At 40.4% G+C, this 57,262-nt stretch overlaps 1 protein-coding gene across 5 annotated transcripts; it reads left to right on the forward strand.

The window, feature by feature from the left end:
• Positions 1–13,488: 13,488 nt before the first annotated feature.
• On the forward strand, positions 13,489–42,533 carry sptssb (serine palmitoyltransferase, small subunit B). 5 transcript variants are annotated; one of them, XM_020510177.2, is made up of 2 exons: positions 13,489–13,636; positions 40,970–42,533. In XM_020510177.2, exon 2 carries the CDS (start codon positions 41,002–41,004, stop codon positions 41,242–41,244), a length of 243 nt encoding a protein of 80 aa, XP_020365766.1. In that variant the 5' UTR covers positions 13,489–13,636; positions 40,970–41,001; the 3' UTR covers positions 41,245–42,533. The 5 variants fall into 5 exon arrangements, with proteins under 5 accessions (XP_020365766.1, XP_020365765.1, XP_048460391.1 ...); XM_020510176.2 differs by lacking the exon at positions 13,489–13,636 and adding an exon at positions 35,888–36,016; XM_048604434.1 differs by lacking the exon at positions 13,489–13,636 and adding an exon at positions 36,101–36,164.
• Positions 42,534–57,262: the final 14,729 nt, after the last annotated feature.

The raw sequence follows: 57,262 nt of genomic DNA on the forward strand, positions 1-57,262 counted from the left end.
GGGTGATGTCATTGTAGCACTGGAGGAGGCCCAGTATGGACATATCACCCAGAGAGTGGGAGGGGGAGTTAAAATGGTTGGGGACTAGAAGTCGTTGTCATTTGTTACGAACAGAGCGTAGGTGCTCTACAAAACGGTCTCGGAGCCTACGCTTGGTTTCACCAATATAGAGCATGCCACATGTGAAGTATTGTTTTGCTACTTCATTCATGCACACACAAGTGTTCAATTAGAAAGAAAGAGAAAGGAAGGATGGAGGTTACAATACATGAATTTCTTAAAAATAAAAGAAAAATGTTGTTATTAGTTTAAGTGACGTAGTCCAGTGAGTCAATGTTCAATTGGGAGGCCATCAATTGAATGATCTTGCAGCAACTATTTTTTTCCTGGAAGCTGGATGGCATTCAAAAGTGCAGAAATATTTCCTGTCCTTCAAGAACTAGAACCCTTTGGCAGACAAGGTCCAAATTTCTTTCCAGAGATTAGGCTTTTAAGGGAGATGGTGTGCAGCTGTGGAGCAGTCCTTTGGATGATATTAAAGCAGCAACTGACGTCAGAAGTCAAAACTGTACCCTTAAACAAATTCAACAAGCATGGGCTCCAGTCATGCGAAAGAATGGTTTCTACTAAACCATTCAGAGAAGTTAAGTACTTTGTCTGTCCTCACAAAACTATTGTTAGATGAAGCAGTACTGAGGGCCAATGTCAGTGACTAGTTGGAAATCCATTACCATTTTGGCATCAGGTCGTAGTAATTTACAATTCTTTAGTGTCCTGGTCTTTATGGAAGTCAGGGCATATCTAAGCAGTGTTTGGTGATAATAGGTAGCAAGCAATTCTCCACAGGCTGTTAATGCATCAAATGGCTTTTACTTGCAGAGGGTTCCAGCTAATTCCAGTTATGCAACTATAGCAGCCATCTCAAGAGACCGACAGTGTCAACCTTTATTTTAAATTAAACAGGAGAATCATGAAGAAAATACAGCTTTACTCAAAAAAAAAATTTTGCTTTGTGTGCTGTGATCATTACACTGTCCTATGCTAGCTATCAAGTTTATTGTTAATGTATGCTATTTAAGTAGAAATTCATTTTGAGGTGCTATTGCTATGATACTGCGACTTATGGACGATGAATGAAAATTGGTTGAAATGCAACCAGAATATTAAGAGAATACTGAACAGGGAGATGCTGAGACAAATGACAGGAACTAAAATATTTTTTAAATTATTACACAGAATAAAGCAGAAGATATTTAAATGGCAGCGGAATAGAGTCAACGGGAAAGAAGTACTATTTCTGAAAATAAGAGGGTCATGAAACAATCTGGACCAAATATAAAGAAAAAAATGAACATTTTGTCAAGCATTTTGTCAAATCAGTTTTATTTTTCCTTTCTGGGATATGCGCTGTCAATCCTTATGATAAATAGGTTAATAAACTCTGTAGAAGTTAAAGAACAGACAGTTAATGCTGCCTAAGCATCACAACAAGTCAAAAATCTTTTTGTTTTGAATTAATGTTGAATGATAAAAGAGATAAGTAATGAAAATAAGTAGGGAGGCCTTGTAGCACAGTGTGTAGTGTCCCTGTCTCCAAGCCAGAAGTTTAACTTGCACTTCAGGACTTAAAGGCTAAGGAAGGCTCATTTATATCACAGATCAACAAGTTCAGAATCAACTTGTAAATCTTTCCAACATATACCAATGGCAGGCACTCAGAGCACAAGAGATTCCTAATCAGCCATACGATGAGTAGAAAATGGATCCTTTACTTCAATATTCATAACATCAGATACAACATGCAGCACAATATGCACGTTGCCAAAGCAACTCAGACTCTTTGTGGGGATGGTTGGGTCTTCTGGCTGGACAGTTGGTGTGAATTAGAGTGATGTTCTGAGCATGGGGATCAATCCTCATTCCAGCTGAAGTTGGATTCAGAACCTGTCTCCCTACCCTATCCATGGTGGAGGTCATGATGCTGTGGCTTGGACATGCTTTTGCGCAAAGAACTGAAGAAGAATCTTTAAAGATCTCTCTTTAAATAACCTCACTAACATGTGTCAATAATGCTAATCGTTGCATGTGCAGTGCAATGTATAGGCAAGCTTTCCACATTCATCTATTTGGGATTAGCCTGTATGGTTATCTGAAGTCAAATGCAAATAATTCCTAGTCTCAGTAACAGCTCATAATTTCCAGGTTTAAATAATGAGCCAGGTTAATTAGCTACACAGTACAGAAAGAGAAAGCCACAAACCAGTTGAGAGAGAGTTGTCCTTTATCCAGAAAATCATACAGAATCAAAACAGGCCAGCAATATAGCAATAATCTATAGAACCACCAGAGGAAAATTTATTAACAGATAACTTTTGTTGGGATTGTAACCCTTGCTTTGAAGAATCCCGCAACACTTGCTGATGTTCTGGGTCTGTTGAAGTTCTGTGCAAGTGTAAGGCGCCAGAGAGTCTCCCTCAGGCATGCAGTGATTTCAGTCTTATTTAATATAGTCTTGGCTTTTATCTTCAGAATTCAGAGTCCCCTTATTCTCGCTTTGATGTATCACAGTGATTGGAACCAGGTGGATCCATTGACTACACGAGCCTTGATTGTTCAATTGAATGGTCACATGAAATATCATCAGTTGATTCAATTTCAAGTCAATTCTTCCTCAAATACCACAATCTACTACAATGTCTGAGTAGTCAGTGCGAGTGAGAACGCTCTCTGCCAGTAAGTTTTATTTAAGGCAAAATTGCATTATTATTTAAGTGAGTTATGCTATAAATAAAATACAACAGAGATGTGTATATCCTCTGCATTATGTTTCTATTACTTAGTGTGTGTTTTTACATTGATTATGTAGACCTCTTGATTGTCCAGAATGGCTGATCGATTGCCACACTCCATGTCCATAGGTGCCAGATAATAAAATGTTTACTTTATTAGAAAAAGCAAACCAACACCTTCAGTCCTTACCATAAATTTCCTGTCCTTTCTACAGATGGTATTCCCTGGCACCATCTTATGCTGAGTCAGGCTTTTCACAATGCTTGTGCCCTACCTGACAAAGCTAAGATTCTAAACCTACATTGTCCACATCACAAAGATTGGCTCCTTTTACCAATGCAACATCACCTGCCTTAAGTCATGGAATAGTCTATCAATTCCAAAAACATTCATTTGTTTGTATATTATCTCAGGACTTGACAATTTCAATGCTGTCTTGGTCTCTCAACCTTTTCTTAAGATCATGTGGAGTTTTGGGAGTCATATCCTCCATCACACCATCCAACTGTCATAACAGTTCATATTATGGCAATCTTACAAATCAATTTAATCAATGCAGGAGTGAATGTACACACCAGGAATTAAGATTTATTGGTATAACAGAGATTAGAAGAGATGGGATCAGGTCATAAATAGATGTTCTTCTGCCTTACTCCTGATGCCTTGTATTGGACGGATGAAAACTGTTCCATCTGGAAAGATGGTACTTTAATGTTGCAATAAACATTACCACCTTTCGTTTAAAGAAAAATGAAGTGATTGTTGTCCTGATAGTACTCAGAGGCTTTGAAGGAGGATTTCCTCTCTGTTCATTCTATTGGACAAAAAGCCATAATCAGAGTATCTGCCAATTCATTAAACTGTCAGTTTAATAGGGAAATATTTTATTTGTGTGGACTTCAACATTTGTTAGCTGCTGCTAATGATGTTAGTTTGTGTGGGAGCCGAGTGCCATTTTTGGGAGATTTTCCTGAGGAATAGTAATGGTAGTATTTGGCATTTAATCATTTGACATGTAGTGGCTTCACAGTTTTGGGCACTTAAAACTTTTTCTTTTAGCACATCAAACACCACCTATACGTGAGCTCACAGTTGTCAAAACTGCAGAGGTATATTCACTGTGGTTACAGCATGAAACCTTAGCTAAAGCAAGTTACAACATTTTATTCACTGTGTAATATATAATTCATATTGTCTTTAATTTGATTAGTAAGTTAAAATACAATAAGGTGAAATCTTGTTTAGTAATGTGCCATTCTGGTCGTTTGGTGACCATGGTTTTGTTTATTGAACACAACATGGATCATAATGTCACTCTTTGTTGCTGATGTGCTTGCTGACTTAAACAGACTCCCAATCTCAATGATACAAACTTAGAATTTTCACGCTTGTGTTTAAATTTCTCCCCATTCCCTAACTCCATAACCCTTGACAGCTGTTTCAACTACCTAAAAACTCCCTATTCATTCAAGTTTGGCTTTTTTTTTTAACATTCCAAAATCAACTTAACCATAAGACCATTATCTAAAAGAACAGAATTAGGCCATTTGGGCCATCAAGTCTGCTCCATCATTCATATTTGGTTGATACATTTCTCAACCCCATTCTCACACATTCTCCCCATAACGCTTGATCCCCTGATTAATCAAGAACCTGTCTTAAATACGCTCACTGACTTGGTCTCCACAGCCTTCTGCAACAATGACTTCCACAGATTCACCACCTTCTGCCTGAAGAAATTCCTTCGCATCTCAGTTCTAAAGGGTCATCCCATCACCACTGGCAGCTATGGCTTCAACAATCTAGGCCACAAACTTTATAATTTCTTCCTTGAACCTCTTTACCTTTCAGCCTCCTTTCTCCTTCAAATAAACTTTTTTGACTAAGATGTGAATAACCACCCCTAATATCTGCTGTGTTAGGCAAGTGCTTATTTTTGTCTTATTACTTTTATGAAGTTCCTTGGGGGATCTCTGTCTAAGGTGTTTACAATTCTAAATTCAAGCTAGTGATATAAATGTTTATGGTATCATAGTGCCAAATCAAACAGCTTGGTTTAGTTCTCAGATACCTGCATTCTGTAGAGGGGTAACTGATTCTAAACTTATATCATTAGGTGCATCGTCCTAATTATCACTTTGTTTCCAGGCTAATGCAACACCCCTAGATGGGAATCTATGCCAAGAGTCTCCAGCCAGAAAACTCCCTTGTTGCTGGATTCCCAATGGACAATGGCATATTTGCACAGTCTGTAGTTGGACAAACAATATCAGGGTTTTTTTTTGAAGGCGGCATGCTTAGCAACATAAATGGCCATCATAAGCATTCTTCTGACCACAGGGACACACTACCCAGCAATAGCGGATTCTCTCTCTTCAACATAACTATGGACTACCCATTTGTTGACCAATTTTGCTATCCTGTTTTTGCATCGATGCCCTGACATCATGATGTCATGTTCATATGCAATCATAAACCTATAGAAACACTGTGATTATTCACTGGTAAGTAACTCCCCTTTCAATTCCTCAAAACCTTACCAATATCTATAAGGCACAACTCAGGAATGTGAGGGAATACTGTTCACATGCCAGGATGAGCTCCAACAACATCCGATACATCATCCAGTACAAAGCATCCAATTTGACTGATTCTCCATCTATCACCTTCAACATATGTGCGCTCCACCTCCAGCAAATAATGGCAGCAGTGTACACTATCTACAAATCTTGTCCAGCAGCCCTTACCAAACAGGCAGGCTGTACCACCAAGGAAAACATGCAAGTTCTCCTCCAAGTCACGCATCATCCTGAATTAGAACAATATTTTCATTTTTTTCATGACTGCTGGGTCAAAACTCTAAAACTTTGTAACTAACAAAACAATGGGTGCAGATACACCACAGAGTCTGCAATGGTTCAAGAAGGTGGCTCCTAGCATATTCTCAAAGGCAATCTGGATGGAGCATAAGAGCTGGCTTTGTGAAATCCACACTCCATGTACAAATAAAAACAAGCTCAAGGTGTGAAAAAATAATAAAATCATTTAGAATAACATTACCAGCTAACCACATGCATTTAATGACTAACATTGGTCAGCACTACTGTAGGATCAAACAGGTCTCTACATAGACTGAGCAAGTGTCCCATAAGAAGATAATGACAGTAATTAACATGATTGATGGTGATATCTCTCAGGTAAACATCACATGCCACCATCCCAGCCATCCCATTCAAATGACTGTAGTAGAATTGTTGATTTTGCAGGCGGCACCTAGAATCATCATGGAATTCTTACATTAAACGGCAGCATATGACTGGAAGAAAACTGGACTACCTCTATACCTAAAGGCAAATACGGACCCAGCAGCCATCAGCTCCCTTCCTTCCACACTGGGGAAAACTATGAAAAACTGTAATGTTAGCAGTTCAAAGACATACAAGATATATATTGAGTAAAGGGAAATGCTAGTCAAAACATTCTAAATAAAAACCAAAAGAACTGCGGATGCTGAAAATCAGAAATAAAAATAGAAATTGCTGGAAAAGCTCAGCAGGTCTGACAGCATCTGTGGAGAGAAGTCAGAGTTAATGTTTCGGGTCAAGTGACCCTCCCTCAGAACTCCTGAGAAAGGATCACTTGACCTGAAACGTTAACTCTGATTTCTCTCCACAGATGCTGCCAGGCCTGCTGAGCTTTTCCAGCAATTTCTATTTTTGTCTCAAAACATTCTAAACGTGGCTACATCAGGCACTGTAAGGGTTGAGACTGCACACAGAAGAAATTAAATTTTATTCATGAATGCTAACGTACAACTGGGTCCAGTGGAAGGAAAACTTTATTTGAGAGGTCGGTCATAGATGAGGAGGAACATTTTCACATGTTGATGGGGGAAAGCTATTAATGAAAGATTTGGCATTTAGCTCCAGCCTGATGACTGTATCTGAGTATTTTGTTTGCATTCATCAGCTCCTTGATGCCTTCATTCCCTGGCTACTCCATCATGGAGCCCCTTTAAGCCAGGTATGTTAACAAAACACAAAGCAGGAAACAATAATACTGCCATTTTGTATCTGCTATGCTGTAGAATGTCCTCAGTTATTTGAAACAACAGAATGACTTTTTCAGAGTGTCAAAGAAATTTTCCTCATGAGCTTGGTGGATGGGAAGCCTGCAGCAAACTACTTATCAATTCTTGTCCTTGAGTAGTTTTCTGTGTCATGAGCTCATGTTGACAGCATAGTATTGGTTCCCCAAAAGGTTTTCCTGATCTTTCAAATAAAACTGTAATCATGACAATCACACAAGAATACAGGGTATATTAGAACATAGAACATAGAACAGTACAGCACAGGTCAGGCCCTTCGGCCCACCATGTTGTGCCGAACTTTTACCCTAATCCTAAGGTCTATCTAACCTCCACCCCTACCTTGTACTATCATCCATATGCCTATCTAATAGCTGCTTAAATGCCCCTAATGAGGCCGACTCCACTACCCTCTCTGGCAATGCATTTCATGCCCCTACCACTCTCTGAGTAAAGAACCTACCTCTGATGTCTCCCCTGTATCTACCTCCACTCACATTAAAATTATGCCCCCTCGTAATAGCTACCTCCACCCGAGGAAAAAGTCTCTGGTTGTCTGCTCTATATATAACTCTGATCATTTTGTACATCTCTATCAAGTCGCCTCTCTTCCTTCGTCGTTCTAAAGAGAAAAGCCCTAGCTCTCTCAACCTTTCCTTGTAAGACCTTCCCTCCACCCCAGGAAACATCCTGGTAAATCTCCTCTGCACCTTTTCCAACGCCTCCACATCTTTCCTGTAATGAGGCGACCAGAACTGGACACAATACTCCAGATGTGGCCGAACCAGGCTTTTGTATAGCTGGAGCATAACTTCACGGCTCTTGAACTCAATCCCTCTATTAATGAAAGCTAACACACCATATGCCTTCTTAACAACTCCATCCACCTGGGTGGCAGCTTTCAGGGAACTGTGGACATGAACCCCAAGATCCCTCTGCTCCTCCACACTGCAAGAATCTTTTTGTTAACCCTGTATTCTGCTTTCAAGTTTGTCCTTCCAAAATGAATCACCTCACACTTTTCAAGGTTAAACTCCTTCTGCCACTTCTCAGCCCAGCTCTGCATCCTATCAATGTCCCTTTGTAACCTAGAACAGCCCTCCTCACTGTCCACAACGCGACCCACTTTCATATCTTCCGCGAACTTGCTAATCCACCCTTCCACTCCTTCATCCAAATCATTTACAAAAATCACAAATAGAAGAGGACCCAGGACAGGTCCTTGTGGTATACCACTCGTAACTGAGCACCATGTTGAATATTTTCTGTCCACTACCACCCTTTGTCTTCTTAGGTTCAGCCAATTCTGAATCCAATCTGCCACATTTCCCCCTATCCCATGCCTCCTAACCTCCTGCATGAGCCTACCATGGGGAACCTTATCAAACGCCTTACTTAAATCCATGTATACCACATCCGCTGCTCTACCTTCATCCATGTGTTTGGTCACCTCTTCAAAGAATTCAATAAGGTTTGTGAGGCATGATCTATCCCTCACAAATCCATGCTGACTATCACGAATCAAACTGTGCCTTTCCAAGTGATCATAAAGCCTATCTCTCAGAGCTCTTTCCAATAATTTGCCCACCACTGACGTAAGACTAACTGGCCTGTAATTTCTGGGGTTATCCTTATTCCCTTTTTTGAACAAGGGAATGATGTTTGCCTCTCTCCAATCTTCCGGCACTATACCCGTGGACAGTGAGGACGAAAAGATCATCGCCAAAGGCCCTGCCATCTCTACCCTCTCTTCCCATAGAATCCCTGGATAAATCCCATCAGGCCCGGGGGACTTATCTATCTTCAACTTCCTCAAAATTCCTAGCACATCTTCCTTACTAACACTGACCTCCTCTAGCCTACCAGCCTGTTTCACACTGTCCTCCTATACAACTAGGTCCCTCTCAGTTGTGAATACCGAAGAAAAGTATTCATTAAGGACCTCTCCTATCTCTTTAGGCTCCGTGCACAAATTCCCTTTACAATCCTTGATCGGCCCTACCCTTTCACTGGTCATTCTCTTATTCCTCACGTACGTGTAAAAAGCCTTGGAGTTTTCCTTGATGCTATCTGCCAAGGTTTTCTCATGCCCCCTTATAGCTCTCCTAAGCCCTTTCTTCAGTTCCTTCCTGGATAACTCGTATCCCTCTAGAGCTTTTTCCGTTCCTTGTTTCCTAAACCTTACATAAGCATCCTTCTTCCTCTTAACCAGTCGTTCAACCTCTCTCGAGAACCAAGGCTCCCTCACTCGACCGCATCTTCCCTGCCTGCTAGGGACAAACATATTGAGCACACGCAGTATGCATTCCTTAAACAATCTCCATATTTCAATAGTGCTCTTCCCTGACAGCATCTGTTCCTAATTTATGTTACTGAGCTCTTGCCTAACAGAATTGTAATTACCCTTCCCCCAATTATAAACCTTACCCTGCTGTATGTACCTATCCTTTTCCATGACTATTGTAAAAGTAACAGAGTTATGATCGCTACCACCAAAATGCTCTCCTACCAACAAGTCTAACACTTGGCCCGGTTCATTGCCAAGCACCAAATCCAAAGTGGCCTTGCCTCGTGTTGGTCTATCTACATACTGTGTCAGGAATCCTTCCTGAACGCACTGGACAAAATCCGCTCCATCTAAACTATTACAACTAAAATGTTTCCAATCAATATTTGGAAAGTTGAAGTCACCCATGACTACAACCCTGTGACTTCTACACCTTTCCAGTATCTGCCTCCCAATCCGCTCCTCTACTTCTCTGCAACTATTCGTGGGTATGTAAAAAAAACCCCAACAAAGTGACTGCTCCTTTCTTGTTCTGGACCTCAACCCAAACTGACTCTGTAGACATATCATTCTCGAACTGCCTTTCAGTAGCTGCTATACTAGCCCTGACTAGCAATGCCACTCCCCCGCCTCTTTTTCCACTCTCCCTATTTCTTTTAAAGCATCTAAATCCTGGAACTTCCAACAACATTATTCTGCTAGGTGGAAATATACCACATAGAAAAGTTGCCACAGTCCCAGAGGGCCGTAGGTCTGCTCTCTCACTAGATGCAGACAAATAATGGTGAGTTTAATCTGCTTGGTCGAGGAACTGAACCCATGTTGTTGTCTTCGCTCTACATTGCAAAGCATCCACCAGCCAACTGAGCTAACCGATCCTCAAGTACACTGCAAGAACAAATGCAATTGATGTTCAGGTGATTACATGTGCTAATGGGTACAAAGAAAATGGCCTCCATTGCCAAGATGAAGACACCAATTTTGTAACTGGCCTCAAAGTCCAGATGTTTTCTTACAACCAGAAAATTATGAACTATTACTGTGAATAAAAGCTTCAACAATCTGTTAAAATGTTCATGTAAAATTAATGGTGCTGAGCAAAACTTCTAAAAACATGACTGACATTTGACCAAATGTGTGAACACAGCAAAATCTATCTGATAGTTACAAATTCCTGATATACTTTGCCTGCTGTGTAAGAACGGAATGAAGAAACATGAGGTTCTATTCTCCACTGTTGTCAATCACATTGGCTTAGTGCCAGTAAGTAATAAACCTAGGACCAGAAAAGCACTGTTTTCATATGGAAAATGTGCAAAGTAGACGTTAGCATTTTTTGCTGTTTGCAAGTTTGTAAATTTCTTTATTTTAGAAGATAGGATGCCAAAATAATGTGTTAACACCTCACCTACACCCACATTTGAATGTTGTCAAAAGTGGATCATGGCCTGCCTTTTTCCCTTGAGGCAGGCTGCAAATCAGTATTGCGCCAACTCCTCACTGGAATGATTTCAGCATGCAGCACAGCATGGCATACGCTGCTGGTTGATTGGCTGTATTCAGATCATTGGGCTGAGCAGTGTACAAGGCCAAACAAGCTAGTGGAGCACCAGGATAGAGCACTAGGATTGTGTTGTTCGAGGAGTAAAGGATCACTGTCATTAAACTTCATGATGTAGAGTTCAACATGAACAAAGAATTCACTAGACACAGGAAGAGAAAAATGTCAGAGCTGAAGCTCACAACTACTGTCCCAGAGGGAAAAAAAAAGTTAGAAAGAACCCAATAGGATTTGAAAATGAACACTATGGTTATATTTGTGCTCTATGTTTAAGTAGACAAGATGAGTCACACTGGTATGTGTCATCCATTAGTTTTGCTTGTTTTTCCATCAAGGGTAGTTGAGAGGTGATATAGAAGAAGGTATATAATCTGTGAAGATCTGCTAAAGTATGTGAACAATATTTACAATGATTTTTGTATTGCCTTGTGTAAGTAGACAGTGATCAGATTCAGCCATTGATTTCTAACTTAGCATTGTCAGAATGAGAATACTTCACAACAGTTTATCCATTCAACTCTCTCATATGGTTGTTTTGCTACCCCTGCTGCTCCCGACTCCGTGGCTGCTGAGTTATTAACACTGCAGATACTGAGGGCTGGATTTAAAATCAGAATAAGTGGACCCCATGTCCCTAAGAAGGTTCAAACTACTGCAGGGACTGAAATCCCCCTGAGATGTGTTTCTGTAAAAAAAAGGCAAAAGTTATAAGGTTCTTAAGAGGCTTGACAGGGTAAGGAAAGGATGTTTCCCCTCATTGGAGAATCTAGGCCCAGAAAACATAGTCTCAGAATTAAGGGGCAAATTTTTAAAACTGAGATGAGGAAGAATTTCTGCTCTCAAAAGGTTGAGAGTCCTTGGAACTCCTTGCCACAGACAGCAGTGAAGGCAGACTCCCTGCATATATTTAAAGCTGATAGATTCTGGATCAGTCAAAGAATTAAGGGTTACAGGGAAAACACAGGAAAGTGGGTGTGAGGAATGTTGGATCAGCCATAATCCTATTAAATGGCACAGCTGGCTGGAGGAGCCAAACAAACAATCCATTTGTTATGGTCTTATTAAGTTTCTTCACTCCCAACAATATCTGTAACAGCAGTTTAAATAATGTGAAACAACAAAGAAATTGCTGGTGAAACTCAGCAGGTCTGGCAGCATCTGTGGGGAGAAAGCAGAGTTAATTTTATGAATCCAGTGACACTTCATCAGAACCCAGCTCTGAAATCTGGTCCAACAGAGGATCAGGGAGTCAGGTGTCGGTTCTGGGTAGGGGTTCGGACCTGGTGGCAGGGAGGGGGCAATCAATTGAGGGGAGAGTCAGATCAGGTCAGATCTAGCAGGGCTGAGTGAGAGATTTGGTCCAGGGTGGTTGGCAAGGTCCAGTGGTGTGGGGCCCAAGGTGGAGGTGGGGTGCGGTAATGTTTGAGGTCAAGTTGGATTGAGTCTGGTGGATGGGAAGGAAGGATACCAGGTCAGGGACTGGATGTTGTAAGTCTCTGGGGGAGGTGTAGTTGCAGGTTGTATGAGGTAACTAGGAGATATGCTTCGAGTGTTTACTCAAAACTAGATTATATATTTAATAATCTACCTTTTCCTATATACTTAATTTCATCAGACCCTTCTGAAGTCTCCAATTTAAATCAAGAGTTTATGAGGTTTGCATGCATATGGGGAATTGCCCTATGAAAAACTCAATTTCCTGGGCAATTCCCATTGATGCTGGAATAACAACTGTGTAGCCGTTGGAAAATCTGAGGCAATGGGAGAAGGCAGGAAGATTTGGGATCCTGACTCATGCCTGTTTACTTGCTTTTTTCTCATGCCACCTAACACCTTTCTTCCCCATAGACCAAACCCACAAGTAACATCCGAAGAAAACTTCCCCCTACATTTTTACTTGTGGAGTAAAATATTTTGAATAACTTACCAGTTAAGGGAATGAAAGTCAAAATAAATGTCTCATTCAGAATATAATCAGATGTCACAATAGAAAAAAATCTAAAGACCGGAGGGATAAGCTACAATAAACCAAATTAACTTTTCTCAATACCCAACTTTACTGACCTCCATCAGCCTACCAAGATATTTTCTAAGAGGCCACAGATATGAAATTTATTATTAACCACAAGAACATAAACCTATAGCTTCTCCAAGAACTAAGATATCGGAGGGAAATTTCAGTACCACCTTGTTTTATAAATGACTCAGCGTGATACACCAAAACAGGTATAAACTGGCATAAGCAAATTAATTCTATCAATCTCATTCACGTTACAACCAAATTCCACTCCTGGTTTGCACGTTATGCATTTAGTATTCATAATTATTTTTCCTAAATATTACTGTAGATGTACACAACAAACAAATGCACCCTGCATCTGTAAAATGAACACTGCCTTTTTAGACATTTTTCAATCTCTGCTTGACTGTAATGTTGCATTATTGGACAGAGCTCTGGGCTGCATTTTAGTGGATGCATTGCATGTATGTGTATCAATAGCATGTATCAATCTGAGATTGCGACTATTGTGGAAAACTGAATATAGGTGGAGTTATCATAATTATTCAGCCACCTTGCTATCACACGCACTCGTGACCATATTAATGCCTGCCATAACATATAATCTTGATTTGTTAGAAACCTGTTCAATACAATCATTGAGAAATAGGGAGGCGCCTGCTTCTCCAAGGAGACTCGCCTGTTTCTGTATTACAGCTTATCAGTAACTCGCGTTTTATTTGTCAATCATCTCAAATGCTCACAGTAGTAAATGGGGGCAGGTGTGTCAAATTTAACTGCTGAGTACTTGTAGGATCTGTTTCACTTCAGATGAACTAACTTCAGACACTTGTGACTCTTCCCCTACAGAAGCGGCAACAGTTTTATTAAATACCCTATATTTTTTGAAAGGTGAGATTTTCTTCTTGTTTCTTTAATTCTGGACGGAAAGCTAAATAAAACTAGGTTGGAGGTTAATGCAAGATCTAGTACAAATATGTGGCAGGACCTGTCTTTCTCGTTTTCTGTACAGAATCTGGTTTGAAGTTCCTGTTCCTTTAACAAAAACCTACTGTGTGTGTTTCAGGTTAACTTTTTTTTTAGTCACTATTCTGATTTTCTGCAACCCAAATCAAACATACAAACACTAATCCTGATATTATAGTTTCAATCTGTCTGAATGCTGACTAGCAAACTGGAGTGGTACAATTAGTGTTATGAAAACAATTGTTTACATCATTATGCAAGTAGTGATTTGTTTAGGTCATGGCACATCATAGCTGTAAAAATCAAATTTATTTTTGAAACTACAGATAGAGTGAAATGTAAGTCAAAGGCAACAAAGCATAATGAAATACACTAAGGGAGGGGAATGGGTCAATCTTGACGGAAAAGGGAGGTCAGTGACCTAGAAAAGCAAAAGGAAAAGCATACAATGTGGTGAAGATTAGTTGGAAGTCAGAAGACTGGAGAGTGTTTTTTTTTAAAAAAGGCAGGGGATAACTAAAAAAGCAATAAAGGGAGAGTAGATGAAATATTAATGCAAGTTACCTAGTAATAGAAAAGATGGCAAGAAGTTTTTTTAATTGTATAAAAGGTAAGATAGAGATAAGAGTGGACACTGGACCACTGGAAAATGAGGATGGAAAAGTAGTAATGGGAAACAAAGAAATGGTGGCAAAAGTGAGTATGTATTTTGCATCAGTTTTCACAGTAGAAGACACCAGTAACACACCAGAACTTCAAGAGAGTCAGAGCAGAGGTGACTGTAGTGGTCATCAATAAAGAGAAGGTGCTGGGGAAGTTGTAAGATCTAAAGGTGGATAAATGACCTAGACTAGATGGACCAACACCAGAGTTCTGAAGGAGATAGCTGTGGAGATTGTAGAGGCATTGGTGGTGATCTTTTAAGGAATTACTGGAGTTACAGGGGGTCCCAAAGGACTGCAAAATGGTAAATGTAACATTCCTGTTCAAGAAGGGAGGGAGGCAAAAGACAGGAAACTATAGGCCAGTTAGCCTGACCTCTGGTAACAATTTAGAGTCCATTATTAAGGATGAGATTACTTGGTGAAATAGGGCTGAGTCAGACATCTTCCTTAAGGGGAGGTCATGCTTGACAAATATTTTGAATTCTTTGAGGAGATAATGAGCAAGTTAGACAAAGGAGAGCCAGTGGATGTGATCTATTTGGATTTCCAAAATACCTTTGACAAGGTGCCAAACAGGAGGCTGTTAAATAAGGCAAGTTTGTGGTGTTAGGGGCAAGGTACTGGTATGGATAGAGGATTGGTTGACTGGCAAGCAGACAGTAAGGAGGTCATTTTCAGGATGGCAGCCAGTGACTAGTGGAGTTTTGCATGGATCAGTTTTGAGACGACAATTATTCACATTTTATATTAATAATCAGGATGAAGGAGCTGGGGGTATTGTTGCTAAATTTGGAGATAACACAAAGATATGTGGGGGGGGGTCAGGTAGGAATGGGGAAGTGTGGAGGCTGCAGAAGGTCTTGGATAGGCTAGGAGAGTGGGCAACCAAGTGGCAGATGGAATGCAAATGTGGAAAAGTATGAGGTTATGCACTTGGTAGAAAATAGTCGATGCATCTATTCTTTCTAAATGAGGAAGAGGTTCAAAAATCTAAAGCATGACAGGACTTGGAAGTCCTAGTTCAAGATGGTCTTAAGAGTAAAATGTGGGTTCAGCTGGCAGTTAGGAAGTCAATTGCAATGTTCGCATTTACTTCGAGGCCTAGAATACAAGAGCAGAGATATGCAGCTTCAGCAGTACAGAGCTCTAGTTAGACCACATTTGGAATATAGGACGGGACCACAGGAGGCCTACAAGAATGATCCAGGGGATGAAGGGTTTCTCCTATGAGGAGTGATTGAGCGTCTAAGCATTGGAGTTTAGAAGGATGATGGTGAAACCTGATTGAAACTTTCAGAATACTGAAAGGCCTGGATAGAATGATATAGAGAAGATGGCTCCAGTAGCAGGAGAGACTAGGATCCGAAGGCACAGCCTCAGAGTGAAGGGATAACCCCTTGGAACTGAGATGAGGAGGAATTTCTTCAGACAGAGGGTGTGAAGTCATTGCCACAGAAGCCTATGGAGGCCAAGTCATTGAATGTATTTAAGACAGGTTCTTAATTAATAAGAGGATCAAGGGATACATGGAATGGGGTCGAGAAACATATCAGCCATGATTTGAATGGCAGCGCAGACTCGCAGGAGCAGAATTAGGCTATTTGATCCAATCTCTTACTCTCTAAGTGCTTGAAGACTGTCTGTCTGAAATTGCAACAGTCCCTGAAAGAAGGTCGAAGATGAAATGATCATGATTGGCTTTGTTTAGAAATTGATTGAGGATTTATTTGGATATAATCATTTTAAAAAGCATGCTGTTTATGCTTTAAGTACTCCCAGTGGAAAATGTAAATTACATTTTTTTTAAAAAAACAGGAATAATGCATACTCCAAAGTGTAACAAGTTGCACAGAAACCAAACATTGACACACAAACTAATAATGCATCTGTAGATACAGTCCTTTCATGTTAATCAGCCAGTTGGTTGACTTAGAAGAAAAGGTTTGATAATCTATTTGGACAAGTGACATATAATGGTTCAAGCCATTTGAGAGCTAAAATTCTGGTTTACTAACTAAGCCTTGCATTTGCTGGCAACCTTTGTTACAGCAAAACAGCAAGTTTTCAGTAGGGGAGGGCAACTACCAACCACGCACAGACTCCCAAGTGATGCAATATATTTCTGAAAGAGTCAGTTCTGTCTCAATTGTTGACTGCAAAATGGGAATGTGTTTCACCATCTTAATCGCAAGTCTTGAACCTTTGAAAAACAAAGTCGTAGAGGTATACAGCACGGAAACGGTCTCTTTGGTCCAACTCACCCATGGTTTCCTAAATTGAACTAGTCCCATTTACCTGCATTTGACCCATATCCCTCTAAAAATTTCTTATTCGTGTATCTGTCCAAATGCGTTTTAAATGTTGTTGTAATTGTACCTACTAGAATAATATGCATAAGAAAAATAACATCTTTGCAAGAGAGCTTTGATCAGGAACTCATTTGCCTCATTTCCGATCATCTGCAAATATGGTACAGTATTCCCCAGTGTGAACATACTAATATCAACAACTACTTGCACTCATGCCACGTGCCTTTAGCATAATGAAGCGTCCTAAGGTGTTTCACAGGAGCATTATCAAACAAAATTTGACACCAAGCCACATAAAGATGTATTAAGTCAACATAATTAAAATTGCATTCAAAGAGGTGAATTTTAAAGGGTATCTTAAAGTAGGAGAGAGGGGATTAGTTTAGGGAGGCAATTCTAGAAATTAAGACCAAGGCAGCTGAAACCATGAACGTCAATGGTTGAACAGCGAAAATTTGGAATGAGTAAGAATAGCAGGAATTGTTGAATTTGAATAGGAATTAAATGATCAATATACTTTTTTTTGTATTCATTTAATTCCTATTCCAATTCAATTCCATCAGTTTATTTTAATTATCTAATCTACATAGCAGTACAGAAATGAAAAGTTACAAGAGAACAGATATTCCAATTATGGCCTGAAACACAAGGTGGTGATAAGCTGACTTCTTGAACCACTGCAGTCCCATGTGCTGTAGTTACCCCCTGAGTGTGGTTCAGAAGAGAATTCAAAGATTTCAATCCAGTGATAGTGACGAAATAGCAATATAATTTCAAAACAGGATGATTGAGTTAAAGGGGTTTTTCAGGTAGTTGTGTTCCCAAGTACATGCTGCTCTTGTTCTTCTAGTAGTAGAAGTTGCGGGTTTTGATTGTGCTCTTTAGCCAGAGCCTTACTGAGTTGCAACAAGTTACTTTGGTCTATCTTTTCTTCCACGTACACTCGTTTGCATGAAATTTGAAATCTGTGATTGAGATTACCATCACATGTTGAGTATGTGTAATTTTGCCATGAGGGATCTGTGCACTAATCATGCCACATTAATATAGTGGAGCAATTCCATTTGTATTGTTGGCATATGTTTTCTATCACCATAGAGTGTAAAAACACACCATCCTAAAACATATTTTAAAATAAGTACATACATCTGGATTTGATAAATATTATGAAATGAAGAAACATCTTGGGGGACACTTACCAGTAAAACTTGGTAGGGAAAATAATCTTATATTGCTGTTTGGTATAACCCTGTGAATTCATGCCCTGTCAATGAGGTCGCCATTATAAATGCCTTATGGGAATTAGATTTTGTGTCCACAATATTTTAATTCTGAGGAAAAGGATTAAAATGCCAGTGGAAAGCACAACAGGTAAATTAGTTGATGAACCTTGGAGAAGCCTGCTAATGAGTTAGAAGCATTCTAATAGGTAAACAAAAAAGATCTTGACACTTTCAAATATTAGTAGGTACTGTCAGATAATGTAGATGTGGTTTTTAATCCAATTATTGATCATAGAGCTCTCTGCTGAGAAGGGTCAGTTGACCATTACTACATTATGCTTGTGTTGAGGTCTCCAGGATCCACAGTATTTTCCTGTTATGTTCTAATGATGTTGCATTTCTTACTCATTATTTGAAGTATTACCAGCATGTTATTTTTAAACCAATCACACTTCTGCATATTTTAGAGTCAAATAATACATGTATACAAGAAAATTCAGTGCTGATAAATTTTATTCTCCACAAATTCAGTACTGTCAGTTGTCATCAGAACATAATCTGCAACAAAAATTATAATGAATTACCCCAGGGATTTCTGATTTTACAAAGGATAGCTATTAAATGATCAGCCAATATTGAAATTCTTTATTGTTGCTTGTTCTAGCGCTGTGTGTATCTTCCAATGCTATTCTTTTAATCACTTTTTATTATAGCCATGGGAGAAAACAGCTTTCAGACTGTGGCAGTGTTTTGTGACTGGCTTCGTAAGAATTAAAAACTGTAGACTTCGGCACTCCATTCAGGTATACCAATAGTTCATGATTGTCCTTCTATAAAGAAGGTACCCAAGACATCCAGAAATTCTAATATTTTAGGCTGAAATTGTTCTCGCCATAATTTTAAACATTGGAATATTATCCTAAAGACCTACTGAATTGTGGAAACGGGCCCCTATCTCAGGTGGTTCCCTGACATATTGTGGTAAGAAATTCATTTTTACTTAGCGGCAGTTTTAGTTTAGATATTCCAGAATGTGAGCATTTGATAACATCACTATTTGATAATAGTGATACCTGAATTTGATATGTAAATGTTGAATGAGCAAAACTCAACTCCAGAATGGAAGTCGTCTTCATTTTTCTTCCAATTAACTTCTGGGATGTGAGCATCATTGAATAAAGACAGCATTTGTTGCAAAACCATTATTACCTATGCAAACATAGAGTGACCCTTTCTTGAGGCATTGTACTCACTATGGGGTAAATTAACCTGCAGTGATATTTGGAAGGAGTTCCAGGCTGTTGATTCAGCAGCAGTGGGAAAAGCTGCAACATGGAAGTTCCAAGTCAGGATGGGGTATGGCTTGGCAGGAGAACTAGTAGATGTTGGTGTTCTCCAATCATCTACTCCCCTTCTAATTTTAAATGGTAGATGTCACATGTTTGGGAGGATTTATCAAAGGCACCTTAGTGAGTTGCTACAGTGCATCCTGTAGGTAGTACATGCTGTTGCTGATCTATGCCAGTGATAGAGGAATGAATGTATAATGTGGTGAATACAGTGCCAATAAACCAGGCTACTTGGACTTCGAGTGTTGGAGTTATATTCTACATTGTGCTGAGAGGTTATTTGGCCCATCAAGTCTTCACTCATCCAGGGAATGGAGAATATTCCACCAATCCTCTTCCACTTCTGCCAAGTAGATGGCGGGCAGGTTTTTGGGAGTCTGAATGTGCTTGCTGCAGGATTCTCAGCCTCTGAATTAGCTTTCTTATTTACATGGTTAGTCCAGTTAAGTTTCTAGTCAATTGCTGCGCCCGAATGTTGATGGTGGGGGAATTTAACAATAGCAGTGTCATTGAACATCAAAGGAAGATGGGCATATGTTGTCTTTTTTTGGAGATGGTCATTGTCTGGCACCTGTATTGTGAAAATATTCCTTTTTATCAATATATGAATTCAATCATTTGGGAACCTTTCCTGAAGTAGAACTGTTTCACTAAGCATACCTATGTTTTGCTGATGTACCAGCAAAGTGCTAGCATAAAGCTGTTTACCAACCTCTTACAGCCTACAGATTGCTAAAGTGAAGCATTTATTGCTGCTTTACTTGTGTAAAGACATTACATATATTTGTGTTAGCAAAGTCTGCACTTATTAGAACACCATCTGTTGGATAAACAATCATTTCAATGTAGTTCTTGTGGTTGTAAGCGACTAGTCACACACCCCAATCACCACATACTGATAGAAACATGCATGAAGGAACGTTTGGGTCTGTGTGGACCGTGGGTGTGTTGAGGGTGTGCTTATTTTACTTTTGCATGTATTATGTCTGCTACGTTGTTTGGTTACAAAGGCAAAAACATTTTGCAATAATTATTGATAGTGTGACCTCAACTTTTAGTAAACTGCTTTGCGCTGCTTCAGACTTGTCACTACAGTATTTCTTCAATAGGTAAGGCCCTAACTTAATAGTTGAAATGTTCAAATAATCAGTTGAACTACTTTCTTGGTTTTGCTATTTAAAACCCCTCATGATCCCACAGTTTGGGAATATTTACAAACTGAAGGATAAACCTTTCATGTTTGAGGAGCTTGAGGTATGTTTGGTTAATTAGTTGCAGATGCATCTGTCAACATCTTGAATTGTTGAACTGGGAGCTCAAATGGCAGTATCTGGCAAAGGTAGGGAAGGCAAAACAGGATGTTCAATTTCAATTGTATTCTGGTCTCAATTTATGGACAAGTGCTCTATCTGCCCAAAACAGTATTGAAAAGTGAGCAGACATTCCATCATAACTCCTACAATGAGTGAACTGGGTTTGATAGGAAAATGGACACGCAGCTTGTGGAGGTGTAAAGAGTTTTAGATGCTGGAAGAAGTGTGGTAAGCTCAAGGGGATGAATGGTGCCATATCAAAGATGGCTCGTGGATATTATGACATTGAGGCATTTGCAACTCTAGGAGAATAATGTTTCATTCTGCAATGTTTTTTGTTAGTTAGACTAGATAGTGATGCAAATGGCAATGCTCAAACTGCATGGGCAGTGATAATTCTACTCCAAAAATCCCCCAGGAAAATTCCTTCACAGTGACTTGTGAAAAGTACTCCATGGGATGGGAAGGAAACGATGAGGAGCTGCTCCTCCAGTTGACAGGTTCTCTCCCCTGCACACTGCTCATAGTAAATCTATCTGCAGCAAACACGAGAGAAACCACTTCTGGCTGGAAGAGCAGCGAGCAGTGTGGCTCATACCAGCACAACGGAGTAGGAGCCCAAGGTTCGGAGCAGGGAACCAAAGACCAGGACCAGAAGCCAGCCAGTGATTTACAGCGCCCTGGGGAAGCTGAAGCTGGGACCAGTTATCTTGCTGAAGTGGAAGGCAGCATTCAGAGCTGCCTCTTGGTCAGGTGGCTATTCGCTCACTGCAACCAAAAGGGACCTGGGGGAGAAAGAAGGCAGCAAGGAATACAGAAGTTGCAGGGGACACAAAGTGAGGGTATGGGGGGGCTGTAAATTAGATTGGGAGAGGGAGTGAAGCTAGAATAGTGGAGAAAAAGCATTATGGCAACACAATAGCCAAAATCTTACCAGTCTGTGGAAAGCATATTTAGTGTGATTGGTTTTTGTGTAGAAGTATATTACTTATTTTGGGACAAACTCTTGTGGTTGTTGCCTCATATCAGTTTAAATACTGTGCTAGCTGAAACATTAGTGCTTTCCTAGTGCAGCTTTAAATTTAATGGGATTAATGACTGATAGTGAGGGCTTCTAATTCTGTTTCTGTGTGTGTCTAAATAGCTATATGCAAACACAAATGTGTAAGCTACTGTTTCTCTGTGGCTGCAGCACCTAATGTAGTTGGTAAGAATAAAAAGTAACCCTTAAAAACTAAAATAAGACAAAATGTGCACTGGTACATGACTTTGCTACATTGACCAAAACTTGTTGCAACACTCCAGAATTATTCTGGATGCCTCCCATTTGTTGGAGCTCTGTCCATATTGGAATGAATGGTGCCATTACTCAAAATCAAAATGCCTCCCAATTATGGGGGTTGGATGGGGAGGGGAGGGTTGTTACAGGGTTTAGGGGGAGGAATGGGTTTTAGTAAGAGAATCATTTGAGAAGTACAAGCTAAGTAGTGTGATTCCCTCTCACTGTCTGATCCTTTATTAGGATGCAACAGCTTTCCTGCCCTGGACGGTCTGCAGGATAAAGCAAAACATATTCACTGATCAATATAGGTATTGCCCAGTTTCTCAACAAACAGAAGCCTTCCATGATTTGCCTTAACAAGTGTTGTGTTTGGCATGCTCTGAGATGTCCCTGGCGTGATATATTTCTTGGTGTGTGCATGTGTTGAAGCCTCCAAACTGACATAGCCACCCTCAGAGGGATCCTCCTTTCCTGGCAGAGGCAGCTGAAGGAACAAGCTGGGAAGTACACTTTCTACTGGAATCTGAAGACGGGCAATGACAGTCATGTTCGTGGAGTGTACTTTACCATTCCAGGAGGATTTTGGATGCACAGCCAGAACTCCAACTGTACAAATGAAAGACCATGAGGTTTCACCTACAGCTTAGTCATGCCCATTATGTGATTGTCATCACTTGTGTCTTGGCCCTGGACTCCAATGAAGATGTTCAACAAATGTTCTATTCTTGATTAAAATCTTTACTACCATCCCACAAAGAAGAAAATATCATCCTCTGGGACTTGTGCCTGAGCTGACCATCATGCTGTCTGGGTCAACTGGAACAAAGGGGGGGGGGAGAAAAGATGGGAAAACCAATGCAAATGGCATATTCTTAATAATAAAGTATGACCTTTATTTTAACCAGCATCCTTGTCTACCAACAGGACAAACATAAAAACACATGGACGTCTAGATTTGTACGTCATGTCATTGTTCAGTGATGTCTGTATCACTCAGTTCTTGTGTGGTTCTGCTGCCTGATGGCTTAATGATGAATATGCACCAAGCACTAAGATGTCACCTGGCCCGAACTTCCAAGTGAAAGAAGAGGTGTATCTCACTGCAGAGTAGCCTGACTGAAGGGTGGAACTTCAAGTGCAGCTCTCAACCAATCTGAAAATCTTCACAAATCCAACCCTATTTCAGAATAATGGAATAAAGCACATTTGGCTGTAATAGGTTGCCGTGTCCAGACCTTTGGAATTGAGCATCATTAGCAACAGGCCTGGTTTAATGAAAGTGCTGAAATATATGGTCTCCAAGAACAAAACCAAGCAGCTAACATTACCTGCTAGAACAACTTAGGGTCATGAGTCAGGGAGGCAACATTTCAACAACTTGAGGCTGCTACTCAAATATAAATCTGGAAGATAAACTGCTTGAGGCAGGAAGAAACACTCCAACAATATGCTGACCACCATATCATATAACGATGCTTTAAAGCCTTGAAAGACCATAACAAAATGGACAAAACTCCTGGCTCACAAGGTGATTTTCTGAAGGACGGCAATGCCATCCGCCAATTCTGCAAAGAGCACTTTCAAATACTCTTGCACAATGTATTAACAATGTCAGCTGATGGCATTGGGAGATACTCTCCAGGCTCTAATGTAGAATCCATGGGTGAACAACCTTCATTGGGAGAGCTGCAAGAAGTGGCACAACATGGCCTGTAGCCCTGATGATCTTCCAGGTGAAGTCTTCAAAGCTGGTGTATCTTTTTTTTTTTGTGTGTGTTTTTTGTTTTTTTTTTCTGACCATATTCCAAGAACTGTCCTGGCCCAATCTTCCTCCGTTGTTTCAATGACGTTCCCTCCATCATAAGGGCAGAACTGGGGATGTTTGGCACCATTCATGGTCCCTCAGACACGAAGGCACTCCATGTTCAAATGCAGCAAGTCTACACAATGACCACCACCTACAAGAGAATCTAACCATCACCCCTTGACATGCAATGGCATTACCATGACTGAATTCTCCACTATCCACATCCTGCAGGTTACCATTGACCAGAAACTGAACTATACTAGTCATATAAAAACTGGCTACAAAAGCAGGCCAGACATAGGAGTTCAGCAGTGAGTAGCATACCTCCTGACTCACCAAAGCTTGCCCCTATTACAAGGCACAGGTCGGGGCTATGATAGAATACTCCCCACTTGCTTGAATGTGTGAACTTCCAACACAAACTAGGACAAAGCAGTGATGGTCTGGGCCGTGCACACAACTTTCTGTAATTTCTTACAGTCCTGGGCAGAGCAGTTGCCATACCAGGCTGTTAAGCACCCGGACAGAATGCTTTCAATAGTGCATCTGTAAGAGTTGGTGAGGGACCATGTGGACACGCTAAATTTCCTGAACTGCCTGGAGGAAGGAGGGGTGAGAGTAAAGGATATCCCTTTGCCTCACCATCACCCCCCATTCCCAAATCCCTACTTCATTAAGTTCAAGAATTTGAGAATTGTAATAATAATCAAGGAGGAAGATAAATCATGCTGTTGAAACTGAGGCATTTTCGTCTTGTCCTTTTTGGCGGCAGTGGACAAATCCCTGTCACATTCTCTTGAATCACACTCCTCTTGTGGCTGAGGAACATCTGGTATATACTGCCAGACAAATCCAAGAAAATGTGGAGAATAATACCAGGAATGCTTCACTGTATTCATTGACTCCAGCACTTGACTCCAAGTTGTGAAGCCATGTGGAGTGTGCTCCAGAGGTTTTAACATCCAAGGAACATTATCACAATTTTTTTTAAATTCACGAATGGGATGAGGGTGTCGCTGACCAGGCAGCACTTATTGCCCATCCCTAATTGCCCAGAGGACAGTTGAGTCAACCACATTGCTGTGTGTCTGGAGTCACATGTAGGCAGATCAGGTAAGAATGGACTTTAGTGAACCAGATGGGTTTTTTCGTGACAATCTCTTCATGGTCGTCATTTGACTCTTCATTCCAGATATTTTTTATTGAATTCAAATTCCACCATCTGCCGTCACAGGATTCAAACCCAGGTCCCCAGAACATTACCTGGGTCTCTGGATTAACAGTCCAGTGATTTAATTCCACTAGGCCATTGCCTCCCAGTAGTTGCTTCATGATTGTATGATTGCGATGGGAGATCTGAACAGATGCCTTTACAACATGACCTGTGACATGCAAAGCTGTGTGATAGTCCCCATAAATTTACAATTACTTGACAGTTATTTGTCTCTGAGAAACTGTCCTCTAACCCTGTTGCAGTGTTAATTACACAAAGATTAAAAACTCTCTAACCTAAGTTTCCTCCATGCCACATACTGGCCACCACAGATGCATATGATCTACAGTTTGCAGATCCCTGCAGCGTCGTTGCCTAGTCTGCACCAGATTTGCAAGCTTCTCTTTCATTCTTCAATTCTGCTTGCACAACACTCAACATGTCCTTTGTTACCAAAACAAAACTTTGCCATCAAACCAGACTTGTTCAGCTAAATATTCCCCTTCTCATAGATATGGAAGGAAAGATTCAAATATGTTCAGCATTTCCTATAACTTGGCAGCCACCTCTCTTAAACCACGACTATTGATGAGGAGTTCCAACATTGAGCTGATTCGATCTTCTACAAACTGCTGCAGTCAGTAGTTGACAACAGAAACTCCCCAAAGTCCTACAGAATAGTTGTCATCACCATATTCCAGTACTGCAGTGAGACCTTGACACTGCTTCAGTGATACACAAGACCATGAAAGAAATTCTATCAGCAATGCCTCTGCTGTATCGTCCAGAATCAACAGGAGGACTATCGAACATAAACCAGCGCGCTTGAAACTGTTCCACAAGCATTCAGGCAAAACTATTGTAAAGTTGACTTCAATTGACTGGACATTGAGTAATAGCCAAAAGTGGCTTCTCTGTCAGATCCTGTTTCCTCAACTCTCAAATGACCAACATTTCCAGGATAGGACAAAGAAAACACCAAAGACACTGAAGTTCACACTAAAGCCCAGCAACGAGAAGCAGTTTACAATCAATTGCTCATGCAACCTGCTGGACAAGTTGACATCTTGAAGATCATTTCATAGAGTCCTGTGTCAGAACCTTCCAAGTCAAAGTCCCTTCAAAACAAGGGGCCTCTGACAACCTCTTAAGGTTTTTAAATTGAACTCCTCGTTGCATCAGTTGGCCAATTCTCACATGTTGCGTTCTTACATGCTGAGAAAATTATGGACAAGATCCTAGTCAGTCATACAATTTATTGGGCACTGTTAACCCCTACGCAGATTTACAAGCACTCGGGGCCAACAGCCCCAGAAACGCATCACAGCAGCAATGGCGTTATCCACATGGAAAAATTTATCTGTCTATTTGAAAGTCCTAAAGATGTTGTGTTTTTTTTTCCTTTTACAGCACAGTATGATGGAAACTCTGTTCTAATCATTTCAGTACACTTTTTCTTATGTAGCAAGAGAAAGGCATCAACAGGCTTGAGTAACTCTGCTCTTATCATCTCCCAAAAAACTAGTAGTTTTACCAACAGAACAATTAGTATTTCCATAACAGTGATATAAGGTCAGAGTCTTTTTACAGCATGGAAAGAAACCCTTCGGCCCATTGTGTCCACGCTGACTATCAAACATCCATATTCTAATTCCATTTTCCAGCACTTGGCCTGTAGTCTTGTATTTCAAGGCACTTTGAGTGTTAATTTAAAAATAGCTCCCTAAGGTCTTCAGGGTTCCTGCCTTTACCATCCTTTTCAGGCACAGCTCCAGATACCCACAACATTCTGGGTGAAAAAGCTATGTCAAATCCCCTCTCAACCTCCTGATCCTTACCTTTTAAAACTCTGCCCCTTGTCACTGAATCCTCTAAAGGGAAAAGTTTTGCACTATCTACCCTATCTATGCCCTCAAAATTTTGTACACCCGAATCAGATTTCCCCTCGGCCTGCTCTGCTCTGAGGAAATCTACACAGCCTAACTAGTCTCTCTTCACACCTAAATCATTCCACCCCAAGCAACATCCTGGGAATGATCTTCTGCGCCCTTCCTAACACAATCTCTCATCCTTCCTATAGGCCAGAACTGCACACAATAGTCCAGCTGAGGTCTAATTAACATTAGAGACAGCTCCATCATAACCTCCTTGCTCTTGTTTTCAATGCCTTTAACAATAAAGGCAAGTATTGCTTGTGCCTTAATGATTGTATTTACTTATCCTGCTGCCTTCAAGGATCTATGGACATGGCACACCAAGGTCCTTCTAATCTTTGGTACTTCGTATTCCTGAATATTGGAATAAGTTTTCTTAAATCTGACCTCCATAAAGCTTTCCAATTACAGTCCTAATATAGAGTGACAATCTACATCAATTTTAATCACTGCAATCAGCTTGTAATATCACACACCTTGATGTCCAATGCTATTTAGTCATTTAGAGTTTACTGGGGTGTGATTAGTGGTCTCTTGAGATGATGAGGGACGACAAAAATGCCTTTACACTTAATGTACTATGCTACTTATCAGCAGTTCCTGGCTTGTGTTTATGTACGGACCAAATGGGTCTCTTACTCTCTTGTACTGGGCTGATCAGGTGTGACTGCTTGTTCATTGAATTTGGAGAAATATTTTGGAAAGCTTTTTGCTGCCATCTAATTTCCAGCAATTTGCTGTAATCCTGAGAAGAGCCTAACAGATCTCGTTCAATCAAAAGGAATGAAGATGTTCAATCTGAACCATGTAATTCACATTTCTCCCTTCCTGCCAACAGATTACAAGAATGCAAAGTGAGAAATGGTTCTTGAATTAAGCTAATAGCTCAAGTTAAATAAAATTTCTACTGATTTATTCAACATGTAATAATTTTATTTTCAGGAATTGGAGGTTCTGCTTGTCATAGTGTCCCAGTAATTAGGTAAAGTATGTACCAATGTTAAGTCCATAAAATATAGGAAAATAATTAGGCCATTCAATCATGGTTGATACATTTCTAAACCCCATTCTCCTGTCTTCTCCCCATAAACCTTGATCCACATACCAATCAAGAACCTCTCTCTGTCTTAAATATACTCAATGACTTGGTCTCTGTAGCTTTGTGCAGCAATGAGTTCCAGGGATTCATCACCCACTGGCTGAAGAAATTCCTCTCAGTTATAACGAGTTGTCCCTTCACTCTGAGGTTGTGCCCTCCGGTGCTAGTCTCACCTACTAGTGGAAATACTTTCTCCACATCCACTCTATCCAGACCTCAGTATTCTGCAAGTTTCAATCAGATTCCCCGCTCATCCTTCTAAACTCTACTAAGTACAAGGTCAGAAATCACACGACACCAGGTTGTAGTCCAACAGGTTTATTTGAAAACAGAAGCTTTCAGAGCCCTACTCCTTCTAACACCAGTGTTTTTCAAATAAACCTGTTGGACTATAACCTGGTGTTGTGTGATTTCTAACCTTGTCCACCCCAGTCCAACACCAAAACCTCCACATCACTGAGCACAGACCTAGAACCCTCAACCACTCCTCATAAGACAAGCCCTTCATCCCAGGGATCATTCTTGTAAACCTCCTCTGAAGCCTCTTCGAACACTATCCGTCCTTAAATACAGGGTCCAAAACCACTCTCAATTTTCCAAATGCAGTCTGACCAGAGCTTCATACAGCCTCAGAAGTATGTCTCTTCTCTTGTGTTTTAGCCCTCTTGAAATTTATGCTACTATTGCATTTGCCTTCCTAACTGCCAATTGAACCTGCATGTTAACCTTAACAGGATTCTTAACTAGGTATCCCAATACTTTTTTTGTGCTTCGGATTTCCAAAGCCTTTCCCTGTTTAGAAAATTAGTCTCCACCTCTTCCTACCAAGGGCATAACCTCAAACTTTCCCACATTTGTACTTAGTCTGCCTCTTCTTTGACCACTCTCTTAGACTGTCCAAGTCCTTCTGCAGCTTCCCTCAACACTACTTGTCCCTCCAGTATCTTTGTACCACCTGTAAACTAAGCAACAAGCCTTAAGTTCCTTTATTAAGATCGTTTAATGTGAATAGTTGTGGTCCCAACCCTGACCCCTGCGGAACGCTACTAGATACTGGCTGCTATCCTGAAAAAGACTCCTTGATCCCTACTCTCTGCCTTCTGCCAGTCAGCCAATCCTCTATCCATGCCAGTACCTTGCCCCTAATACCTTAGGCTCGTCTTTACTTAGCAGCCTCCTGTCCGGCACCTTATCAAAGGTCTTTTGGAGATCCAGAGATCATGTCCACGGTTCTCCTTTTGTCTAACATGCTTGACACCTCCTAAGAATTCTGACAGATTTGTCAGCCATGACCTCCCCTTGATGAAGATGTGCTGTCTCAGCCCTATTTTACCATGTACTCTGCAATCTCATCCTTTAATAATGGACTTTAAAATCTTACCAACAACAGAGGTCAGGCTAACTGGCCTATAGTTTCCTGATTTCTGCCTGCCTCCCTTCATAACCAGAAGAGTTACATTAGCCATTTTCCAGTCCTCTGGCACCCTCCCTGACTCCAAAGACTCCTGACAGATCACAACCAATGCCTCTACAATCTCCTCTGCTAGCTTCTTCAAAATTCTGGGGTGTAGTCGATCTGGTCTAGGTCATTTATCTACTTACAGGCCTTTCAGCTTCTCCAGCACCTTGTCTTTAGCGATGGCCACTATAGTCACTCACCTCTGCCCTGTGACTCTCTTGAAGTGCTGGTATACTGTTGGTGTTTTCCATGTGAAAACTGATGCAAAGTACCTTTCCCCACACCGCTACCAATTCTTTCTTCTCTGTTACTACTTTTCCAGTCCTGCTTTCCAGTGGTCCAATGTTCACACATACTTCTCTCACCCTCATGATTGTAGATATTAATCATTTGTAATACTGTTACATCTGATTCCAGCTTCTCTCTTGCAAAATGCAGGGAGAATTCTATCATATTATGGTCACTGCCCCTTGGGGGTTCCTTCACCTTAAGCTCCCTAATCTATTCTGCCTCATTAGACAAAACCAAGTTCAGAATTGGCCTGTTTCCTTGTGGGCTCAACCACAAGCTGTCTTTTTTAAAAAAAAAACGGCTCGCGGACATTCCATGAATTCCTTTTTCTTGATCTGCTACCAACCTGATTTTCCCAGTCCACCTGCATATTGAAGTCTCCCATGACTATTTGTTATAGTGCCTTTCTTACATGCCTTTCTATCTCGTGACCTTTTTTTTTTCCTTCCGCACATCCTGACTACTGCTAGGAGGCCTGTATACCCCATCGGCATCTTTTTCCCTTTTGCAGTTGCTCAACTACACCCGCACAGGTTCTATGCCTACTGACTCTTATGTCACTACTTGCTATTGATTTAACTTCCTTTCGGCAACCCCACCCCCTCTGGATATTTAGTAAAGGCTTATTTATCAGCTGCTTGTGGTATCAGTTGTGCTTCAGTTGGAGGTTTTCTCACCTCCAGAGGCAGTTTGCATCCCAGATTAATATCAAACTGCATCATGTACAACGATAGTTTACAGTTTCACCATGAAGGCTGTGTGAAGTGCTCGCTCTAAAATTGCACAAAATCAATCTGGGCAATCTAAATGTTTCACTTGAGGTTTCCGACATTCTGATCTTGCATAAAAGTACAAACTGTACTATACGTTCTTTTTTTGAGGACTGAATCCAACTCGATCCTTTCCAATTACTCCTCAGGTGAAAGTCTGGTATTTATATCATGATAACTGAAAGAAAATAACACCCATTCAATCTGAGACACCTCGAGAACTGCCTAGGCTGGAAGGATCAAAAAGACTTTTATGCCTGGTGGAGGCTTTGACATTTCAAGTATGATTTGTTTACAGAAATGTTGGACTTCTTTTAAGTGTCTTGCAGGACACGTGCAAGCTCTCAGTTAATTACCTATGCTGAGGACTACCATAGGAACAGTGAGTAGAATTCCCGGTATCATTTCCCCAGCTGACTCTCTGACCCTTGAGCCCAATTTAACCCTTGAGTAAGATTGCCCTAGAGCAAAAGCCTGCCCAGTTCATCAAAGGGGTCTTTTAACAGGCTTTGGGTTTTTTTAAGTATCTAATCAAATAGGACTATTGCATGTTTCTGACATCTGCTGTGACACGAAAAGAATCATGATTTTAAAAGTAAGACCACAGATTGGGTTTAGGCCATCCGTCTGCTAACTTTTTATGCTGGACAACTGTTAAACTGTGAAATCACACAGTAACCATGGATTTGGGAAAAGGGAAATCACGTTTTCCAAATCTACTAGAATTCTTTTGAGGATCTAACTAATAGAGTTGATCGGGGGAGCCAGTGGATATGGTTTATTTGGGCTTTCAGAAGGCTTTTGAGAAAGTCCCACATTAGAGGTTAATATGTAAAACTAAAACACAATAGGATTGTGGGTAGTGTTTTAAGATGGATAAAAAATTGGTTTGCAGACAAGAAATAAGAGTAGGTAAAAAAAAGGGTCTTTTTTCTGAATGGCAAGCACTGACGAGTGGGGTTCTACACAGATAGGTGCAGGACCCCAGCTATTCACAATATATCTTTCTTTAGATGAGGGAACTGATTGTAATACCTCAATTTTTCAGGTGATACAAGACTGGCTGTTTGGTAAATGCAGTGATGTTGTAGCGTGATTTTAGACAAGCTGTGAATAGGCAAATACATGGCAGGCATAGTAAATTGTGGTTAAATGAGGTTATCCACATTGGTAGCAAAAATGGGAAGGCAGATTATTATTTGAACGGCTATAACTTGTAAAAGGGAAATATTCAATAGGACTGTGTCCTCATGCACCTGTTGCTGAAAGTAAGTATGCAGGTGCAATAAGCAGTAAAGAAGGCAAACTGTATGTTGGCCTTCATTGCAATTGGAATTAAGTACAGGGTCTAGGATGTCTTGCTGCAATTATACAGGACATTGGTGAACCTGGAAAGTTGTGTGAAGTCTTGGTCTCCTTTATCTGAGGAAGGATGTTCTTGCTGTAGGACGAGTGTAGTGAAGGTTTACCAAAATGATTCCTAGGATGGCAGGACTGACGAGAGAGTGTGTTGGTTAAGAATGTATTCACTGGAGTTCAGAAGAATGAGAAAGGTTTCTGTGAGATCCTATCAAATTCTAAGGTGACTAGTCAAGTTAGATGCAGGAAGGATGTTGCCGATGGTCGTGGAATCCAGAATCAGGAATCATATTTAAGTGGTAAACATTTTGGGTCTGAGATGAGAAGTTTCTTCACCGAGCCTATGGCATTCACTACTGTAAAGTGGTTTGCGGCCAAACCATTGCGTTTTTCAAGAAGGAGATAGAAAGCTCTTGTGACTAGAGAGACCAAGGTTGGGTGGGGGGCAGAATTGGGATATTGAGCTTGATGATCAGTCATGACCATATTGAATGGTGGAGCAGGCTCAAGGGATCAAATGGCCTATTCCTGCTAGCAAGAACGTAAGTAGCCTCCCTTCCCACCCCAAAAAAGAGCATATTCCAATTCACGTCCTCAATTACGTACTACAAAAAAAATACTCAAACGCTAAAAATGCAAAAGCGCTTCACTGGATGTAAACAGAATTGAGGATGCAAGAAAAATTATGCAGGCTGAGTTCATTGCTATGGAATAGCAAAAAACTATAAGGAGACCTAAAAAACAGGTCTTTAAAATTTGAGGGGGTTCAACAGGGTGTAAGTGGGGAAAAAATGTTTCCACATGGATAAATCCACATACCAAGAAAAATATAAGAAAGCTACATAAAGATCAAATAAAGAAATTAGAAGGAATATTTTTATGTAGCAACTGGTAAGAATGTAAAACCTGCTGCCAAATGGAATGGATGACAATAATCACAAAGGGCTGGGTTTTTATTTATAACGTGAGTTCCAACAGGCACTCTATAATTGCCCTATTTATGATGTATGCACCTTTGTGGCTAATACACTTTGCATATATATGCAGCAATAAATGCCAGTTTTATTTGTAGAACCAGGAGCACCATTGCATCTCAGTAAACACACTGTACATGTAGTGGCACTCGAAGTTTGAGACCAACAGGAAAACATCTTTACACAAGTATTCTGACCAGGCTGAAACTGTCTTGCTGCCAACATACTGGAAAAACCAGTTAAACAAAAAGAGTTTCACTTCAATTGGCTTTTGAATACTGCAGTGATTCAACTTGCATTCAAGTGAAACTTTCATCACAAAGTGTGAGAATGAAATTATCAGAAGTGACTCGGTGGTTCTGATTTCATGAATTTAGTATCATTTTACTCGGTTTTCTGGATTTACTCTAACATGCATATTCCCATGGGATAACATTTTTAGAAACAATTCTCAAGGTATTAGCTAATTCTGGAATTAGCCATCAAGTAGCATATGTTCTGTCTTCTATCGTACCTTTATAATGGCAGACGGTTCTATTTGTATCATTCAATCAATTTACAATATGGCAAATATCCCTCCCTATTGTTTGCTCTCCTATTACACTGAAGAGCAAACTATTCTCTAAATGTACAGTACACATTATGAAGACTTGTGAAACACACCTTCTATCCCATGAATGGACTTGTATAGAAACTATCAATGCTTGACAAATGGATTTTGATCAAACAGTGGGGTATGAATTCTGCCAAATTTTTTAACTTGTTAATCCATTGATTGCCAGTAAGCACTGAGAAAGAAACTCGGTTCTTCTTATTTTGCACTAATGCTTAAACAAATTCCTATAAAACAGTAAAAGCTAGTCAAATGTCAGACCGCTTACTGTACTGCTGCCCCAAGTACTAAAACGAGCAAATGAAACTAATATACATCTTAAATACAAATTCTACTCACTCTCTATCATTACATATAATTTTCTATTCTTCCATCCTCCCTTTAGTGAAAGATCATTGACCTGAATCATGATTTGTTTCTTTTGTCTCCACAAATTCTGCCTGATCTGTGTATTTCCATCACTTCCTGTTTGAATCTCAGATTTCTAGCATCAGTAGTGACTTGATTTTGTGTGAATGAAGTCCCCATCAACTACTTATTTTAACGTTTGGAAGGATTAAAATAAAACCGTTGAAATTCAATTGATGAAAATAAATTCAATAGCATGTCATTTTCCTTAATGATTTTTAGAAGTTGTTAATGGGCTAACTACTTCAAAAAGTATTTGCACGACGATCTTCTTTTAAAAAAAGACTGTCACAAGAAATGTATTTTAAGTGAAATAGCAGCTTTTAACATTATTGTTCCTGAGTGCTGGTCAGATATCCCACTGATAGTACATGTTAAGATCATTGAATTGTCAAGGAATGTGGAATCATGGAATACGCCATTGCGTACATTTTATGGTCAGCTATTTCAATTTGCATGAAATGTACAATGGGAGCTGACCTGAAAATAGCTCAAATTGGGGATAGAAATATTTTCATAAACAGGTATTTTATTTTTAACATGAGGGCAAAATTGGTAACCAGTGCACAGTAAATAAAATCACCCTTTTTAAAAAGTCAGGCACTTGTAAACAGTCAGTCATTTAGCCCAGAATTATAAAACACAGGAGGCCATTCAACCCATCATTCCAACCCTATGAATTATCTGTTTGCCCCATTCTCCACTTTTACCAGAGCGCTGCAACCATTACTGTAGGTAGAGATTCAAATCCCTTTTGAAAGTTGCTATTGAATCTACTTCACCAATTTTCATGTTATACTTCACTCAATGAAAAAAAGTTTCCTCATCTGCCTCTGAATTAAATGTCAATTACGTCAAATCTGAATTCTCTAGCTACCAAACTTCCAGTCAGTGCAGTTTCTCCTCAACTACTGTTAAAGGCCTACAATTTTGAACACCTCCATTAAATTTCCTCTTACCTTCTCTGCCCTAAGAACAACAATCCCAGCTTCTCTAGTCTTTCCACATGAATGAAACCCTTAATATTTGATTCTATTAAATCTCCTTTCCTTGACAGCCTTTCTAAAGAACTGGACACAATATTTGAGCTGAGATATAACCAGTAATTTTATAAATGTTTATCATACAAACATGAGTTAGGAGCAGAGGTAGGCTATTTGACCCTTCAAACCTGCTATGTCATTCAATAAACTCATGACTGACCTATTTGTGTCACACATACTGCATAAATCTATTTCTAAAGAAAAGGGTCCTTTTTTTGCTTTTTTTAAATGTACTCTTTGTTCTCCCCTATACCTTCCTCCAATCACCTTAAAATTATACCCTCTCGTGATTGTCATTTTCGCCCTGGGGAAAAGTCTCTGGCTATCCACTCTATCTATTCCTCAAATTGATTACACTCTCTTCAATCACCTGCCAATTTTGCCAGTCTATGTTCTCCTGAAGTCTACCACTATCCTCCTTACTGAATACTACAATTTCAGTGTTTCTGTAAACTTTGAAACTATATCCTCTGTGCCCTCCTCTGTGCCCAAGTCCATATCCTTCATACACATTAAAAACAGTGAACCTAATATCCACACCTGGTAGGCTCAAACGTGTAGTTTTCACTAATTGTAAAAAAAAACCACTACCACCCTCCCTTTCCGTCTCACAGCCAATTTGGTACCAAAAGCTAACCCTGTTTTCCCTCTTAATTCCCTGGTTTCTGAAGATCATGAATGAATATAGGTACAAGGCTACAGGTACAATCCATGCTCCAGATAACATTTACAACCTGAGAGGAAAATTTCAGCAGTTTATAAGGATATCAAGCTCATCAGATTAGATTAAATCAATTCCTTGCACGTTACTTATAATTATACACGGACGTGGGATGAGGTTTGTTGTTTTTTTCCCCATATATTCTGACAGCGACCCATGATTTCTAAATAAACAGCAATGGTTAGGACATTCCATACTCTTGAAGCGACCTGATAATTGCAGAGTTCTTAAATGCCAGCGTATTATAATGGCCTTTTGTTCCTGTGAAGCCTTACCCCTGAGCAAGGGTGTCACATATTTAAATACAACCGAATCCGGCCCATGCGTGCTCTGTTCAAGGATGCCGTATGTCCTGGAATAAGTATTTTTAAGCTTCAGGCTGCAGTAGCAACCCGCCGCCAAAGCTGATCCACGTGGAGGGACTGCGGACCCGTGAGACTGGAATTGCGGATTTGGGAGACTGCAAGAACGCGGTGCGGTCTAGATCTGAGATTCCGGGCAAGGAAGGGGGAGAAGAGTGTAAAGCTGCGGCTCTGGAGCAGAGAGGGGTGGGGAGGGGGGGAATGAGCTGGGTTAAGTGTGTGTCTCCCCGTTTTCTGCAGAGCAGGCAGCAGTAACCTGGTGAGTGGGAGCGGAGGCAGTAACAACCCGGAAAAGGCTGGGTGAAACCATAGCACTGTATTTACTGTGGAGGAGCCGCGGAAAATGGTTTCCCCTGTTGGGTAAATCGGGGAGCCGGAGGTACAGAGCGAGAACTGCCAGAGGATGATCATCACCAGCTCCGATACACCGTTTACTTTAGGTGGCGGTACAGTGGGAAGCGACCCGATACGTGATCCACTTGTTCTGGGTTCCAGTCTCAACTCAGAATTTGATGACTGAGGTGTTTATAACCTGACACAAACAGGTTGAATAGTATGATTTATTTTTTTAAAAACCGCGAATGCTGGAAACATCAAGTTTTCACAGACAGCAATGGAAGGTGGTAAGAGTGTGAGAGATTTCTGGTTGGCCATGGGACGGAGTGAAGGTTGGAGCATCTATTAATACTCTGCATAGCTCCAGATTACAGAATATATATCAGAATGCATGTTGCCACTACAACTTGCATTCTGTGTGAACTGTAATGCACCATTTCCTTTAATGACTGCTGTAGAACTAGTGTGAGCTTGCAGGGCACATGCTCTACCTGGTTGTCTGCACATGTTCCAGAAGGACTCTGAGACATGTGCCAGACCCTTTACTTGTTTAAGTCGTTGAATTTGAGGCATTTATCAGATCCAGCTAACAGCAGTAAGGACCAGTATCACAGCAGACTTGCCACAGGCACAGAATCACACACCTGGAAATTGGCACACAATAGTCTCGTGGGAAAAATGCTCAAGTCTGTAGTAAAAGATGTAGCTTTTCTGATGAAGGGTCTAGGCCCGAAACGTCAGCCTCTCTGCTCCTATGATGCTGCTTGGCCTGCTGTGTCCAGCCCTGCACCTTGTTGTCTCTTAAAAGATGTAGTAGCAGAGTACTTGGAAGATAATAACGGGATTGCACAGAGTCAGCATGGATTTACAAAGGGAAAGTCATGCATGACAAATTTGCAGACATTTTGAGGATGTAACAAGTAGAGTGGATAAGGGAGAACTGGTGAATGTGGTTTACGTAGATTTTCAGACTTTCAATAAGGTCCCACATAGGCTATCAGTATGTGAAACTAACCACATGGAATTGGAGATTGTGTACTGAAATGGAGTGAGAACTGGCTTTCTGAAAGGAAACTAAGATTAGGAATATTTCTCGAGTGGCAGCAGAGACTAGGAATCAGTGCTTGTACCCCAGCTATTCACAATCTATATTAATGATTTAGATAAAGAAATTATGTATTATATCTTCTAATTTTCAAATGATACAAAGCTGGATGAAAACATATGCCTTGAGCTACATGCAGAGAAGCCTCAGTGCTTTAAGTAAATGGGCAAATACATGGCAGATACAGTATAATAGGGATAAATGTAAGAATATCTGCTTGGTAACAAAAATGAGGAGGCGGATTATCTGAATGGAAATAGATTGGATTAGACAGGGTTGATGCAGGAAGAATGTTTCTGATGACCTCGGAGTTTAGAACCAGGGGTCACAATCTAAGGATAAGGGGAGGACCCTTTTTAGGACAGAGATGTGGAGAAATGTCCTCACCTAGGCAGAAGTGGACCTATGTAATTCTCTGCCACAGCAAAGCATTGAAGTCAAAACATTGAAGACTTTCAAGAAAATGTAGACATTGTTTTTATCCTACAGGATCAAAGGATATGGGAAGAAAATAGGAACAGGGCACAGAGTTGGATGATCAGCCATAATCCTGTTGAATGGCGGAATGGACTCAAAGAGCTGAGTAGCTTACTCCTGCTCCTATTTTCTATGTTTTAATTTTTCTAGGTATCTAAAAGGCAAGGTGTACACCAATTTCTACATAATGGTGTTCAATAACTTTTGTGACTGTAGTGAGTCTGGCATCCTGCCTAAGAGAGCCCATTCAATGAGAACATGCTTTGAACAAGCAACATAATCTAAAATGTGCTGTAGCGTGTGTGTATAGTTGTGGTAATGGGGACGTGTAGCCATATCAACTGAGAAATAGTTAGAAGGGCAAGTTTTTTGAACTGGAACGATGTGTAAAGTTCCACGAAGTCTGTATTGGGGTCACCCTCATTGCCTGTATTTGCAAATGACTTTAACTTGGTAACGGAAAGAAGAAACAACTGTTTACTGGCAACAAAACTGAGACATGGTAAATTGTTAAAGATTATTAGAGGACATAGATAAGCACATAGTTAAGACAAACAATTAGTGCATACATTTCAGTGTAGAAAATGTCAAATAGTGTATTTTGGAAGTAAGGATAAAATATGTGGGAAAGATTCTAAATGGATTAGAGTGATCTGAACATGTAATGCACATGTTATTAAAGGTAACAGTATAAGCAAAAGTCACAGAAGTTTGATTTCAAGGCACAGGCTCCCAAAACTAATGTACAAGTGCACACTTAGGTCACAATTGGAGTGTGATATACTTAGGCAATCCAAATTATTAGGATTATATAAAAGTAATAAAGCCAAAATGTAAATTTTCTATAAAGTTACTCGACTAAAGGGATCAAAGCTATGAAGAGATGCCTTGTTCTTTTGAGTTGTGGGCTGCAGACTTGACTGTCTCTGGTGTCCAATCTGATATCATCTATTAGGCTTTCATAGAGCATAGAACTTTACAGCACAGGACTGGGCCCTTTGGCTCATGATGTTGTGCTGAACATGACGCCAAATTAAACTAATCCCTTCCACCTGCCTTTGGCCCTCCATTCCTTGCATATTTGTGTGCTCATTTGAAAGTCCCTTAAACATCCCTATCATATCTGCCTCCACCACCACCCCAGCAGCACCAGACTCCTACCACTCTGTGTTTTAAAAAAAAACTTGACCCTTTGAACTTTCCCCCTCTCATCTTAAATTCATGCCCCTAGTATTAGACATTCCAACTCTGGGGGAGAAAGATTCTGACCATCATCATCTCTACTGAAATTTCTTACCACTGCAGGATCATGCTGGAATGCAAAAGCATCCTCTTTGTTCCTGTACCTCTAGCTGCCACCCTAAAATCCTTACCCTTTCATTCACCTTCACCTCAAACAAGCACAAGGAATTCAGGAACTTCTTTGCCACTGAAATTGAGACTGTTATGTTCATCTGCCTCTGCAGCATTTTTTCCCTTCATCCAACAAACCAAATTCTTGAAGCCTTAGCCCAGTCATAGCCCAGAACTCACTTTCTCTATAACTTCCTTCTATCTGTTCTCATTCTATCTTCTCCAAATTCATCTTATGCAGGTGACAAATCTATTGTTCCCTCTCAACTCCATCCCGACCAAACTATTGAACATAAAGTTTCTCATTTGGTTGCCCATTTTGGCTGATGGTATTAACAGTTATTTTTCTAAAGTACAATGCTCCTCCTCATAAAATCTGCTGCCACCAGCCAACCTCAAAATGTCCAGCATTGACTCCATCTGCCTTTATAAATTACTGCCTAGTAATTTACCTCCTTTGACTCTGCAATGTCCTGGAACATGCCAGTCTGTCCAACAACAACTAATTATCCTTGACCTACATGCGTGGAACCATTAACATGTCTGATCATGCCATTCTCTTGCATCATCCACCTGTTTGGAACTGCACCTGTCTGATTCCATCCTAATCTATCCAGTCATAGCCAGGGATTAACATTTAATTCTTTCTCCTCTCTCTCACCCTGTTGTCTTTGTCTTCCCCATGGATCTATCCTTAGCACCCTCGTATTTTTCATCTACATGCTGCCTCTTTACATTGTTTGAAAACTCAGCATCAGTTTCTACATGGAGGCTGACCACACCCCTCTGTACCTTGACTGGCTTTAGTACTAGCTAAGCAAAAATGTCCTGCAATGCAAAGTTGGGAAGACCAAAAGTGTTGTTTTCTACCCAACAAAAATTCTGTTGACTGTTTCCTTTTCCCCAGCAACTGTCTGAGGCTGAACCAGACCTTAGTGTCTTATTTGATCCCAAGATAAACTTCAAACCTGCTCCATCAACAGAATTGCTTCCACCTCCTAACATTGCATGCTTCTACTCATCTACTGAAACCTTTATTCATGCCTTTTATTTCATCCAGACTATTTGACTGCTGCATTGATCTTTGCATCTTTCATTATCATACCCTGAACTGGAGTTCTTCCAAACCTCTCCAACATTAGCACTGTAATGCAGTTGTAAAAGGTTTCATTTTTTGTACTGTCAAATTATTTGCAATTCTTCTGAGTATCCAATAAAATGAGAAACTGATATTTAGAATTATATGGGACATCCATTTGCATATTGATACGGTTGCCTATTTTACTTGACACGTTCAAGTACCATGTGTTGATGCAATAAGTCAGTTTTTGGTTGTGGAATCTACAGGTATGTGAAGATATTGACATTTAACTCATTGGTCTGTATTTTGAAATAATACTTTACATGTAGGAGATCACTTCCCAAATTGTTTCAAAAGTAGAGTTTATAGCCTGAATTTGCTCATGGTTCAAAGGTTCGCTGTCTTTTTAATTCTCCAGCCTCTTCTGTTTATCAGCACAATTCCAGTTATTAACTAGAAGTCCATGTTTGAGATGTTGAGTAACAATTAAATATGTGTGCTATAGTTGGGAATATTAAAGAAGTAAAACACCTTAACCTATTTTGATTGTTGCTTGAAATGTCTAACGTAAATAGTCTACACTTTCCCTGGATAATTTAAGAAATTGATTTAATAGTGAGACATTTTTCAATCAAGCAATAGTAAACCAACAATGACAAGTGATTCACTTATCTATAACTTTGTTTCCTAACTGAATTCTGTCTTCATTTAGGTGAAGTCTGCTTTCCACTTAGAGTGAGAGAAATGGATGTGAAAGGTGTGAAGGAAACCCTGTCTTGGCTGTATTACCAATACCTGCTTGTTACGTGCAGTTATGTGCTGGAGCCCTGGGAACAAACTGTTTTCAACTCTGTTTTGTTCATCATTGTGGCTATGGTTTTATATACAGCCTACGTCTTCATTCCAATTCACATTCGTCTGGCGTTGGAGTTCTTTTCTGGCCTAGGAGCAGGCCAACCTGAAAGCACAGTTGCCATCATGACTTAACCCACACTAATTTTAAACTTAAGACATTTTTAAATGAAAAAAATCTGTGAATCTAAGGACCCAGTGAAAACTTTGGCTTTTGAACTTACAGGTGTTTCTCCTATAACGCAATAGTTGCGTTCTTGTGTGACCTTGCGCTATAGAAAATCGCAATAGAAAATCACATTCTGGGAAATCACTATATCTGTACAGCAGAAAGTTTGCGTTATCCAAACAGCATCCACTATTCATCAATCACGTTACAGCCAATTCACGTTAACGAAACACGCATTATAGCAGAAATACCTGTGTACTTTGTGGCTGCACTCTTATTTCTTACGCACCTCAATCTTCTTGTGATTCAAATAATGTGGTAAATGGCATTATATATGAAAAAGAAAGCATGCAGTAGTTAAATTTAGGAATTCACCGACGTAAGCCAATAGAAATTTCACTTCAATGTGAAACTAACTATGATAACAGCAGCTGGAAGGAATAGATATGGGGGTCAAATATTTATTCATCCAATCGTGTATTTATCTAAATTCAATTCTGTCATAGTTCACATTCACAACCTTCTCTATTTTGTTTAATGTAGACCTTTTAATGCTAGTTTCATTCTAGAAATTTTTATGTAAAGAAAATTCAATTTTAAGGTGTATTTGCCTCAAAATCAGCAAATCGTAAAGAAGAAACAAATGTCAATTTATGTGACAAATCCAACACAAAAAGCTATAACATAAAAAGTGACATCTGGGTGCTATTGCAAAGTTCTGCTTGGTGTTAAATTTAAGGGCTGCTCTATAATGTTTATAGTTACTCTTAAGGAAGAGTTATTCATATTTATAATTGATGAAAGAACCATTTTCTTGCAATTGAATTGATCCAGTGCTAGGCTGTTTACAAAAAACTTCAAGCCATTTCAAAAAGTCTTTTTTTTTTTTGCAGCAATGCATGAAATGTGCTTTCACATATCATATTCAATAACACTATATTCGTGTTATAGTAAATGCCAATGATGCTATTGGACAAGGATGTTATAAATGGATACTTTGCTAATTAACCATGAAACAGTATGTCATGTACAAACTTCTATGCATCTAAAGTCTCTTTAAAGTATCATACTATTGTTTTTATGATTGGTAATAATTATCCGAATCAGATCCGGTGGAATATTTGTTACAAAGGCTATGTGCCTATTGTTCAGGAAAAGGCATTATAAAATGAACATTAACTTCTTGTCTATTCTGTTGTTCAGGAAAATCAATGGTTATACATGATTTTTCAATAAAGTTTGTTTAAAGTATCAACCTTCTAACGTCAACTTGGTTTGTGTCTAGGGTATTTTCTTTACTTACAGCTGTGAAACATTAAACAGAGGGTAAAATAGTTTTAATTTATGTCTGTTTTTAGAGGTCAGTTAAACTTCCAACCTAATTACACATAGAATCAGGGCACAAAAGAGGCCACTTATTCATGGTATTAGTGTCCTTTGAAAAATCTATCCAATTGGTTCCACTTTAGAGATATAGAGTAATACAAAACAGAAACAGAAGGGTCCAGACCCAAAACGTCAGCTTTCCTGCTCCTCTGATGCTGCTTGTGTTCATCCAGCTCTACACTTAGTTATCACAGAAACAGACCCTTCAGTCCAACTCATTCATGCCAAGTTTCCCAAACTAAACTAGTCCCATTTGCCTGTGTTTGGCCCACATTCCCTCTAAACCTTTCCTATTCATGTGACTGTCCAAATGTCTCTTAAATGTTGTAACTGTACCTGCATCTACCACTTCCTCTGGCAGCTCATTCCATACCCGCACCACCCTCTTTGTGGAAAAATTTGCCCCTCAGGTCCCTTTTTTAAGTTTTTCTTCTCTCACCTTAAAATTACACCGTCCTAGGTATCAGCTCCCCTACCATAAGGAACAGGCCTTTGCCATTCACCTTATCTATGTCCACCATTATTTTATAAATCTCTGAAGTCTCATTTCAACCTCCAATGCTCCAGTGAAAAAAATCCCAGCCTCTCCTTATAACTTAAACCCTCCAGTCCCAGTAACATCTTTAAAAATCTTTTCTACAAACTAGCAATCACCTTCCTTTAGCACGGGTGATCAAACTGTACACAGTTCTCCAAAGTGGCCTCACCAACGTCCTGCACAATCACAACATGACGTCCGAACTCCTATACGCAATGGTCTAAGCAATGAAGGCAAGCGTGCCAAACACCTTTACTATCTTGTCTACCTGTGATGTCACTTTCAAGGATCTATATACCTGAACGCTTGGGTGTCTCTGTTCAATAACACTCCCCAGGGTCCTACCATTAACTCTGTAAGTCCTGCCCTTGTTCATTTTACCAAAAATAACATCTCATTTCTTTTTCTTCCCATAGCTCATCAATATTTTTCTTTTTAAATATATACAATAACCGTACAGCTAACTGCAAAAATCTTAAAGCTTGTTGGGAAAAGGAGCTAATGTTGTACAAGCGTAAGAGCTATGGATGACATGATTACTGCTTAATGAGCCAGCCTGCACAGCAGTCTGGTGATAAGGACTTATTTTTCATGGAATTGTTGCTAATGTTCCTAAACAGAGGCCTGAAGGAGGAACAATGGAGCAGACAATCTCCTATGATCAATATGTAATTGAAAAGAGGAGGTTGCACATTAAGGATTTATAAAACAAAGAAGGAATGGCAAGAAGTAGCATAACCACAAAACATGTACAGACTTGTCAACCAAGGAGGGGAATGTATCAGCTCCACAAGGTGACATCTCATTGCAAATGAAGCATCTGCTACTTTGATAGATGCGAGTGCTTTGGAGTTGGGTAAATTTCAAGAGGTAAGTGGTGGAGGCCCTCTTGTAGTGCAGAGATAGTGTCCCTACCTCTGGGTCAAGAGGCTTGGTTCAAGGCCCACCTACTCCAGAGGTGTGTAATAACATTTCTGAACAGATTGATTGATTAGAAAGATCAGTTAAATTTTTAAAAAGTAAAGTAATTAAACTTAATTTGAGGGCTAATTTTCAAGCTAAATTAGTTCTTTAACCCATTAATTAAAAGCTGCTCTGTTTGATTGTGTGTAATTTTAGTTACATTTCTGAAACAGGAAACAATTGAGTCACTCTTAGATTAAGCTGGTTAACTGAACGTTTGGTTTGATCCAGTTCAGAAGCATTCTTTAGGGCCTATTAAAAGGTGGCAATCTCAGTGCTGCTTGGCTAAACAAGAGTGTTTTGGAGTTGGGTGGAAATAGGGAGTTATGTGAGACGGGGAGAAAGTGAAGCTGAAAGACTGAGTGTGGTGCTCAGTCTCAGTCCTGGAAGTTCAGAAATTGACACAGTCCCAATGGAAACAGCCAGTTAATAAGTGACACATGCAGAGTATTTTCTTATAATTTTTAAAGCATAATATAAAATAAAGGTTGGGATTTTTGATTGTAATAAAGGTTTTAAAAATGAAAGAAGGTCCCTAGCTTAATTAAATTCTCTTAAAGGGAGCAGGCAGGCTAGGGTGGCTGCAAGGAAGAGCAAGAGCGGGTACCCAAGGTGGCGGCGAGAGTAGGAACAGGCTGCAAGGTGGCGAAAGCAGGCAGCCTGAGGCAGCAGGAGGTGGTGGTCGAGCTCAGCATGGCTAGGAGCTTATGGACCCTGGTGTTGAACTGTTAACTGTTTCTTTGTTTCACTACTTTTTACTACAAAGGACTATAATGTTTAACTTTTAAACTTTGTTTCATTTATTTTTCTGCTTTGTACCAACATACTGTACCAAGGTGAAACCATAAAATGCCGGAGATCACAGTGGGTCAGGCAGGATCTATGGAGAGAAAGGAAGCTAACATTGAGTCTAGATGACTCTTCATGAGTTTCACTTAAATCTATGCCCTGTAGTAATTAACATTTCCGCCCTCTAACTATCCATGCCTCTCATAATTTTATACACTTCTATCAAGTTGCCCCCTCAACCCCCAACACTCTGGCAAAAACAATCCAAGTTTGTCCAACTTCACCTTATAGCTAATTCACTCCAATCCAGGCATCATCGTGTTAAATCAATTTTGCACCTCCTCCAAAGCCTCCACATCCTTCCTACAGTGCAGCGACCAGACCATCACACAGTACTCCAAATGTGGCCTGACGAAAGTCTTATACAGTTGCAACATGACTTGCCAACTCTTAGACTTAATGTGTCAATTGACAAAGATAAGCATGCCACATGCCTTCTTTATCCTCTCATCCACTTGTGTTGCCACTTTCAGGGATCTATGGACTTGGACCCGAAGATCCCTCTGTATTTCAATGCCCATAGGAGTCCAGCCATTTATAGTATACTTGCCTCTTTCATTTGATCTCCTGAAATGCATCACCTCACACTTCCCACAGACTAAGGGGTTGGCCATGGAAACCCGCATAGGCCCAAGCTGTGCCTGCCCCTTCGTAGGATACGTGGAACGGTCCCTATTCTGCAGCTACACTGACACTATCCCCCACCTCCTTCTCCACTGCATCGATGACTGTATCAGCGCTGCTCGTGCTCCCATGAGGAGCTTGAACAGTTCATCAACTTCACTAACACCTTTCACCCCAACCTCAAGTTCACCTGGACCATGTCTGATACCTCTCTCTCCTTCCTGGACCTCTCTGTCTCCATCTCTGGTGACCACCTCGAAACTGATATCTATTTCAAGCCCACCGACTCCCACAGCGAGCTGGACTACACCTGCTCTTACCCACCTTCCTGCAAGAATGCGATCCCTTTCTCCCAATTCCTCTGCCTCCACCACGTCTGCTTCCAAGATGAGGCATTCCACTCCCGAACATCCCAGATGTCCTCTTAGTTCAAGGACCGCAATTTCCCCTTTCAGTGGTCGAAAATGCTCTCGGCTACATCTCTTGCATTTCCTGCACCTCTGCCCTCACATCCCCCACCCGCAACAAAAACAAAGACCGAATCTCCCTTGTACTCACGTATCGCCCCACTAACCTCCAGATTCAATGTATTATTCTCCGCCACCTGCAATCTTACCCCACAACCAAGGATATATTTCCCTCCCCACCCTTATCTGCCTTCCGTAGGGAATGCTCTCTCCACAACTCCCTCGTCCGCTACACACTCCCCACTAGCCCACCCACGCCCGGCACCTTTCCCTGCAACTGCAGGAAGCCGCTACACCTGCCCCTACATCTCTCCCCTCGCCTCCATCCAAGGAACCAAAAAATACCTTTCACATCAGACAGATGTTCACTTGCACATCCACCAATGTGGTTTACTGCATCCACTACTCCCGATGTGGCCTCCTCTACATCGGTGAGACCAAGCGTAGGCTCGGAGACTGCTTTGTAGAGCACCTGTGCTCTGTTCACGACAAATGACAACATCTTCCAGTCGCGAACCACTTCAACTCCCCCTCCCACTCCCTGGATGACATGTCCATTCTGGGCCTCCTCCAGTGTCACAATGACGCCACCCAGAAACTGGAGGAGCAGTACCTCATATTCCGCAATGGGAGCCTACAACCCAGTAGTCTCAATGTGGACTTTACCAGTTTCAAAATCTCCCCATCCCCGGCCTCATCCCATGACCAACCCCCCCTATCATCCCCGCCTCCTTGACCTGACACAACCTGTCCATCTTCTTTCCCATCTATCCGCTCCTCCACCTCACTGACCAATCCCCTCCACTGCCTACATGCACTCACCTATCACCATCCCACCTACCTTCCCCAGCCCCACCCCTCCTCTCTCTGTTTATTTCAGAGCTCCCTTCCCCCTCCCCCATTTCTGAAGAAGAGTCCCGATCCGAAACATCAGCTTTCCTGCTCCTCTGATGCTGCCTGGCCTGCTGTATTCCTCCAGCTCCACACTGTGTTATATCTCACCTCACACTTGTCTGGTTTAAATTAATCCTAACCCATCTACCATTTCTCTGTGCACTTTCCAGGTTGATCGTATCCTGTTGCATCCTTTGATATCTTTCCTCACTATCCACAACTCCAATAATTTTCATGTCATCTGTAAACTTATTAATCAGACCACCGACATTTGATCCAAATCATTTGTGTAGATTAAAAACAACAATAGTCCCAGCACTGATCCTTGTTGAACACTGACTGCCAATCAGATAAATACCCTTCCACAACTATCCTCTGTCTTCTATGGCCAAGAAATTTTGCATCCAACTTTCCAACTCACCATGGATTCCATGCAATTTGATCTTCTGTACCAACCTACCATGAACCTTGTCATCGATCATACTCATCGATCATCTCCTCACTTCCTCAAAGAGCTTTGTGAGACAAGACCTCCCACACATAATGCTCTCCTAATAAGTCCTTCTTCTTTAAATGCAAATAAATCCTGTCCGTACTCTGATGTAAAGCTCACTGGCCTATAATTTCCTAAGATTATCCCCAAAACCCTCCTTGAACAAAGGGACATTGTTGGTATTCTCCACTCTTCTGGCACCTCACCTGTAGCTAAAAAGGATACAAAGATCTCTGTCAAGGACTCCAAAAAGTCCTCCTTTGGTATCCTGGGATAGATCCCATCAAGCTTTTGGGGCTTATTTATCTTAATGGTTTTCAAGACACTCGACATGCCATCCTCCTTAATATCAACATGCCTTAGAGTATCAACAAACTCCTCTCTCGACTTACCATCATTCATGCCTTTGTCGTTGGTGAATAACAATGCGACATACTCATTAAGGATATCTCCCACTTCCCCTGGCTCCACACATAAATTCCCTCCTTTGTACTTGAGGGGACCTACCTTTTCCCTAGTTACCCTCTTGCTCCATAAAATGTCTTGGGATTCTCCTCAATCCTACTTGCCAAGGACATTTCATGGCCCATCTAGCCTTCCTAATTTCTTGTTTAAGTTCTCTTCTGCTTCCTATATACTGTTCAAGGGCCTTGCTTGATTTCTATTTCCCAAACCTTACATATGCTTCCTTTTCCTTTTTATCTACATTTACAACATCTCTCATCTCCCAAGGCTCCCGAGACTTGCCATCCCTATCTTTCCTCCTCACAGGAACAAGCTGGTCGTGAACTGTGGTCAACTGGCTTTTAAAAGATTCCCGTATGTCATATGTTGATTTATCTTCAAACAGCTGTCCCCAATCCGTTTTTATCCAGTTCCTGCCTAATACTGCTATAATTCGTTTTCTCTGAATTTAGCACTTTTGCCTGAGGACCAGTCTATATCCTTTTTCACAACTATCTTAAAACTAACAGAATTAAGATCACTGTTCCCAAAATGGTTGCCCACTGAAATTTCAATCACCTGGCCAGGCTTATTCCCAATACAACGTCTAATAAGGTCTCTTCACTAATTGGACTATCTACATGTTTTTTCAAGAATTTCGCCTGGACATTGACTCTGGACCTACTAAAGTTTCATGGCATCAGGTTAAACAGGGGCAAGGAAATGTCCTGCCAATTACCACCATCTCGCTCAGATGATAAATTGTGCTCCTTTGTGTTGAAAAATACTTGGAGAGAGCACTGAGGGTGACAAGGGTACAGAAAGTACTCTGGGTGGAGGATTTCAATGCCCACCACCAAGAGTGGCTCAGAAAGTAAGAAACTTAATTGAGAGAGAAGTCATGACAGGAAACCTCAGACCTTTGATGTGCTCCTCTTGTGCAATGTGGGAAATAAGGGACAATTCCAGTGTCCCTAATGACTACATGTGCAGGAAGTATGTCCAGTTGCAGCAACTGGCTAACTACTTTTCAAATCTGGAATTGTGGGTCGACTCACTGTGGAGCATCTGCGATGCTCAGAATATCATAGACAACATGTTTAGTGAGGTGGTCACACTGCAGGTGAGGATTACGCAGGCAGAAAGGGAATGGGTACCATCAGACAAAGTAAAATACTCAGGAAGGTAGTGCAGGTGCCCCGTGTGGTCGTTCCCTCTCAAACAGATATCCCACTTTGTATACGGTTGAGGGATGGCTTCTTGGGAAAGCAGAATCAGCCAAGTTCATGGCACTATGGGGTGGCTCAGCTGCACAGAAGGGGAGGAAAATGATTGACAGGACTATAATGACGGTGGATTCAATAATAAGGGGTACAGGTAGGTGCTTGTGTAGCTGTAGACGTGAATGCAGGATGGTATATTGCCTCCCTAGTGCCAAGATCAGGGGTGTCACGGAGCAGCTGCAGGATGTTCTGGAGTGGGAGGGTGAACAGCCTGTGGTTGTGGTACACAGAGGTACCAACGACATAGAAACAAAGGATGAGAACCTGAAAGTTGAAAATAGGAAGTTAGAAGATAAATGAAAATGCAAGACTTCAACTCCCTTTGCCATGTACCAATGAAGTAGGAATAAATGTTAGATCAGATGAATGTGTATTTGGAGGAAAGAGTTTAGATTCTTGAGGCATTAGGACCGTTTCTGGGGAAGTTGGACCTGTACAAGCCTGATGGGTTGTGCCTGAGCAGAGGTGGGACAAATACCCTCAAAGGGCCTTTTGCTAGTTCGCTAGAGAGCCAATAGTGTGGCAGGGGAATAGGATCCAAAGTGTAGGTTTAGATCAGTCAGATTCAGATCAGGAAATGGTAAGTAGAACATTATTTAGTGATGTAGTCAGTAACCCAGAAAGACAAAAGAAACAAGAATTAAAAAGCATCAAGCAAAGGAAATTGACAGGGTTGAGCTGTTTATACTTCAATGCAAGGAATATTACAAACAAGGCAGATGAACTAAGGGCATAGAGAGACACATGGCAACATGTTGTTGTGGCTTTAACAGAAACCTACCGAAAGGAGAGACAAAATTGGCAGCTCAGTATGCTTGGATATAGAGTTTTCAGGCAGGATAGACTGGTGACAAAAGAGGAGGTAGGGTAGCAGTATTGGTTAAGGAATCAATTACAGTTGTGAGAGGGGATGACATATTAATCGAGTTAACAAATGAGGCTTTATGGATTGAACTTAGTAATTAAAAAAAGAGGCAGTCACACCACTAGGAGAATACTACAGACCCCCAAATAGTAGTAGATAGAAGAAAATGTATGTAACACAAATTTCTGCCTGTAGGAATAAGAGGGCAAGAAGAGTAGGAGACTTTAACTATCCCAATATCAAACAGTATATGGGGCATTGAGGGTGAAACAATTCTGAAAAATTCATGTTCTGTGTTCAAGAAATTATTTTTAAACTGTACATGACAAGCCCAACAAGAGGAGATGCAATTCTGGATTTAGTTTTGGGAAATAAAGATGGGCAAATGGGTGAAATGACAATAGGTGATTATATTGGGGATAGTGACCACAATTCAGTTAGCTTGGCTATTATTACGGAAAGGGACAGTAAAATCTTTAACTGGGGAAAGCAAGTTTTACGAAACTGAAGTGACTTGACTAAGGTGGATTGGACAAGACTGCTAAAGGAAAAAGCAGTGGTAAACCAGTAGGAGGCAGTAAAAAGTGAGATCCTTAGGACACAAAGTAGTCATGTCCCCTCCAAACATAAGCATGGTGCTGCCAAATCAAGGCCCCTGTGGGTTGTCTCAAAATATGGGAACGATGAAAAAGAACACTAATGATAGTCGCAAAAAACTCAACACTACAGATAGTCTAGATGAGTATACAAAGTACAGGAATCAAGGTTAAAAAAAAGTAAATCAAAGAAATGGCATGAAAAAATATTAGCAAATATGATAAAGGAAAACCCAAAGATGTTTTACCAGTTTATAAAGAGCAAAAGGATAGTTAAGGAAAGAAAAGGACCTATCAGACATGAAAAAGGAAACTTGTGAGAAGATGCAGAGGATATGGGAAAAGTTTTAAATGCATCTTTTGACTCCATATTCACAAAAGAAAGGGATGATTTGGATATAGTAATCCAAAAAGAGCAGTGTGAAATATCAGACAAAATAATCATAATGAGTGAGTAAGTGTTTGAGGAGTTGAAAGCCTTGAAAATGGATAAGTCACAAGGGCTGAATGGATTGTTCTCTAGGAAATTGAAGGAGGAAAGGGAGATAATAGCAGATGCTCTGAGAACTATTATCCAATCTTCACTAGGTGCCAAAGGACTGGAGGAATGAAAATGTGGTTCAGTTGTTCAAAAAGGGTACAAAGGAAATGCCAAACATTTATAGGCTGGTTACTTCAATGGTCAGCAAATTGTTAGAATCAATCCTGAGAGATCAGATAAACTGTCACCTAGAACAGTATGGACTAGTCAGGGACAGTCAGTATGGCTTTGTTAAAGGTAGGTCATGCCTTACAAATTTGATTGATCCTCATCACTTCCCACAAGTTCAATGAGGGTAGTGCGATGGATGTTGCCAACATGGATTTTCATATGGCATTTTGACAAGGTCCCACATGACAGACCTGACAAAAAAAGTAAAAGCCTCTGAGATACAGAGTAATTTGTCAAATTGGACCCAAAGTTGGCTTAGTAACAGGAAACAAAAAGTAATGGTTGTTGGCTCCCCTTGCAAGCTGAAAGATGTTTCAAGTGGTTTTGCACAGGGCTCAGTGTTGGGACCCCTCCTGTTTGTATGATTTGGACTCTAACATGGGAGGGACAACTGGGAAATTTGTAGATGACACAAAAACTGGCCATGTAGTGATTAGTGTAGAGGATAGCTGTAAGCTCCAAAATGATACAGATGGGTTTGTGGAGTGGGAAGGAAAGTGGCAGATGGAATTCAACTCTGATAAGTGTGAGGTAATGCATTTAGGGAGGTCAAACAATAAAATAGAACACACAATAAACAGAAATATATTGAAAGGGGTAGATGAAGTGAGAGATTTTGGCAGGCAAGTGCATAGTTCCCTAAAAGTAGCAGTACAGATAGATAAGGTTGTAAAGAAGGCATATAGAGTGAGGTATAGAATACAAAAGTAATGATATAATTATGAAAGTGTATAAGTCACTGGTGAGAGGCCTCAACTGGATATTGTGTGTAGTCCTGGTCACCACATTGTAGGAGGAATGTAATTAGCCCAGAGAGAATGCAGAGGAGAATTACTAGAATGTTGCCAGGGTTGGAGAGTTATAACTGCGAGGAGACATTGGTGAAGTTGGTGGTTGATTTCCTTGGAACAGAGAAGGCTGAGGGGTGACATGATTGTGGTATACAGAATTGTGAGGGGTAGACAGAGTAGACAGGAGGAAGTGATTTACCTTGACAGAGAGTTCAAAAACCTATGGGTCATAAATTCAAGCTAAGTGGCAGAAGGATAAGAGGGGACATAAGAGGGTTACTTTTTATGCAGCAATTGATGGGTGTCTGGAATTCGCTGCCTCAGTTAGTGGTGGAGGCAGAGACCCTAAACCCTTTTTATCTGGATCTGCACCTTAAGTCCTGTAAACTGCAGGGACTATGGGCTCTGTGTAGGAAGATGGGATTAGAAAGGACATCTAGGTGTCTTTGAGTCCACTTGGACAGCATGGGCCATATGGCCCCGTCTGTCCTGCATCATTTCTATTGTTCTATGAAAGTGATAACCTGTAGGGACTCAGAGTCCTGATGCAAGGCAGACACTGAGCTGGGACTCAGTGAAGACCCTGCTTAGGAAGATCCTGATTAGCTCCACCTCATCTGGAAGTATCCTTAAGTCAAAGTTACTGAATCTTTTATTCTTATCCTTCGTTAATAAACACTTGAAAACAATGAAAAATGTACTGCAACATTTTGTGAATCTTAATGATTGTCCCCTGATTATAGAGCTTCTGGCAATGGAAACAGTTTGGTCAGGATTTAGTGCTCTGTGCAATCAGTCTGGGGAAGAGTGATTTCAGGAAATCTCAGTGCATCAGGCACCAATTAGGTATTTAAAGTACAGGCTGGTGAGGTTCTCATCTAATCAGGAGCCTCATGTGTTATGAAGAATTGGTTCAGAAGGCAGCTGGTATGCAGAAGGCAACCTGCACTATTCAAGAAGGCAGCTCACCACCACCTTCCCAAAGGTAACTAAGGATGGGCTGTAAATACGGGCCAAGCCACTATTACGGTCCAGATCAAACTCACTCAAATATGTTAAGAAGATAGCCTAGACCCCGACTTTTATCTTAATGCCTTAAACTTGCCTTTAAAATATGTTCTGTCTGCAATTCCATTAGTCAAACTATCATGCTTGATACAAAACACTCTATTTTTACACTATAGTTAAAATACGTACAGAAGAAAGAAGAATTGGAATAACCTAACAGGATAATGGATTATTTAACTACTAAATAGCAACTGTTCCAATATAGTAACATTCCATTACATCCCCTTGGCAAAGGCAAATTCGGTAAAATGGATCGTCTCACATGCAATTCTAGCAGCAGGAAGAGAACCCAAGCTTTTAGCTGTAACAGGGAGAAGAATAACAGATTCCATATCCAGCTTCAAGATCCAAGCACATGCTGAAAGTTAAACTAAAATCCTGGTTCTATGGGAGCTGGATCCCACCCATTCAGGCTGCTTCCAACTTAAAAAAAAATCAAGGCTTCACAAGCTATTTACATTATTGATTTGAAACAGACTGCTCATCACCTCTGTTTCAACCTTTCTTCATTAAAAAAGGACAAAATACACTTCTTAAAACCATGGTGTCATCATACCAGCAACACCCACATGTTATGAATGAATAAAAACACTCATAGAAGCAATAGCTTTGGGTGTGCAGTGTCCAATATTCAGAATGAAATCTTATATAAGGAACAATCTGAGAAAAAAATTGTCCATTGACTGTGAAATAGATAACTGTGTTGATTGGGACAATGTTAACTTGACAAAGGATGTTGCAGAAAAAAAGAGCTGAACGTTCACCTTGCTTGTGTGAAGGCAAAATTGGAACAAAAAGAGATTCTTAAAAAAAAAAATAGATTGACACAAGTTACCAATTGTCGGCTGTTTAACAAAGAGAAATATTTGTCTTAAAATCACTAGAACACCCAGCCATTTGAATACATGTGAAAGATGTAGCCTTAAGTATCCACCAAGGAAATGCCCAGCTTTCAATCAATCTCGTCATGCATGTAGCAGAAAAAGACACGGCAATGCACTGGAGCAAAGGTTGATGCAGCTACAAATAGACTGCATGTGAGGGCAAAGCTTCCCCTAAGCTGCATAGCCACTTCTCCGAGATTCCTCTGAGTTTCTGTGCACATCATTCAATGTGATCAACGAGCCAGTGCGCTGCTTTCTGGTGATGGAAATCTCTGCTGTGTACAGACCCTGGAGTTCCATACACCAACAAGGAAAATAGATGGAGTATTGCACAAAGGGTATCTTCAAGCTACAATGAAGACCGAATGTTATCCCACTAGAAGCATAAAGTGATCGACAAACTAGAATCTGGCAATGAGTCAAAGAGTGGTGAACACTTGCTTCACACTGCGAATTTTGTGGGAAATATTAACGGTCTGAAGTGATTGTAAAAATTCAAATGCGCTGTCATCGTAAATCTGCTGACCATTTATGATTTATTAAGGTAGACACAGGGCCAACTGTCAATATGCTGCGCTGCAACTTCTAAAAAGTATCCAATCACAGACATATAAAGCCATGATGAATCCTATGAATGTAAAACTTTCAACAAACAGCAGTCCACTAATTCCATGCATAGGATCAATGCTGGAGTGCAAGTACAGTCAGTCTGCCTGGATGTTGCAGATGTCTACATCATAGATACTGTTGCACCATGAATTGCAGATATTCCAACATAAAAGGTTGAACATGTAACTCAAGATAAATTCAAACTTGAGAATATCATCCCTGAGCTGATAAGTCTTCAGTGGATACCTCTGCCAAGTTTGCAAAGAACAATGAAGAGCAGGAAGAGAAAGCAAGAAAGAACGATGAACAAAATCATTACTCCAATGAAAATATTGTTGTTTTACCAGACTATTTGGAGTAAATAAGGCATTAAATACTCTATAGCTGCAACACTATATTCTGCATCCTGTCCTATTACCCTGATGTGCTTATATGGGATATGATTTGCCTGGATAGTTCGTGAAACAATATTTTCTCTGCATCTCTGTACCTGTGACAATAATAAATCAAATCTAATCAAATCAAATACATCAGTTTCAGCTGGAATAGTCATAAAACATCAACTTATGCTCAAAGAAATGCTGGAGAAAATGACAAACCTGAAGGTGGAGTTGCACATCGCACACAAGAAGGTGCTACAAATCACACAAGACACTCATTTTTAAAAAAAAAGGTACCAGCAACAATGTTCTAATGAAAGAACTAACTTAAGCAGGGCAAAGGAGAAACCAAATGACTATCAAGTATCAAATAGATGAGGTCCAGGATTCCAAAACTATGAAATTAAAATCAAAACATTAGCAAGGCTGGACAGTCATTGGAGCAAGTTATGAAGGAGAAAGTATATTGGCATGAGACAAGGCAAAACTTTGATAGAATTAAAAGCATTCAAGGTGTAAGCCCAAAAGCTTCAAAATGAGATAGAATCTCTTAAGGAGCAAAACGGTAAATCACAAGAAGATCTGAGCCATTCAAAACAGTTTGAGGAACAAAATCAGTTAGTGGCTAATCTGGCACAAAACGTAGCTGTCATGTTTAAGGATAAGCAAATTCTGGGATAGCAACTACAGTCCACGAAAGAACAATATGACAACTCAAATAGGAATGATGGACAACATCACTGATCATTTGCAATCAACATCATCTCCAAAGTCACCAACATGAAATCTGCACTTAAATTCCCTGTACATTATGAAGACTCAGAGAATCACTTGTTATCCCAAGTATTTAAAGGAGGGTAATATTGTTGCATATTTTGCCTTTAATCCAATTACAAACTCCACATGCTGCATGTATACAATGTTGTGACTCTGCCTGGCAGTTAGTGTTCTGAAGTTCTGCAAGTTGCTCATACTGAAATCAGCTGTTCTGCATTAGTGTCTGATTCATAACTTAAAAGGTGTTTTAATGTTTTAACAAACGAATCCTGATGTTAATGGTTGATTATTATCATTAACATGAGAGAAGATGACAAATGGGCTAAAGTAAAATATTCTTAGTTGTTTTCAGTAATTTCTTCATCGTGCACCAGCTACCTTGCAATCATATTATCTAGAGGGAATATTCTACCAGAGAGGAAATCTGAAGTTGGTGCTAACAACAGGAATAAATATATTAAATTTGGAATCTGACATGTAGGCTTTATTTTTGAATCGATCCTTTAACAATCAGAACTTCATGTGAACTGCCCAAAATACTTTTTGCTGCAGGAACCTTATCTTTTCTTACTCAGGAAGATGCTTAAAAGGACATTTTCTTGGATCTGTGCCTCAGTATAGGTCAATCTGAAAAATTGGAAACAAAAACAGAAATTGCTGGAAAAGCTTAGCAGCATCTTTGGACAGAAATCTGAGTTAACATTTCAGGTCCAGTGACCCTCAGAACAGTTCTGAGGAAGATTCATTCGACCTGAAATGTTAACTCAGATTTCTCTCCACAGATGCTGCCAGACCTGCTGAGCTTTTCCAGCAATTTCTGTTTTTGGTTTCTGATTTACGGTATTCACAGTTCCTTCAGATTTTATCTGGAAATTTGGACTTGTCAGCATGCACGTTTTAAAAGAATTCCCTCTATGATTTTACTTTCATATAAGTTCATCAAAGGAAAGATGGACATTTCCTTTTGAGCACTACAATGACATCTTCCTATGCAGTCAGTGGGATGTAGGAATATGCACACTGCTGTTGGGAAGGGAGTTTTAGGATGTTGACAGAGAAACAGTGAAGGAACAGCGACATAACTCTATATCAGGATTGTGTGTTCTTGGAGGAGAACTTACAGATGGTCGGATTCCCATACATTTGCCTTTGTCCTTCTGGGTGGTAGAGGTCACAGGTTTACTGCAGTGCATTCTGTAAATGATATACATTGTAAACACATTTCATGAGTGAGAGATAGTAGGAATTACCGTTGCTGGAGTCTGAGAAAACAAGGTATGGAGCTGGATGAACACAGCAGGCCAGGCAGCATACGAGGAGCTGGAAAGCTGACGTTTCGGGTCGGGACCCTTCTTCAGAAA

Source organism: Rhincodon typus, chromosome 13 (assembly GCF_021869965.1).
Source record: "Rhincodon typus isolate 14 chromosome 13, sRhiTyp1.1, whole genome shotgun sequence".
Lineage (NCBI taxonomy): Eukaryota > Metazoa > Chordata > Chondrichthyes > Orectolobiformes > Rhincodontidae > Rhincodon > Rhincodon typus.